At 37.0% G+C, this 56,471-nt stretch overlaps 1 protein-coding gene across 1 annotated transcript; it reads left to right on the forward strand.

Annotated features, from left to right (window-relative positions):
• Positions 1-7,975: 7,975 nt before the first annotated feature.
• RAB21 (RAB21, member RAS oncogene family) lies at positions 7,976-53,854 on the forward strand. Its single transcript, XM_045467123.1, has 7 exons — positions 7,976-8,409; positions 20,121-20,180; positions 20,941-21,048; positions 24,524-24,587; positions 31,528-31,582; positions 32,042-32,130; positions 47,435-53,854. The coding sequence occupies exons 1-7, from the start codon at positions 8,260-8,262 to the stop codon at positions 47,575-47,577; spliced, it is 669 nt and encodes a 222-aa protein (XP_045323079.1). The 5' UTR covers positions 7,976-8,259; the 3' UTR covers positions 47,578-53,854.
• The last annotated feature ends 2,617 nt before the right edge of the window (positions 53,855-56,471 follow it).

Genomic DNA, 56,471 nt, shown 5'->3' on the forward strand with positions numbered 1-56,471 from the left:
AGTCTCGGGGTCCATGTTGGGTATAGAGCTTACTTAAAGATATTTATATTACGTTTGGTGAAAATGTTATTTTAATGCTAAATTCGCATCCAAGAATGTAGTGTGTCTTCCCATATCTTCAGGTCTTTTTTTTTATTATGCCTACCAATAAAATTTTATAGATTTCATATATTTAATCAATATTTTCCTAAGCATTTTATATTTTTCCACTATTATGAATAAAACATGGAATATTTTTCTCATTATTTCTAGGTGTTTTTTGCCAGAAAACTGAAAAACCTAATGAATTTAGTACATTGCTTTGATACATAGCCACTTTACTAATCTCATATTAATTCTACTAGTATTTTATTGAATACCTTAGGTATATAATGGGTAGAAGCAGTAAAGATGTTATTAATGCTGTCACATCCACAGTTTCCTGGAAATTAAAAAAAAAATTTTTTTTTAGAGAAAAAGAGAGTGTGAGTGGTGGAGAGGAGCAAAGGGAGAGAGAAAGAGAATCTCAAGCAGGCCCCAGGCTGTCAGCACAGAGCCCTTGCACAGCCCGATGCAGGGCTTGATACCACAACCCTGGGATCATGACTTGAGGAAATCGAGAGTCAGAAGCTCAACAGACTGAGCCACCCAGGTGCCCCTGGAAGTTGTTTTTTTAATGAAAACCACACTAGGGGGGCATTATAGGGACATAAAGAAGACAAAACTTGTTAATTTCTCTCCCCCCGCCCCAGCATCCTAAGGGATTCCACTGGGGAAGAGAAGAATGGTTGCGTTTCAGCCAAGCTTCATCTCCTTTCTAGTCGATCTTAATAAATAACGTAGCTCACAAAATCTGTGCCTTTGATAGGTTTTTTTGTTTGCTTGCATAGAAATGACAAAAAATAATATACTCATCAGTAAATGGTTTTCATTAATTCATTGATTTAACTAAGTATTTTTAAATGCCTACAATGTGTCAGGCACATTGTATGCATTTTGTGTGCACTGGGCATACAAAAATAAGAAACAGTCTCTGATGTCAGGGGCCTTATGAGATAGTAAGTAGACAAGCTCCTGAACATTTAATTTCGATATATTATATAATTGCAAAAATAAGAATATATGTAGGGCATTATGGGAGCATTGTGAAAAGAGATTCCTAATCCAGTTTAGATAGGAGTGGTTAATAAAGTCAAATACAGTAGAGAGAGCCAAACAGGTAACTAAGACATGTCTACTGGATTTTGCAATATTGAGATCATTTTTAATTATACCTGAGGGGTGCTATGGAAACAGATAGAGTGGTTTGAGTACTGAAAAAGTGGAGATAATGTATGAAGATATCTTATTTAAAAATGAATTTGAAGTGGAAGACTCCTTCAAAGATGGAGAGGCCATATAGTGTGAGATTACTATGTAAAGCTATACTGTTTACATTTGGAATTTGGCTCTAATGTTTCTTAATCTGATCTTAGTCAAGTTACTTAACCTTTCTGTATCTTGGTTTTCCTTCTCTGTAAACTGGGAAAGAAACTAATAGTACCCACCTCATAGCATTGTTAATGGAATTAAATTAGCAAATACATGTAAATAGAAGTATGGTACATAGAAAATACTGAATAATTGTAGCTTTTATTATTAGGTAGGAGAGTTGGAAGTTGAGCAAGAATATACCTGTTGACATAGTTTTAGTGATCTCAGCAGAGTCATTTACTGAGAGTACCTGTTGTAGGTTTAATTAAGACCAGGAATACCAATTAAAAACCAGAGGTTGTCAGACTAGATTTAAACAAAACAAAACAAAACAAAAACAAGACTCAACCGTATACTGTTTACAAGAAACCCATAAACATAAATTAAAACTAGAAAGAAAAAGATATACCATACAAACAATAATCAATACAGCGTTTAAAAAGAATTACAACAGCTATATAGATATTTTTTTTAAGATTTTATTTTTAAATAATCTCTACATGCAATGTGGGGCTTAAACTCACAACCCCTGATCAAGAGTCACACACTCCACTCAAGCCAGCCAGGTGCTCCTGCAATAGCTATATTACTATCAGACACAGTAGACCTCAAAACAAGGACTGACATCAGGAATAATGAGGGGTATTACATAATAATAGAGGGTCAATTCTCCAAGAAGGTCTAACAGTAGTAAATGTATATGCACTTAATAACAGAGCTTCAAAAATAGATGAAATAAAAACTGATAGAGCTAAAAAGAGAAATAGACAAATCCACAATTGGGGTTGGAGACTTTGTCATAGAAGTATTAGAAAATCAATATAAAGATAGAGAAGATCTGAATAATTCTATCAATTCACTTGACCTAATTGACATTTATAAAAAAAAAAAAAAACTTGTCCCAACATCAACAGAATGCACATTCCTTTCAAATAAATAGAATGTTCACTAAGACCAGATTCTTGACCATAAGACAATTTAAAACAAATTTAAACAAACATACGAAGGATGTTCTCAAATGATGACAATTAAATTATAAATCCAAAACAGAAAGATGTGGCAAATCCTCAAATATTTGGAAATTAAATGACACATTTATAAGTAACTATTAGTTTTATATTGCTGCTATAACACATTGCCACAATTTTAATGGCTTAAAGTAAAATAAATTTATTATCTTACAGTTCTATAGGTAAGACACAACATGGGACCCCACTTGCCTTTTCCAGCTTCCAGGTGCCCTCGGCATACTCAGTTCATGATACCCTTCCCATATCTTTAAAGCTAGCAATGCTGGATCATCACTCTAACCTTGTTTTTGTTGTCACATCTCCTTTTCTGCTTCTGGCTTCCACTTTTAAGGATCCCTGTGATTACACTGGGCCTGCCTGGATAATCCAACATAATCTCACTATTTAAAGGTCAAATGATTAGCAACATTAATGCCATCTGCAACCGCAATGCCCTTTTGTTGTGTAACCTAACATATTCACAGGTTCCAGTAATTAGGGGCTGGGAGAAGGAGAAGAGGGATGTTATTCTGCCTTCCACAACAACCGCATTTGCTCAAAGAAGAGAAAGCTTCAAGGGAAATGTAAAATGTGTGTGTGTGTGTGTGTGTGTGTGTGTGTGTGTGTGTGTGTAATGAAAATACATTGTGTTACAATTTGTGGATACAGCCATTATAAATACTTGTAATAAAAAAGAATAAAGATCTCAATTCAGGAATCTAAGCTCCCACCTTAAGGAACTGGGGAAAGAAGGTCAAATTAAATCCAAGCAAACAGAAGGCAGGAAATAATAAAGAGTAGAAATCAATGAAATTGAGAACTGAAAAATAATTGAGAAAAATCAATGAAATCAAAGACAATTCTTAGAAAAAACATAAATAAAATTGATAAATCTCTAGTGAGCCTGACCAAGAAAAAAAAAGAATACATAATAAGCAATATCAGGAATAAAAGGAAGATCAGTACAGACGTACCGACACTAAAGAATAATAAGGAAATATTATGAAGAACTCAAATTAGAACCAGAAGTAGAATGAGAAAAGCCTAATAGTGATAAAAGGGTATGGGAGGAAGCTGAAGCCAGAAAAGAAAAGGAACTCATAGGTAGCCCTGAGAATGAAGTTAATGACTATGAATTTGTATTGATGCACAAAATCCAGGTGGCTCAGAGAATTTTTCCAGTTTACTTGAAAGGTGGTGTTCCGTGATGATGCAGTAGAAATATAAGGATATAAGACAATAAAGCATGTTGGTAAAAGAAGAGTTTAGTTGCTCAATATGGAGGCCAAGCCTGGTGATGAGGGAAGGCAAGGGTATGAGGGAGTTAGAAGTAGGGGGGATGGAGAGACCAAGAGAGGGCTGATAGATGGACTGGGGATGGGGGTGAATTTTCTGCATTATAGCTCCTCTATAAATGTTCTTTCCTCAGCAGCTGTTCTTGGTTCAGCCTCATGGGGTTTACACACAACCTGGAATTTAGTCTAAATGATTCAAGGGAGGGACACATACGCAAATAGGGTTGGGGAGTCAGCAGCAGATGGAGGCTCAAAGAATTGGAGGTTTGTACAAAAGAAAAACTAGGGCATAAGAGAGCTGGTATTTGTGGAGGGTTGTTCATTTATTTTACATCTCCCATGTTCTAGGCATTATTCTGGACACAGGGTATAATGAATGGTGAGCAAGGCAGACAGATCTTTACTACCATAGGGTTTATGGCTGTAATACTGATAAATAAATAGGTAATTGTAATATTTAATGATATATGCTAAGAAGTACTTAGAAAGTGGCATAGAGGAATGGCAAGATTTTAAATGAGAACTTACCAAGCAGGAGTGAGTAGCCAATAGGAGAAAACACTCAAGCAAGTGGGACTGAATGTTATAATCCTCAGTGTATATATATACTTACAAACTTCCCATTAGAGCATCCATGGCCATTGGAAAGCTCTCCAAAATCACAAATCTCTCATAAGAGCACTCAAATTATTTCACCAGGGCAGAACAATTTCTCTGGTAAGAGACTTTTCCATCACTATACTGATTTATTACTCAAGAAAATGGAAAAGTATAGTCATTCAGGCCTAGTTGAAGTGGACAAGTCTCTTTAGAATTCCAGCTCTATATAACTACTGATATTTAGTTTTAAGAAGTAAGCATACTGGCCTGACTCAACAAGACTGCTAACATTCTGAACTGAACCTTTTCAGTAATTTAGAAATTGCTGGTACACAATTCTATTGCCAATCACGCCAAACAAACACTTTCATCTGATACAACTTCATGTTCTGGTTATTTCAAAATACAATTTATAAATGTAAATATAAAATAAACATCAAAGGAGCCTGGGTGGCTCAGTCAGTTAATCATCCAACTTCGGCTCAGGTCATGATCTCTCTGTTTGTGAGTTTGAGTTCCACATTGGGCTCCCCACTGTCAGCATAAAGTCTGCTTCAGATCCTCTGTCCCCCTCTCCTTCTGCCCTTCCCTTGCTCTCTCTCTCTCAAATAAATAAACATTAAATCAAATAAAATACACATCACAAGTAAACAAAGTGGCTTCTTGTCCTACCTTTTTAACTATTGAGAGTGTATGTTTTTAGTGGAAATTGGTAAGTTGTAAGAATCGCAAAGTTTGGCTTAGATTCCTTCTTGTTCTTCTTTTTTTTTTTTTTTTTAATTTTTATTTTAGAGAGAGGGACTGCACACAAAAGGGGGAGAGGGGCAGGGCGGGGGGTGGGGGTGGGGAGAGAGAATGAATATCACGATCCTGGGATCATGACCTAAGCCTAAAACAAGAGTCGGATGCTCAACTGATTGAGCCACCAAGGCGCCCCTTAAATTCCTTCTCTGACAAAAATATATATCTCAAGACACTTTTTTTGGAGACACTTTTAATTAATATTGTCACCTTAGGGATAAATACCTTGGAAACTGTCCCTTCCTCCCTTCTCCTAGAGTACATGTCTCTTGGAATATTCTCGTTTTCTATAACTCAGAAGAAAATCTCCCAATGGTTTCTTTCTTTTTCATGTTGAGGCACTTCTGAGTTAGTCTGTGGTGTGCTCTAGCCAACCTGGTAAATTTCATTGAACTGCTTGTGCCCCTTTGTGGCCGGTGCTTACAATTACAGCTCAGTTTTGTTTGCCTTTGCGAAGCCTCTGAACTGTTGCTTCAGATGCATGAATATTTGCCTCTGAAAGCTGGAAAGAACCACAGGAAAATGGGAAGAAAGCCAGCTAGAAGGTAGGGGCATATGGGCTGCACAAGAGGAGAGGATACCTGAGCAAGGACCAGATTCTGATTGAAAGCAGAAGGAGGTATGGATGCCAGGTTGGCATCAAACATGGCCACTACACATTACTGTAACTGTGTTGCCTCCCACACTAAAATACGATCAAGCCCCATGAAGGCAGAGACATCTTGCATGACACTCTGCAAAGATTGTTGAATGAGCAAATGGAGGAACAAATGGGTTTAGTCTATAGCAAGTTCACAGGAGAGAACAATTTTTCTTTCTATTGTCCTTTTGTTTTTTAAGTTTTATTTATTTAAGTAATCTCTATACCCAACATGGGGCTTGAACTCATGACCCTGAGGTCAAGAGTTCCATGCTCTTCCAACTGAGCCCGCCAGGTGCCCCTCTTTCTATTGTTAATTACTAGTACTAGATGCTTAAAATGGAAAATGTTTTGACAATTCTGTTTAACAAAGCCCCATATGTCCAAGAGCATTTCTCAAACCTAGTTTTTTATAGGCTTCGATTTATGTGTTCACTTGTTGTAATTAATAAATATTATTTATTACATTCCAAGGGCACTTGGGCACTACATTCCAAGATCTGAAGATTTAAAAAATGTGAAAGACACAGTTCTAGCCCCCAGAAGAGAGCACATCAGATTATAGTGTTATCCTTTCCAATCCATTTTTCAAATTATAGGCAGAGTGATTTTTTTTTTTTTAATTAAATCTGATTATGTCAGCCCCTTGATGAAAATCCTTCATTGCTGAAAGGCTCTTTCAGTATTGGCCCCTGGCTTCCTTACAGGTCTCATCTGGAGCTCTTTTCCTCTCTGCATTCTTACCACATTTTCAGTTGCTGAACTTTAGATGCTCCTTCCTACGTCAACGTTGTTGGACATACTGTTCTCTCTGCTTGCAAAGCTATCCTCCCTTCTGGCCTAGATTACTCCTAACCAAATGCATGCATTACTCTAGAATGCAAAATGGGTTGAGTCCCTATATACCTTTGCAGGATACTCTGAACTGCTTTATCAAGATGAAAGCATTCATTATGTAATTGACTGTTTTTGTCTTCTGCTAAAATGTAAGCTTTAAAAAAAAAAAAAAGATTTTCTTTTTAAGCAATCTCTACACCCAACTTGGGGCTTGAACCCAGAACCCTGAGATCAAGAGATGAATTCTCAACAGACTGAGCCAGCCAAGCACCCCTAAAATGTAACCTCCTGATGATAGAGATGTTGTATCATGTTCAGTACAGTGCCTGGCACATGGCAGGCACCTTCAAATATTTGTTGAATGAATGGACTATCGGGTTTGAAGTGGAAAAGGAGTCTAATGAAAAAGAATATGTTTGCTTGAGTGACACTAGATTTCTAGTTGCCACATTTCAGAACGCCTGTGTGGTTTCTTAGAAGAGTGTGTTTCATAAAAGAGGAGGGAGGCAGATCAGGAAACATAAGCAATCATCCAAAAAGTCAGTTCTCTCCAGGTGGAATCAATATGGAATGTCAGAAGCTTCATGGAAGACAGAAAAACTGGGAAGGCAAGACATACTGGCTTAAGATGTATCATTCATTCATTCCCAAGTATTTCTAGAATTCCTATTATGTGCTTGGAACAGGAGTTAGAAATTCAAAGGTGGGCCAGTCTTACACAGTTCTTGCCCTTAACAAATCTACAGCCTACTGAGAGACAAATACTCAGCGAAGTAATTTCCGTGAAGTGTTGCTAAAGAAGGTATGTACACCGGCGTCATGAAATACCTAATTAGGGGTGGGGGCCGGGGGAGAAGGAGAGGGATGGATAAAGGGACAAGGATGGGCGGTGAGGCGAGCCTTTTCGGTTTAAACTGAGACCTGAAAAATGAGGAGCCCTGACGGTCTGCGGAACTGAAAGAAGTTCAACAGCTATGATTTGGAATCCCACCAAGAGTGTCAAGAGATTGAAGGGCACCTTGGTAGATTTGGCTTACAGCGACCCCGGTGTGAGGGGTCATCAGCCTGGTGAACATTCCCTGGGCACGAACGATAACGTTCTGCCTTTCCACATTCCAGCAGAGCTGGGCTTCCTTCAAATCATCTATCCCTTAATGCCGCAGACTTCCACCAACTGCGGAGTGCTGGTGACCCGCAGACAACCTAACTCAACCGGAGACTGCGCGGAGGAGCTCCAGTCACAGCCAATTCCACCCCGGGAAGAGGCTCCAGAAACCCCACCCACGTCCAGGCACGTTTTCCTGGGCCGAGTCCCAGGGGCCGCCCGCGGCCGCCACGGTCACGTGACCCGAAGTGTGACGTAGGAGGAAGGAGACGCCATTAGAGGGAGGCGGAGAGGGAGTGCTCTTCGCCTTTCCTCGGTGCCTGACGTGGTGGCTGGGGGGCCCTTCATTCTCGGACTTCCCTCGGCCCTTCCAGGCTTCGCCCGGAGGCGAGAGTGGAGACAGCGCCCCGGGTTGACGGGTCGGTGCGGAGGGGCCTGCGCCGGCCGCGGCTGTGAAGGCGCTGCGGCGGCTGTGGGGAGCTCGGCGCAGCTCTAGGGCTCGGGCGGCGGGGAAACGGGATGGCTGCGGCCGGCAGCGGAGGGGCGGCGGCGGGCAGAGCCTACTCATTCAAGGTGGTGCTGCTGGGGGAAGGCTGCGTGGGGAAGACGTCGCTGGTGCTGCGCTACTGCGAGAACAAGTTCAACGACAAGCACATCACCACTCTGCAGGTGCGGGCCCCAGGGAGCGGAAGGTGGAGCCTTGGGGCCCCTACCCCTCCGGGGCTGTGAGGACTTTGCTGCCATGGTCCCCTGGATCTGGGCTTACAGATCTCAGGCCTGTCACCGTCGTCTTCGTTTCGGAATGCTTTTCTGAATGCGTCCTAGGGACACGCGGGGTCGGGGCATCCTGTAGACGTAAGGACAGGCTGTTGGGAAGGGAGTGGAAGGGCCCTGAAAAGTCCCCCGTGTGGCTGCGCATATTGTGGAGTCCCCATCGCTTGGCTAGTTTTCCCCTTTGATTCACTTCCGCTTGTGCCCTAGGTGCCTTCACCCTACAGTCACTGACTGTCTGCCCTTTTTCTTTCTTTCGGAATTAGGAACTTAGCTGCGGATTTTATTTTGCGAACCTAGGTGCTTTGTAACTTCAGCGCTTACTGATGACTAAGTGTTTACGCAAGTTCCATTTTGTCCTGGCTTCGAGTAACCTGCTGATTGGCGAAAGAGTCATCTTTGGAGGGTTTTTGAAATGACCGCTTGCGGGCGTGGGTTACGCAGTTTCCTTGCTGCCTGCATGGGTCTGACTTAAGGGGCAGTCATACTGTGAGGTCGGTCGACCCACATGCACTGGGAAACGTCATGTGAATACTAGCCAACAGTTGGTCCCCAAACTAACAGCTTCGTTGCTGCTGCTACTTACTTTCTTTGCTTGTAGCATAGGGCCGGCTTTCTTCTGCAGTTACCTTAAGGTTGGTAGGAAAAGTGTTAAAATGTAATCATAGATTGGGAGTGAAGCCAGCCCTTTGAGGCAGTTGTAGCCTCCTCCCTCTTCCAAAGAAATCAGTTTGCACGTGTTAGAAAAAAATATCCAACTAATCTAACTTTCTCAATTTAGTTACAGGTAGTAAAATCGAGTGTACTTTTTTTCCCCTTATGTTTATTTATTTTTGAAAGAAAGAGACAGAGTGTGAGGGGGAAGAGAGAGGGAAGCACAGAATCGCAAACAAGTTCCAGGCTCTGAGCTGTCTGCACAGAGCCTGACGCGGGGCTGGAACTCACAAGCGGTGAGTTCCTGCCTGAGCTGAAGTCAGATGCTTAACTGACTGAGCCACCCAGGCGCCCCATAAATCGAGCGTACTTTTGAGCCTGATTGTCCAGGTTCATATTCCACCTCCATCTATTTATCTGTGATCTCTTATCTATTTAGTATGTTCTTGAGCATGTTAATTAACCTGTTTGAGCCTAAGTTTCTTCGTCTGTTAAAATGGCCATAATAATAATACCTAGCTCATAAGGTTGTCAAGACAAGTATACGTAAAATCACTTAGGACTTGGTCTGTTGTAAGCTCTCCATCTTTATTACTGGCCCAAATTGCACAATAGAGTTTCATTAGTGATTGTGTAGTGTGTAAGAACATTGACACTATTTAATAGAACACACAATCTCCTAATTGTTGTGACATTTGATATTTGATGCTATTATTAAACTACTGAGTCTAGAATTCACAAAGATGCTCTGATGATTCCATGTTCTATTTTTACTCCTGTTTTTACTCGTCTTACGTAAAGCACAATATCTGAAAAAGTGAATGTCAGGAAACTCCTTTTTTGTTTTCTTTGCATCCTTGTACAAGAGCACTTACACAATTTTAATAGTTGTTATTGTTGAGTGTTGCTAGTGAAATCAAGGGAATTTGTAGGTTAAATACCTATGATTATTTGGAACTTAGGAATTCATTTAGGTAAAGTAATAACAATAGTTAACATTTAGTGAGTTCTTACTGTACCAAGTACTGTACTTTTCTTCTGTCATTTAATTCTTATTACAGCCTTTGAGGTGGTAGATAGTTTTATTAGCCCCATTTTGCAGGCAAAGAAACAGGCTTGGTTAAGTTGAATAATTTGCTGGCAGTCATTTTGCCATAAGTCATGCACGGTACCCAAGCTGAAATTTGAACCCAGGTCTGACTTCAGGTTTTGAGCGAGTAAGTCACACTGCCTCTGGATATTGGTAAATCACCCCTTTAGTGGTTATCTTTGTGCTACAAATCTTACATAAAAGAGGAAATCATTATAATTGAGCCTCCCCCTTTAAGATAATTTAGTCCTTCAACCCAAAAATCGCACCTTCATTATGCATTTCAAAAACATCCTTGAAGCTAAAAGCAGCCTAAAGGTTTTTAAATATTAGAGACCACTTCAACTATACTGGAGAGGATGAAGTTTATGGTAGGTTTTCAGTATCAAAAACATAGCAGTCCTGATTTTAGTATTTATATAACTCTTATCATAAACAGTGTCTGGATTATATTGTAGAATTTAGGATTTTGTTGCATACCAATGTATGGACGCAGTATTTAATCTCTTTCTCTTACATATCAGTTCCTCTCATTTTAATTTTTTTAGAGAATTGTGACCTATTAAATAACAACCATGTATAATTTTAATTTCTAAATGGAGAGGAGATCATGCATCAGAACATCCGAAGACAACAGAGGAAGAGTCCCTCTTTTTTTCTCAACAGAACTACCTACTACCTATCTTTTGACATACTTTGTGTTTTGCAAGGTACACTATCTTACAATCATGTTCAAACAGTTATGAGACCAAGGAAACCTAAGGTAGTTTATGGTTCACTGTTTCAGTCTTTTGTTTAATATTTCAGTCAAGTGACTGTTCACTCTTGTCTGAACATCTTGGAGGTGAGGTGAACTGGTGGGAAACTTACAATGTCCTAAGATGGCCCATTTCATTTTTGGACAGTTTTAATTTTCAATAAATTTTTCTGTGTATAAAGCCAAAATCTGTTTTCCTTGTAGTTTCCAGTTCTGTCCTCTGAATCTTGATCACATAAGATATCCCTTCTGATAGTTGAGGACAGCTGTCCTATCCCTTGGTCTTATCTTTTGGGTAAACAGCTCTGGTTCCTTTAAAGGAATCTCTTACGACATCTTTCTAAACCATTTCACTATTTAATCATTGTCCTCTTTCCTTAAAATGTGATTCTTTGAGCTGTAGAAATGATTCCAAGTGTGCTTTGAATTTAGTAAAGTACAGGCTATCACCTTCCCTATTGAGAATCCTTTTCCAACACTGAAATAGAAAAGATTCTATGTGCTTGTGGACAGCTGCTACATTTATTAATATTGGGCTTGCTGTCTTAATCTTAATCCCCCTCCCCAAAAAGGCATTACATCCCTCAAAATCTTGTTTCTTTTATAGCTTTTTTTTTTTTTTGGTCCCTAAGGTATTTGAACCATTAAAATAGGCTTTGATAAATTTACTCCAGTGGTCAAAGGCTGTTAATGTCCTTCTAAAGTTTGATTTTAAGTTCAAGAAACGTTGAGCTCCTGTGGGTCAGATACTTGGTTGGGTTCTGGGCATGCAAAGAAAAAGAAGGTTATGTTCCCTACTGTCTGGGTTAACTACTCATTTTAGCTTTGTCACCTGAAGATTTGCTAAGAATGTCTTCATTGTTTTCATCAGGTCATTAATAAAGACTTTGAAAAGTGGAGACAGACGGAAAAAGAGACAAAGCTCTGCAGCAGGTCTCATTATAGTCCAGTGATGTGTGACCAGAGATGTATTTTTCTTTAGTTGTGCCGTCTTAGGGTGGGGCTTTTTCAGACTATGCTTGAGCCATAGTCTTTCTCTTTGAGTGAGAAACAGTTACTGGTGGAGTGTTGTACATATTAATGATAATGGAAACAGAAAACAGCCTGAGATTTACTGTTATGGGCTATTAACTAGTGGGTACAAAGCCTTTAATGAAAATGTTCTTCCAGCATTATAAATCTAGCTTTTTGCCCTAGCTACATCAGTCTTGCCCACAGGGGATATCATGAGATGCTTTGTCAAATGCTTGCAGAAGACAAGATACACTGTGTTTCTGCATTAGGAAGCCATATGATGTGGTAAAAAGGGACAGGATTTTGAAGTTAGTCTTGGTTTCATATTTTGGCTCCTACTTCATAAGCCTTTATGATCTTGGCAGGTTATTCTAACGTTTGTAAGCTGGCTCTTGATCTATAATATGGGAGAATCTCACTTATAGGGTTTTTTTTTTTTTTAGTTTAGTTTTTTTTTTTTTTTTTAAGATTTTATTTTTAGGTAATCACTACACCCAGTATGGGGCTCGAACTTACAATCCCGACATCAAGAGTCAGTGCTTACTGAACAAGCCAGCCAGGTGCCCCTTTACTTACAGGATTTTTATGTCAGCCATCATAAGTAAACCTCTATCACAGTGCCTGGCACACGTTTGTTTTATAAATGTTTGCTATTGAATGAATAGATGGTGCTTAATTTGTGTTGGTTTCTTTCGTGGTAAATCAGTGAAAAAGGTAATGGAATTAGTTTGGCATGAATTATTTTGAGAACCCATGCTGTCTCTGAAAGATCACTACATTGTCTATTAAAATTGTTTATAATTTTATACTTAATATAATCATATATATGTACACATATATATGTTATGCTTTATATACATTTATTACTACTATACATATACATATATATTTGCTTATTCATTCTAGAGTTTTGGCTGGGATTGGCTTTTCTGGAAATTAACTTCTTTCTAGAAAATTGTGACATTGGCCATGCTTTAGTGTTTTAGCACCGCTCCCTTTTTTTGCAGGGCTCCTCCTAGGTTACTAATAATTAAGACATAGTCTTGTAGGTGAGCTCTCTAAGAACTCAAAATCTTTTACCTAGCTCAGGAAACTTGATCTTATATAGAGTCCCCAAGCTCTCTTACATGATTAACCTAAGCAATTAAAGTCAATGATTATTTCATGCATGTTAAATATCAAACATTGTAATAGCTGGGGAATATAAAGAATAAGGTACTTTGACCATCATTTAGCTTTCTTGATTTTATTCTTAAATGTTTGTGCCATTTTGATTGTAACTACCTTTTCTCTTTGGTATGTCTTTTTATGTCTGTGCTCTTGGGTGATCACTTCCTTTTCTTTCGTTGTATGCCCTTTCCCTCCCTTATTTGAAGGTGTTTTCAGATCGTGCACTTAGAGTGTTTTCTGGCACTTTCCACCAGTCCCTTATATAAAAAGTAACATTTTTATAATCTGAACGATCAGTCATTTTCCGTTTTAGAATCCTAACTCGAATTCCGCCTATCTGCCTTGTGTAGTCGGGTAGGTGGCTGTCACTTGATGAGCAAAGCAGTGCTGTAAGGTTGGCTAGGCAGATAGTATCCTGATAGTTTGGCAAATGAAGAAACTAAGCTTTGTATTCAATTTCTGAGGTCCCACAAATGGTAATGGTATACATGTTTTCTTAAACTTGAAGTCTACTACTTCTATCCCCCATGCACCTTAACCTCCTGAGCAAAACTTGGCATTCAGATTCTAGCAGTTGATTTTACACTTGGCGTCATAGTCTCTAGTCTAGGAATCTTGGTTTGCTTACTTGTAAGATTAATGTTTTGAATGTCTGAAACATCTTCCAAGTAGCTCTGGAAGCCACACCAGTGTTGAACAGTTAATTCATTTACATTATCTTTTGGAGAGGGACGGGGGGGGGGGGGGGGGGGGGGGGGGAGGGGTAGAGAATCTTAATCAGGCTCTATCCTCAACGGCTGATGGGGGGCTTGATCTCATGAGAGTGAGATCTTGACCTGGGCTGAAATCCAGAGTCAGACGCTTAATGGGCTGAGCCACCCAAGCGCCCTACGTTATCTTTATAAAATAACAATAGGTGAAATCTTCATGTCACCCCCTCTTGGCATTTTACTAGATACATGTAGGTTATGGAGGGTGGGTGATTTTCTTTTCTTAAAAGAAAATAGTTTTTCTGAATTTTGGTTTTAAGTTCCTAACATATAATGTCTGATTGCCATTTTCTGTTTTGTGTTTTGAGCCACTCCTGAGAAGTAACTTTTTGACTCTTATTTTCAAAGTAGTCACTTGGACTGTAAACTGATTATGATTCTTGTATTTATGGAAATTAAGGACAAGAAATGAAGTACTCAAGCAGCCAGCTTAGTTTTCATTCTTTTATTTAATTGAAATACATTTGACATACAACATTGTATAAATTTAAGACATAACATGTTAATTTGTTACATTTGTATGTTGTGATAATGATTGCCATTGTAGCAATGCAGCTTAGTGTTCTGATAGCTAATTTTTATTGCCTTGCTACAGAGGACTATTTTATAAATTATCTGCCTGAATCTTTTTATGCTTTTAGTACTTACATATTAAGTAATAGATACTTTAAACACTTAAGTCTGAAACAGTGTTAGTGACTGTAACAAAAATAATGTCAGTGTTTAGTTTTATACACACACACATACACACACACACACACACACACACGGACACACTTACTAATGAAGGTATGTTGAACTTAAAAGATAACAAAGACAGGAAAGTATTTGCCTACAATTCAGTTACTTTGCTGCTTTAGGTATATTACTTTGCCAGCGGTTAGGAAGCACAGCAAGTGATCTGGCTAATAACAACAACAAATACAAAAAAAAATGATTAAATAAGTTATGAAAAGACAGATACAATTTTTCTTATTATTTTCTATAATTCTTTCTTTCTTTCTTTCTTTCTTTCTTTCTTTCTTTCTTTCTTTCTTTCTTTCTTTTTTAATAGAGATTAAAAAAAAATATCCACTATGCTTTTGGATAAGATGTCTGGTAAATAAGTATCAGGTGCAAATGACGGATGTGTGCCTCAGGTAATGAAATTGTTGATTTAATACCCCTAAAGTTTGGAAGATGAGGTCATTGGAATTATAAGTAGTGGTGCTGTAACTCAGGGTTTGGAGGAATAAGGTGGGACATCTACCATTACTCTGATCCTCATTACTTTGTGCCTACCCTGGGAATATTTTTGTGAGTTGAGTTGGTATCCAGGAACACTTAGTGTCCACGTGGAGGAGTGCCAGGTTAGGAATGTGTATGTCCTAGAATAAACAGCTTTGTGCAATGGAAAAAGTACTGTGGAGTCAGACAGGCTTCTACCCACTGCAGTACCCAAATGAGTTGTCTGACCTTGAGTGAGTCACTGTATTTCTTTAAATCTCGGGTTCACAACTGTAAAATGGCTGTAAAATAGCTACTTCACACGGTTGTTACAAAGAGTAAATGAGAAAGCCCAGCTTAGTGTTTGGCACACAGTATATATGTACTATTTATTTTCTTCCTATATTTCTAGAACCTTTTGAATTGATACTGTAATGCCACTTTCCCTTCCCCTTTCTAGACTAGGGATTCTTCACTGAGATGTTCCAGGGATTTAGAAATCCCTTGGGTTAAGTGTGTGAAATTGTTTTTTGGTATGCGTATGTGAGCAGTTTTCTTGGGAGTAAATCAGTTCATAGCTCTCATCAGATTCTCAAAGAAGTCCCATGATTATTTCTCCCTTACACTTTTATGTAACAGAATTAAGAACCACTGCCCTAGATTAAGTATAACTACAAGTGGCATCTGAGTGGTCTGCCCAAATTAAGTATGCCTCATAGAGGTGGTTAAAAAAGATAAGACAAATGTCAGCCTTTTAATTTTTTGCTATTCCATCTTGATATTATGTAAAATCTTTCACCTTTATTTTCCAATCTAATTGTATTTGCTTTTAAAACAGATGATATTTGTTCTTTAAGAAAATGTCTGTACCATATTAAAAACTTAGAATATATATAAAATGGGACAATTTATATTACACGAGGAATTTTCCATATAGTGGGACTTAAGTAGTTCATTATGAAGGAGAAAAAAAAGATTTAGTGAGGATCCTTGGATAATATAGTAGATATTTCAGTTAAAATAATTAGATTTGGGGCACCTGGGTGGCTCAGTCAGTTAAGCAGGTGACTTTGGCTCAGGTCATGATCTCACGGTTCGTGGGTTTGAGCCCCGCATCAGGCTCTGTGCTGACAGCTCAGAGCCTGGAGCCTGCTTCAGATTCTGTGTCTCCTCCTCTCTCTCTGCCCCTCCCCTGCTGGTGCTCCGTCTCTCTCTGTCTCTCAAAAATAAATAAAAATGTTAAAAAAAAAGTTAAAAAATACAAAATAAAATAATTACATTTACAAGGAAACTTTTAGAAGCACATCTCTTCATAAATTGAGTTTTACCTTCATCGATTTATCCAGGTACATTGTAGATATGTTTATCTGTAATAACAGTATTTGTATGTCTGTTGTATTTGTGTGTCAGCACTGGCTTCTGCCTTCTCCATAAGAGAAGTATTATCTCAGATCTCAGTGTGGAAGATATGCTAGCATAGTGGTTATGAGTCGTGTCTGGAGCCAGCCTACCTGGATTTCAAATCCTACTCTGTCACTTACTATGTGACCTTGGGCAAGATACCCTTCCTGTGTCTTAGGTTTCCACATCTGTAATATTTGGATAATTATATCTAACTCAGCGTACTATGACATTGAATGAGTTAATATTGAAAAGCTCTTAGAATACTGACCATTTCATTGTAAGTCTCATGAGCATGTTAAATAAAAATGTGTAATCTAGTTGACATATTTCTACCCATGAAAAGATAATTTACAATATAAGCAAGGCAGTATATGGTATATATTAAAGATTAGGTTCCCTGTAATTCTTCAGGATAGAGAAACTCATTGTGGGTTGTATGGGTGGTGTGAGAAAGCTTAAAAATTCAAGGAAGAAGAGTTTGGGTCATGAACTGGACTTGGATAGATGGGATTCAAATAGAGAAAAAAAATACATCCAAATTAGAGGGGGAATTTTATGGACAAGCAGAATTGGAGGAATGTATATAAACCATGAAAACTACTAGAAGCTATGGACATGGACAATTGTGGAGGCCCTTGGATACAAAGATAACACTTAGAGATTTTTAGTTGTAGATTATGGTTCCCTAACTTTTATAAAGGAAAAGCTTATGAATGCTCTTATAAAAAGTACTCAGCGCAGTTCTTGGTGGAAAGTAAGCATTTGGTAATTGTTAGCTAGTATTAGCAATAGTAGTAGAAATAAAAGTGTAGAGTTTCACTGTATGGATGGGCTGTCTATGTACCTTTTAAAAATTGCATACTGAGGGACACTTAGGCTATTCCTTTTTTCTTTTATAATCAATATTGATGAGCAGCTTTCCATAAAATTGTATATCCAGGGTTCCTTAGGAGAGACTCAACACTGTCCCTTAAACTCACCATGGGAAGGTGGTGGTAAGTTTCTGAGGAAATGGTAAAAAGGGAAAGGATGGAGCTTTATCAGCTCTAATTGATTCCTGTCTATTGAGAAATCCTCACAAAACTCATGACAAAAAAGTTATTTTGATATTAGCTGCCAGCAGGGATATAGTTCAAGCAAACTTATTAAAAATGATATCTTACTAGAATACTTGAATGAGTTATGGTAAGATTTTTTTAATCATGGAGACTTTAGGAAGATAATTTGGCATGTTGACTAGAGTGTGAGGTGAGACCAAAGTTGTTATAGTAGTATGAGATTGGTTGTCAGAGAACTCCAGAAGAAATATGAAGACAAGTCTTGGTAGTTTTGTTTTTGTTTTTGGAATATGGAATGTCAGAGGAGGAAGAATACTTAGAATATTTCTAAGAGTCTAAACCTCAGTGACTTGAGAATGTGGTCAAAATACTGAAGTTGGAATGGAAAGCCAATTTTGTAAGGAAGATCAGTTTAATTTTAAATATATTTTAGACAAGAGAGGCATTTAAGTTGACATATATTAAATATTTGGGTGGGATTCAGATTTTGAGTTTCTTCATATAGCATTGATGTTGAACCCATGAAAATGGTTGATGTCAAGTAGGTCACACAACTAATAAGTTGCAAGGTAAGATTCAAATCCACAGTTCTGATTCAAAGTTCATATTCTTAGCCCCTATGCTCTAATGAGTGGGAGAGGTCCTTTATTTAAATTCATTGTGGAAATATGTATTTGGTCTTCTCATTTTCCAAGTTATTTCTTTTGTTATTTTGCCATTTATTTTATATATGCCCCTTTCTATGTAATCTTTGTTTCATTTAATAAAATATCTTTAGTGTAGTTAAGGTTTTGAAGGAAGGCATTCCTGGATTTGATCTCCACTCTGCCATTTGTATCTATCTGTGTATTCCTTTGTTAATCACTAAATTCATTGGCTTTTTCTTAGTTCTAAATTTCCTTGGTGTACATACAGCAGAAAGCACTTCCTGAAATCTAGGTTCCTCTTTCAGTAATAATTCACCATCTTAGCCTTTTACCTGTTTTACCTTATTTCTCTGTACTTTCTTTTAGATACACCTAAATGTGACTGTCTCTGCATAACTTTGGACTTGGTTCTCTGTTCCTTTTTTTAAATGTCACCTGACTCTGAGTTCTGATTATATTTCCTCTTCAATCACTCTAGATTCTGTTTTCTCTTTTCTATCTTTGTGGACTTGGTTCAGGCCCTTTTTGTTTTTCTCTCCAACTCTGTAATAGTCGCCTGTTTCCAGATCCAGTCCTGTCCTTTCCAGTCCAACCTCCTTTCCTATTGCAGAGTCATTCTCTTAAAATATAGATCTTATACTGCCCCAGTGCTTAAAATCCCTTCAATGATTCTCCATCATCAACAATATTATTCTTAACACGTATTCCTTAGGATGAATTAGGCATTTCTCTAGGGGAAAATAGGTCAAATGAGTTTGGGAAATGCTTGTATAGATGCAGTTAGTTTTTTTTTTTTTTTTTTTTTTGGCAGAATCTTAGTGTGCCAGTGTGTATTATGAATGTACAGAGGGAATGCAGAGCAATATGCTGCATATCCCAAATACATCCGACTGTAGTATACATTAAAAGACACGTTTAGAGTCTTGGAACAGGTGTTATTAAGACCCACAAAGTAAAGTCTCTACATCTAGACATGGAACCCTAGCACTTTTTTTTTTTTTTTTTTTTTTTTTTTCCATTCATTCAGTCTTTGTCTTTTTCTGTAGTCTCATCTCTGGCATTGACCGTACTAACTTGGAGTTCTCCATGGGGAGGGAGTTATATGTTTCAGGCTTTGGTGGCTTTACCCATCTGTCAGGGAAAACCCATACTACTCCTAAAGGGGAGACCATCACCTTCTCTCTGAAGCCTTCTCTCATCCAGGCAGGCTTTACATTTCCTTTTTCAGTACTGTCTTTAGAGTGTACTTGGCAAGACCCTCCCATTTTAACAATTGTCACATGATACTACTTTTCTTTACATGTTTATTTCTGCTGTATATAGACTGTAAGCTCCTTGAAGGCTGGAACCATTTCCTTTCATTTCTGTGACATTAGTACTTAAGATAATTATTAGATATGAATTAAATAATTGAATTATAAAATAATTGCGGGAATATTTCAAGTAATATTGGTATTCATACAGTTAAGTAAACTACCAGTAAATATATGTTTTATCTCACTTAGAAATCTCTTAGTTCTTTCTACAATGATTGGGTAAGGTGACATTAAATGAAATGCTCTAAGAGAAATTTTTATGGGGAAGATCTAGGAAAATGTTTAATTACCATTTTTTCTTCTTATTTTTCATAACTTGTGTCCATAAAACAAAAAACTGTTTTTACATTAGGATATAACTAATGTTTTGTTTTCAGTGAAAGTAATGTTTAGTCATTAATAAAAAATCAGTGATTACTTTTTCTCTCAGATAACTTGTTTCATATTGAGATTATTCTTCCATCTATAGTTTTTAGGGTAAGAAACATATGAAATATTGTTTAATGTATATCTCTTTTCTTAGGCATCATTCTTGACAAAGAAGTTAAATATTGGTGGGAAAAGAGTAAACCTTGCTATATGGGTAAGTTAACTTTTCAATTGAGTTTGTGAAGTCTTCTGCTATTCTTGATAATTTAATAACTAATTGGCTGAAAGAATAGGAATTTGAATTTCTTTTTTTAAGTGAAGTTTAGCTGAAACTTTTTTTTAATAAACATTTTTTTTTTTTTTTATGAAATCAGGCTAAGAATTATACAGTTGTATACACGAATATTGCTTATCATAACCTTTGAGTTGGGGAAAGAGTAAACTCAGGGATTCCATATCAGAGAAAGAACAGGGTGGGTGAACAGCCTGACTGTCCTATTTTCCCTCTGTGTTTTCATGTTCCAGCTTTCCAAGGGAGTGCCTAGTAGAGAGTAGGGTAATGCATCAGACTACCTTTTGGCCAGTGGTCCTGGTGCATACTGTCTTTCCTTGTTTTCTCCCTTTGTGGGAAACCTAAATTTAGGGCAAGGCCTGTTCCTGGCTTACAATGCCATCTTGGAAATTCTGATCCTCTGGCAATTGAACTGTTTTTTTGGTTTTTTTATTTTAGTGGGTGTGGGAAGATTGATGAGGAGTAAGAGGGTTGGGAGGGAAGAAGTAACCTTTGTATAATGGTAAAACATCATTGGTTATAACTTCTAAAGAATTTTTGTAACCTGTTCTTTTTTCTTTTAACAGTGCTTTGAGATTATCTGTAACTTCACCACTTTTCAGTTAATTAAAAGTTAACTATAGTTGCAATAGCAGATTTATTTTTTTCTTCTGATCTAATGAGTATTTGTTGCTTTATTTAGGATACAGCAGGTCAAGAGAGATTCCATGCATTGGGTCCAATTTACTACAGAGATTCAAATGGAGCTATTTTAGTTTATGATATAACAGATGAAGATTCCTTTCAGAAGGTATTCCATTTACTTATAGGTAGATGATTTGAAGAACAACACTGATTTTTCAAGTCTCCATTCACATGCCTTTGTTTACTAATGTGGTTAATCTTGGTTTTAAAAGTAAAATATAGTTTGTACATAAATGATTACCACTAGTATTTGTTAATGCAGTATTTAATTGATTAACAGAGATATTAATAGTTTATTACATGGCTTTCTCAGATATTAGGAAAGGGAAATAATTTGAAATAAAACCAGAAAAATTGAAGGGCTTTTTTTCTCCCTGTTAAAGAAAAATTACGTATATTTCTTGATTCCATATATAGTAGGCATGTGAATACTTGGTATGGTTGCATGGGCTCTCTAATTGTAAAGACAAAAAAAGAAGAGGGGCACCTGGATGGCTCAGTGGGTTAAGTGTCCGACTTTGGCTCAGGTCATGATCTTGCTGTTCCCGAGTTCAAGCCCCGCATCAGGTTCTGTGCTGACAGCTCAGAGCGTGGAGCCTGTTTCAGATTCTGTGTCTTCATCTCGCTCTCTGTCCCTACCCCACTCATGCTCTGTCTCACTCTCAGAAATAAGTAAACATTAAATCACCTTTAAAAAAATTTTTTTTGTACTCTGTATATCTCTCTCAAAAATAAAAATAAAACATTAAAAAAAATTTTTTTTTAAAAAAAAGATAATAAGAACTAAATCGAATTAAGCTCTTTCTTCTCAGTAAGTGTCCTGGAAGATATAAGTTTTAAAGGACAGTCTAGGTAGTATTTATTTTAAAGTTTTTTCTTTCTTTCTTTCTTTCTTTCTTTCTTTCTTTCTTTCTTTCTTTTTTTTTAACCCCTCTTTTAAACATACACCACAAAAGTAGAATTTTTAAAGTTGTTTGGAACCAAAAATAAGTTACCATTAAACTTACCTCTGAATTCTCTGAATTAGTCAGGATGGTGACTAATTGCTTATTTGAACCTTTCTCTGAGAGCCCCTCTTAGAATAAATGTTCAAGGGTGTGAACTATAAAAGGGGCAATTTCTAAGGCAGAACGTTTTCTTTCCTTAAGTTTCAGGTTTGTTCCTGTTGAAATTACTTAATGTTATAGATTCAGGTTGTGTGTGTGTGTGTGTGTTTTCCATTTGTTTCCCAGGAGTTAACAGATGAAGCAACTATACAAGTTAGTCTTTGGATTATTACATGTGGAAAAATTTAATTCAAGGAGTAGAAAAATGAAATGATAAGTAATTTGTAGATTTAATGATACTTGAAAATTTTTTGGGGGGGCTGTTATCTGTTATCCCTTCCTACCTTTTGGCATAAATAGAAATGGTTTGAGTGTTTTATTAAGAGAAGGTTGAGTCTTTTAAGTTGAAAAGTGACCAGTTATCTCTTGCTGTATAACAAACCCCCCAAAACCTGGGGGCTTAAAACAATGATTTATTAATCTCATGATTTTGTGGGTTGACTGGGCAGGTCATGTGGTGTCACTCGTGCAGCTGCATTGAACTTGGAGTTTGGCTGAGTAAAAACCATCCAGGAAGGCCTGTTCTCCCCCATACGGCCTCTCACTCCATCTGTTTTCTTATCCTCCAGTGTTCTCTCCACATGCTCTCTCATTATTCCATATTTTAGCCTAAGCTGCTTATATAACAACTGGATACTAAGAGTAGCTGCCAGGCCCTCTAAAGTCCGAAGCTGGCATAGCATTACTTCTGCCACATTCTCTTGGTCAAAGCAAGTTACAAGTCTAGCCCTGCTTTACGAGAGGGGAAATAGAATCTGTCTCTTGATAAGAAGATAAAGAATTTGTGACCATCTCTAACTCACCACAGAATGTATAGGGGTAATGAATAGGATGCCTGCAGAAGGGGATCTAATTGCAGATGAGTAACAATTTTTTTTAAAAATTGGTTAGATATAGTAGATTGTGGTAATATCTGTAGAGCGAGTAGAGTAATACATAATTGGATTCTGGCATGGTTCCTTTGAAATGATGAGGATGTACATTGTATATTGTTAAATTTTTCTTATGTGAAATCAATTGTGGATGGAAGTTCATTGCTTCTCTGAAAATTTTATACAAATGTGAATGAAACAAAAAGATGTGGCTGTACTGAGAAAACTATGGTTCAGTGCTAAGAGAAAGATAAGGTGATAATATTGATTACCTTTGCTTTTGTAAAGGTTTGGGGTTTATTAAAGATAGTTCCTCTGCATTCTTGCAGAGAGCAGGAGTATGGAGCTGTTAACATTTGTACTGTAGGACCAGATGCACAATAAGTGCTTACTTACCACGTATTTAATGTAATTTTTATAATATAAAGAAGTGTGTGAATTTTTTTTAGGAAAGTGTATAAGTTCTGTGTGATTTGATTACATACAAATTAAATTGCATTATAAAAAATGAAAGGAGGTATTCAAGTTTGTTCTTTATCCTATTTTATTGTAATCAATATATTTAAAATCATGAGTTCAAAAGATTAATTTACTTAATTTGAATTTACTCTCAACTGTGCCTACTGCTGTGCTTCATCCATAGTGAAGAATTTATTACTGGAGTCTTTGTACACCCGTGGTTTTCTATCAGGAGGTGACAGTGACTGGAGACATCTTTGGTTGTCACAGCTGGAGGATAGTACTGAATGATATCTAGTGGGTAGGAGGCCAGGAATACTGCTAAATAACATACACTGCTCAAGATAGTCCCTCACAACAAAGAATTAATCTGAGCCAAAATACCAGTATTGTTGAAGTTGAAAAATACTGTCATACACTAAAGGATGAAAATTTATTTTGCCGCTCTTTTTGGTGTCCATATACATTTTCCCCCTTTTAAGTGTGTGATACAGGAGCTCTCTGCCCTCTATTTGGAACCAATAAAGACTTTTTAAAAAATTTTTTAGATGTTTATTTATTTATTTTGAGAGAGCACGCACGCATGAGCAGGGAAGGGGCAGAGAGAGAGGGAGAGAGAGAAAGAATCCCAAGCAGGCTCCGTGCTGCCAACACAGAGCCTGACATGGGGCTCAAACTCAGGAACCGTGAGATCATGACCTGAGCCAAAATCAAGAGTCGGACACTTAACCGACTGAGCTACCCAGGCACCCCAACCAATAAGGACTTAATTTTAAGCCTGATATTTTTAAGTTCAAAGTGACTGTACAAGCATCTGTTATTATCAGAGGCTGGAGTTGACATGCTTTTGCTCGGGTAACTAGCTTTGTTTGGATCTGTGCAAGATTTATGAAAATTTATAATTAGAGGTGTCTCTGTCTATACTATATGTAGATATAGAGAGAAATCATTCCATTGGATATTTGTGTGCAGTTTGCAATATAATCTGTCAAAAAATGATCCTACATTAATCATTTCTAGTAGCACCTAAATATATGGGCTGTTAGACAAATTCTTGGTACTTTGACAGTGTGGGGCTTGGGATGTTGTAATGGTGGTCATTGTAACAGGAATTGTTTTAATATTTACTCTTTTGTATACACAGGTAAAAAACTGGGTCAAAGAATTACGGAAAATGTTGGGAAATGAAATCTGTTTATGTATAGTTGGTAAGCATCATCACTTTTTAAAAAATATGTCCTCTATTTTCTGATGTTTTATTAGAGAATAGCAAATAAGTAATTCTCATTTTTAAAGTTATGTGAGAAAAGAAGAATGACATTTTAATATTCAAATATTTTAGAATAATTTAGGATTTGGAAGTGATCTTTCAGAAGATTCAAACTTCAGGGAAGGCCTTGGGGAACAGGTGGGAAACTAATCATGTAAGGCTTTAACTGCCAGCCTTGCTTCAGTTTGATCTTTAGTTTTTCACTGTAAGATTTTTTTTTTTTTTTAGAAAAAAAGAGTTTAGGATCTAATTTCAAATAAAATTAAAGCTAATGAATTCAGCAAGCATTCTTGTTTTATACATTTAACTATGCACATTTTTGAGTTAAGGACAAATTTGACTCCAAGGATATGAGTAGATTATGATACTAGTGTAGAGGAATATTCTTAATGGGAAAAATAAAGGAACTGTAGAACTCATCCTTGGACTTCTGGAATTTCTCTTTGGTTCCCTTTTTCTTTAGTTTATTATTTCTATGATCTAGTAACTAATTATTGAGCAGGAAAGTATACCAGACACTATCCTGTGTTCTTAGTAGATATTATCTCATGTAATCCTCATAACCTTATGAGGGATTTATAGAGGAAGCTGATCCCTGGAGATATTTAATAATGTGCCCATTATCAAGCAGCTATCAGAGATGGAGTACAAATTGAAATCATTCTGACTCCTGTGCTTTGTTATTAATTCTTGTGATGAATAACTTCATAGTGTTTTCTTTCTTTCTGCATGACTGGTAGGGTAAAAATGGCCTCGGAAAAACCAGGGTGGGTTTAGTGGAGGACCTAGAATGGAATGATTGATGTGGGTGTATTTGGCTTTTTTAAGAATATTTTTTTTAACTAGAATTTACATTTCTTACATTGTGTCACCATTAAATCGGTAAACTTTACAGTTCCAGTTCAGGGTGCAAGTCTGGGGGAAGAGGACACAGAGATGATCTGGCCTGTTTTTTAAGTCTAGATGCTAGATGGTAGGCTAGATGGCAGGAGTATTTCAGAACAGAACCCTGGAGTAGTAGACTACATGGGAGTTTGGGCCAAAGCTGCAGCTAGTCATTACTGAGTTTGGCCTGGCTTTGTCTAGTAACTGGGACTTACTGGGAGTGGAAGTGACCACAGTAGGTGAATGACTGAAGATTTGATTATTTGAGATTCTGGTTATCTCTCAGAAGAGGGAAAAAAATGACTAACATATACTTAAAGTCAAAGAAGCCTCCAGTTTGTTATTTGACCAAGGTTACAAGTATTGTTTTTTTACTTTTTAATTTTTTAAATTTTATTTATTTATTTTGAGAAAGAGAGTGTGTGAACATGAGCAGGAGGGGCAGAGAGAGAGAGAGAGAGAGAAAGAAAGAATCCCAAGAGAGAGAGAAAGAATCTGTCAGCACAGAACCCAACACAGGGCTTGATCCCTGGGGTCATGACCTGAGCCAAAATCAAGAGTGGATGCTTAACTGACTAAGCCACCCAGGCACCCCTAAAGTAACATTTTTTAAAACATAGCTGGATAGAGGGCGCCTGGGTGGCTCAGTCGATTAAGCATCCAACTTCAGCTCAGGTCATGATCTCGTGATTCGTGAGTTGTGAGCCCCTTGTTGGGCTCTGTGCTGATAGCTCAGAGCCTGGAGCCTGCTTCAGATTCTGTCTCCTTGTCTCACTGCCCCTCCCCTGCTTGCGCTCTGTCTCTCAAAAATAAATAAAAACATTTTAAAAAAATAGCTGGAGGGGCGCCTGGGTGGCGCAGTCGGTTGAGCGTCCAACTTCAGCCAGGTCACGATCTCGCGGTCCGTGAGTTCGAGCCCCGCGTCGGGCTCTGGGCTGATGGCTCAGAGCCTGGAGCCTGTTTCCGATTCTGTGTCTCCCTCTCTCTCTGCCCCTCCCCCGTTCATGCTCTGTCTCTCTCTGTCCCAAAAATAAATAAACGTTGAAAAAAAAAAAATTAAAAAAAATAAAAATAAAAAAAAAATAGCTGGATAAATAAAGCTTATGAATAATTTGAACTGTGTATTGTTCATGTTCATACTATAAGAAGGTTTAGGAATAAATCTGGTAGCTTACTGCCCCTCGTAGAATCAGATAATCCTCATTTAATATTATATAGTGTTTAATAATTATTGGTATGAAGTATAAAAACTTCTCACTCCTTTTCTGTTGGCAAATGTGACATGGAATTTTGTTGTAATTCAGTGATGAAAGAATTTTGAGAGCCCACTTACCACAAAAGGAGAATTTCACAATGTATCTGTTTAAACAGTAACTTAGAGGGCTCACCTGTTTCTTTTTCATCCCAACCCAGCTGCCTTTCCGTCACCAACGCCCACCTCCAGATACTGTCTTGACTTTTTACTGCATGGACTAGTTTTGATTTGAATTTTATATAAATGGAATCGTATAGTATGAACTCTTGTATCTGGTTTTTTGTTTTTTTGGCTTTACATTATGTTTGCATGATTCCCCTCTGTTCTTGTATATAGTTGTAGTTCATTTTATTCTTTGCTCTCTGGTGCTTTATGAATATTCCACAATTTATCCTTTTGTTATTGATAGCCATTTACATTCTTTTATCCCCTATTGATTTTCATTCTATTTTTTTACAGCAGTTCAGTGTTTATTCTCTCTTCTGTTTTATTACTAAATTCAAAATAATAACACTACTTCCCAGGATTGTGGTGAAGAATAATAAACACTTGGCATAGAGAAGGCATTTGACAAATGTTTGTTGCTTTTCCTTTATATAACACAGTCCTTCAAATATTTGGATGGTTTACCTGAAGTGAAGGTCTTCACTTCACTTCTCTAGGTCTTCACTTGTTTTTCATTTGGTCTAACTTCTAGGCATTCTCATCATCCTGAGTCCTTTTTCCTAGGTTTGTTTCAGTATAGAAGTGTGTTTTCTACACTTGAACACTAGAATCTAGACATTGTTGAGCCAGTGTATACTTACATAGCTCTCTTTAAAATTCTCCCATTATCATTCTACCAACAACGGCCAAGATTGCGTACACTTTTTAGCATCCATGTCAATTCAGTGTTTCTTTTACATAGATTATAGTTAACAAAAATCTGAATCACTGTTTTATAAGTATCGCTCTTCTGTCAAGCTTTTCCCATCTTGTTGTTGTATAATTAAGTTATTTAAACTTAAGTGTAGGAACTTCAACTCATCATGTTTCTGAATCTTTATGTTTGATGATATCATCTCCTGGCTTTCTCATGTAAATTAAATAGTCCTTATCTAAACCACTTACAATGTGTTAACCAGTAATGGAGAACCCCATATTTGGCTAGCAAAGACTTTTTCCTCTCAATTTTATTTTTTTAAAATTTTTTTTTTTTTAATTTTTTTTTTTTTTCAACGTTTATTTATTTTTGGGACAGAGAGAGACAGAGCATGAACGGGGGAGGGGCAGAGAGAGAGGGAGACACAGAATCGGAAACAGGCTCCAGGCTCTGAGCCATCAGCCCAGAGCCCGACGCGGGGCTCGAACCCACGGACTGCGAGATCGTGACCTGGCTGAAGTCGGACGCTTAACCGACTGCGCCACCCAGGCGCCCCTTTCCTCTCAATTTTAGTTAGTTCAGTGATTAGTATTCCTAGCTGTGGTTGCTTTGCTTGATAGTATTTTGCTTCTAGTCTGTCCTTAACATTTGTATGTTTATTAAATAGTTACTTTTAATAATAGTTACCATTTATTAAGTTCTAAGTACTGTTCTAAGAACTGCACATTTATGATTTCAGTAAGTCTTCTGGCAGCACTACAAGAAGGTATCATTGCCATTTCCATTTTACACATGAGAAGTGGGCTAAGAGCTTGATACTTCCAAAGTACATAGCCAGATAGAGGTAGACCTGGGATTTTAACTTAGGTCTGTCTGCTACATCAAGAGTAAGTGAACAAAGGTGCCTGGGTGACTCAGTTGGTTAAGTGTCTGACTTGAGCTTAGGTCAAGATCTCATGGTTTGTGAGTTCGAGCCCCGTGTTGGACTCTGGAGTGACAGCTCAGAGCCTGGAACCTTCTTTGGATTCTGTGTCTCCCTCTCTCTGCCCCTCCCCCGCTCGTGTGCTGTCTGTCTCTCTCTCTCAAAAATAAACATGAGAAAATAATTTAAAAAATAAAAATAAAAAAAAAGAATAAGTGAACAAAATAGATATGGTCCTTGTCTTCCCAGAGCTTATGTGTAGGAAGAGAGAGAAAAACAAGCTATTACTATATATTACAATAAATGCTATGAAAGGGGAAGTACAGATTGCTGTGGTAGCACAAAAGCAAACCTAACTAAATTTGGGGGGTGGGGTGGGGATGTTAAAGGAAGATTTCCTAGAGTGTTGGATTAACTAAATAAGCTAGACGAAGCCAGTGGGGTGGTGGTAAAAAGTGTGTTGCCTATCATGGGCTTTAATTTTCTCCTAACACTGTTAATTTTCCATTTGATCATTCACTGTGATGAATATGGCTATTAATAACTGCTCCTTACTGAGTATATACTATATACTAGGCCTTTTACATGTATTGTATTTTCACATCAACTGTGCTAAGTTTGTTAGCTACATTTGTACAAAGTGATACTAAGAGAGGTTAGTAATGTTCCCCAAATTATATAGTTATGAAGTGACCCAGGACAGGAAAACAAGTTTTATCAGGGTTAAAGCCTTTGAAGGCTTCCTTTGATTGATTAGGCCACATACCATTGGGTCTCAGCAAAACAGGTTTCTAGCTCTTTATTGCCATTAGGCCATCTGCCCTTAGCAATGGGTATATCCTTTCCATGATCTTAATTCAAATGTGTTTTTATAAAAAATAAAAGTTTTTGCTTCTTAGCAGGGTGGCTTTTCACCTTCCTCTTCAATAGCTTCAGCCAATTTTTCCCCCTCATCTTTATAGTACTGTACTTTACTTGTTGGTAATCTTTTTTCAGGTGTTTCAAGTCTATTAGAAAGTTCCCTATATAGCTGTATAGTAATATTGAAACAGATATGAACCTCAAAGCCTTAATCCTTTAGATGTCTTGCTTTTTTTTAATGTTTTTATTTTTGAGAGAGAGACAGAGCATGAGCAGGGGAGGGGCAGAGAGAGAGGGAGACAGAATTTGAAGCAGGCTCCAGGCTCTGAGCTGTCAGCACAGAGCCTGATGCAGGGCTCGAACTCATGAACTGTGAGATCATGACCTGAGCCAAAGTTGGATGCTCAACCATTTGAGCCACCCAGGCTCCCCTAGATGTCTTGCTTTTAAAAGAACTGTAGGCACTAAAGAAATTTTGAGTTTTGGAAGGATGTCAGTCACCACAATGTGTTTTTTTCTGACTTAATCTGTGCTGTCACTCCCTATGAATACCGATTGTTCAAAAACTAGTAGTAAACAAAAATTTTTTGTTTAAAAAAATAATTAGGTTATTAAGATAGCTATTTTAATGATAACCAGATTTATTAAAGTTAGGTAAGTTTAAAATGTTATTAGATAATATTAGATCATAGCAGTGTCTGAATAATTTCCCCCAAATATTCATTTGAGGCAGTACTCAAATTTTCTACTTTCTGTATCCTCATTTTTTAAGAACAGATGTTGATAATCCTGGTGGAATTTGAAAACAGAGGCATTAAAGATTGAGAAAAACAACTCACAGGGTTTTAGGTAATTGGGACAAAAGTCTTCTTGATCGGAGACTCGTGGCAGTCTTGTGCCTCTGTTGGAACCACAGACCACTAGGTGGTGCTTTTTGCTTTCTTCATAGCATAAAACAACTTCTGGTGACTGTCCGCTATATTGGCTGCAATATTTAGCAAATTTAAATTTTTATTGACAAGTAGAATGTAGAAAATCAGAATTAATATGGTTTTCTTGCTAAGGTAAACAATCCCCAAAGAAGGAACAGTTCATTATAGAATTTGTTGATAATCACTGAGCTTTAGTATAATCTGTTTCCCTCTCCTGCTTTGGCTATGTTGTAAAATAGTGACTTGCAGCTGCCCACAATTGGGTGCTCAGTTTATTTGAGGTCCTCCATGTACAGAACCTCCGGGCTTCTACTTCTCAGTTGTAAGCATCTTTCATTGGGTGCTTATCGTGCTTTATCTGAAATCATCTAGATTCTCTAATGTCCCAAGAAAAGATGACCTTATTTACAAAAGTTTCTTTTTTCCTCTGTAAGTCAAAATAGAAGATATTTGTTTGAAATATCTTTCCTTTAGTGTTGTCTGTCCAGCCAACTCACCTTAACCTCTATTCTGTATTTAAATAGGGAATCTGCATTTTGCAGTTTCTTCACTTTTATTCTGGTGGCTTTTTTAGCATAATTTCGGTTTCGTCCCATTGTTTAAGAAGAGTTAAACTTATTTTCAGTAATTTTAAATTCGTATGATATGCATATATTAAGCTCTCTCATGTTAAATAAACAGTGCAGTTTCCTCTCCAGTGGTGGTGAAATGCTTAAAGAGCCATAATACCAAATACCCTTAGGTTAGCCTAATATCTTTCGTGAATAGTAAGATAGCCTTGCTTAATTATTGACTGGCTCTGTGTTGACTGGGGACCATTTACTCTTGGCTAAGAATCATAGGTTCCCAAGTGTATGTTGTCTCACTTATCTCCTAAATCAAAGAATAGTGCCCATCTCTTTGGAAAAGTTATTTTCTCTGCTTCAGGAGGGATTTGCATTGAGCCATTTGAAGGAGGTTGAGGCATTTACCTTGACAGTCATGATCTGCCCTTATATTATAGGGTTTAACTTTATAGTTTCAGGACATGTAGAAGTTTGATGGGAATTTGTATTATTTTTCCAGGTGATTAAAATGGCAATTGTGTATTTAGAATTGACTTAGTTCTGTTATAAAGATGAATCAATATTAAGAATTGGCATCTTTACTTTTTCAAACTAGGTAATAAAATAGACTTGGAAAAGGAGAGACATGTTTCCGTTCAAGAAGCAGAATCGTAAGTGATCACCCTTTCTCCCTCCCGTCACTCCCTGGTAGAAGTCCTTTTCTTTGCACAGTGTATTTTACCATTTATGTAATAATGAAACCTGTTAATCTAAAATGAGCTATTGGAATCAGTGAAGCATATTTACATTGGTAATTTCTGGACTTTTGACATTTAAAGTTACTCCATTCTCACTTCTCTTTTTGATTTCAGTAAAAAATATAAAGAGTGATGCAAAAGAAAACTATCATCAAATAGTGAATCACAAAAACTTGTATTTGGGTTCCAAATTAACTTACATTTCAAGTGTTGTTATTCTCATGTTCTTAATTAAAATTTGGTTCAGTGCATCTTAATTTCACTAAATGTGGGTTAATTAGTAATAAGTCACTAAAATTGCTACTTAAAACATGACAAAAACATGAAAAAAATTTTTGCATCAATCACTGACGTTACTCTTTTTTTTTTAAGGTATGCAGAATCTGTTGGAGCAAAACATTATCATACTTCAGCCAAACAGAACAAAGGAATTGAGGAACTCTTTCTTGATCTTTGTAAAAGTAGGTGTATTCAGACTTTGTATATTTTAGAAATAGCTCTTTTAAAAATATTGGTAATATTTTTTAAGTGATGTTTTACAGTCTCAATTAATGACCACACTGATGATTTATCACATCTGACAGCACTATTATTTACTTAATATTTTTTTCTTAAACTCATTATTTAAAGCTTAAATACCTATTTAGCTCTATTTCAAGCACTAGTTAATGGATATGAAATCAGCGGATATGATATGTGCTAAATACACATTAAAATAAATACATAACTGTCAAAAATAAAAATAGAGGAGAGTATACAGATTAAAACAGATTTAAGAGGTATAACAACCTGTTGCACTGGATGGACCTTATTTGGATCCTGATTCGACAAAGTAGTGAAAAAGGACATTTGTTAAACAATAGGGACTATATGAATACTCACTGGATATTTGATGATATTATTAAGGGGTGTCTGGCCAGCTCAGTTGGTAGAGCATGTGACTTTTGACCTCAAGGTTGTGAGTTGAAGCCTCACATTGAGTATGGGTGCCTGGGTGGTTCAGTTGTTTAAGCATCTGACTCTTGGTTTCAGCTCAGTTCATGATCTCACGGTTCATGAGTTAAAACCTCACATCAGGCTCTGTGCTGCTAGTGCTCCCTCTCTCTCTGCCCCTTCCTCACGCTCTCTCAAATATAAAAAAAAAGAAAAAAGAAAGAAATTATTGAGGTTTTGCTTCAAGATGGTAACATCAGAAGATCTTGAACTTATCTTTTCTCATTGATACACTGAGTCTAAAGGTACATATGATACAATTTCCTCTTTAAAAAACATAAAGTCTTACTGAATGACAACTATACCTTGGACAAATAATAAGAAAATGACACAGAAGAAGGTAGAAGAGGCTGAAACACAATCTTGCCATAAACCGCATCCCTGGTGTGATGACCCACAACTAAAAGGGAACTCAAAACCTATAGCTTCTCCGTAAGGAGTGAAGATTATGAACCCCACAGTGGGCATCTCAACTTTTAAGACATTAATGAGATGAGTCCCCCAAATATCTAACTTTGAAAATCAGCGTGTCTCACATCCCAAGACCTACAATACTGAAAGTCTGAAAAACTGTTTTTTGGGTTTTTTTTTTGAGATAGAGAAGAGAAGGCTCAAGTGAGCAAGGGGCAGAGAGAATCCCGTGAGGGGCGAAGAGAGAAAAGGCGGGACTCAAGCTCACCCAATGCAGGCCTCAAGCTCACCCTGTGCAGGACTTGAACTCAGCAAAAAGTGAGATCATGACCTGAGCCAAAGTCAGCTGCTTAACCGACTGAGCCACTCGGGTGCCCTGAAAAACTGTTCTTAAAGGGCTGTGTGCTTGGACTCACCTGCCCCAGGGCCTAGGTCAAAGGCAGCTGATCACACTAACTTAAAGTGAGGGAGGCTTAGGGTACCTGGGTAGTTTAGTTAGTTAAACATCCAACTCTTGATTTCAGCTCAGGTCATGATCCCAGGGTCATGGGATCAAGCCCTGTGTCAGGCTTAGCACTGAGTGTGGAGCCTGCTTGAGATTCTCTCTCTCTCCCTCTGCCCCCTTCTCTGTTTATGCTCTAGTTCTCTCAAATTAAAAAAAAAAATGTTTTAAAGTGAAAGAGATTCACCTGCTTAAAAGTGTCTGCCCGCAGGGCAGGCATCTAATCTAACACACACATCTAGGAGCCTGCTGGTGTAATACTCTCCTGGGATGGAGGCTGGCAGGTGTCATCTTCATGCTTTTCCTTTGCTGCATTCCCCCTTTGCTGTGCTCCAGAGTACCAGTATCTCTGGTAGGAGAGCTTTTGCACACATGTGGTACCCCAATTTTTGCACCTGCCACCGAGGAAACACCTCTTAATCACCTGGCCTAAAGGCCAGGGGAGCTTATATTCTTAGTCCTATTGGACTATAATAATTGGTGTTACTCAAAAAGGAGCTCATACCCCTGTCTGGCACCTCAATTTTTGTAACTGCTGCCAGGAGACCCCTCTATATTACCTGGCTCTGGTGGCCAGTGGGGCCTATGTCTGTGGGTCCCACAGGACTGTAATCAACAGAGAAAGAGCTCTTAAACAGCCACCACCCACAGGCCACAGCAAGAAGCAACAGATCCACAAGCTCAATTTTTTCGTGAAGGAGGCCCATTCGCTAATAGTCATGACTGTGGCCTGAGGGGCAGGTTTTAGGTTTGGCACACATTTAGTGGCCTGTGGAACTGCATTCAAGGAATGTAGGCTGTGGGCACCATCTTTGTGCTCTTCTTCTACCTTGCTCTGGCTTGCTAGTATAACCTAGGAAAGAGCTTATACATTTGTCTAGAGCCCTAATTTTAGTGACTGCTGCCCAGGGGACACTTCCAGATCACCTGGCCCTGGTAGCCAGTGGGGCTTCTGCTTGCAGTCCCAGAGGACTGTATATCTGCATACTTTTAAAAGCTGATACCTAAAGATCGGGCTTCCAGTCAGCCTGAATCTAGGTGCTGAGATCCTCCCATTTGGGACACTGATACATCTTGGCACATCCTCAACTACTGGGAGCTATTAAAAATACAATAGGCTGCTTGGAGAAGCAGACTGTTCCATTTACTGTATAGAAAGCAACATGGAGAGTCACACAAAATGAAGAAACAGGAATATGTTCCAAATGAAAGAACAAGATAAAACCTCAGGAAAAAACCTGAATAAGACAGAGATAAGTAATTTACCTTACAAAGAGTTCAGAGTAATGGTTATAAAGATCCTCACAATTTCAACAGGAGATGGAAAATATAACAAATAGAAGTCAGAGCTAAAGAAAACAGTAAATGAACTGAAAAATACACCAAAGGTATTCAACTTCAGCCTAGATGACGCAGAAGAAATGATCAGTCAACTCAAAGACAAGGCAGTGACACCCAGTCAGAGCAGCAAAAAGGAAAAACATGAAAAAAGGTGAAGATAGTTGAAGGCATTTATGGAACAATATCAAGCAGTCTAACATTCGCATTCTAGGGATCCCAGAAGGAGAGAGAGAGAGAAGGGGGGCAGAAATCTTATTTGAGAAAATAATGCCTAAAAACTTCCCAACCTGGGTAAGGAAACAGACATCCAAGTGCAGGAAGCCCAGAGAGTTCCAAATAAGAGAAACCTAAAGTGATACACACTGAAGATACATTATAATTAAAATGTCAAAAGACAAGGAGAGACTATTAAAAGGGGCAAGACAAAAACAACTTGTTACATACAGGGCAATCCCCATAAGATTATCAGCAGACCTTTCAGCAGCAGTTTCACAGGGCAGAAGGAGTGGCATGATATGTTCAAAGTACTGTAAGTAAAAAACCTTCCAACCAAAAATTCTCTACCTGGCAAAAGTATCATTCAGAAGTGAAGGAGAGATAAAGGATTTTCCAGACAAGCAAAAGCTAACGTTCATCACCACCAAACTTGCCTTAAAGATATGTTGAAGGGACTTCTTATATCTGAAAAGGAAGGGTGCTAATTAGTAGCAGGAATACACATGAGAGATGAAATCTCACTGGAAGGTGAATAGTAAAGGTAGTATATTAACTGATTATAAAGTTAGTGTGAAAGTTAGAAGACAAAAGTAGTAAAGATAACCATAATTGTGATAATTAGTTGAGGTATACGTAAGATGAAAAGATGTAAAACATGACATCAGAAACATAGGGGAGTAATAATGTTGAGCATTACAGTAGGATCAAGTTTAAGATGTTATCAACTTAACAGGGTGCCTGGGTGCTCAGTTGGTTAAGCGTCTGACTTTGGCTCAGATCATGATCTCACGGTTCATGAGTTCGAGCCCCGCGTCAGGCTCTGTGCTGACAGCGCAGAGCCTGGAGCCTGCTTTGTATTCTTTGTCTCCCTCTCTCTCTGCCTCTTCCTGCTCATGCTGTCTCTTCCTCTCTCAAAAATAAATAAACATTAAAAAAAATTTTTTAAGATGTTATCAACTTAAAATAGACTATTATAGACACAAGTTGTTATATGTAAGCCTCTTTGTAACCACAAAACAAAAACCTATAGTAAATATACAAATGATAAAGACAAAGGAATATAAGCATACCACTGAAGTATGTCATCAAACCTCAAAGGAAAGAGCAAGAGAAGAAGAAAGAAACAAAGAGGAATTACAAAAACAGCTAAGAAATAGAATGGCAGTAAACATACCTATAACTACTTTAAATGTAAATGGACTAGGTTCTCAAGTCAAAAGACATAGAATGGCTTGAGTGGATTAAAAAAAAACAAGACCAGGGTGCCTGGGTGGCTCAGTTGGTTAAGCATCGACTCGATTTCAGCTCAGGTCATGATCTCATGGTTCATGGGTTCAAGGCATGGGTTAGGTTCTGCACTGAAAGTGTGGCACCTGCTTGAGATTCTCTCTCTACCTCTCTCTTTGCCCCTCCCCCACTCACACGTGTGGGCACACACTCTCTCAAATAAACTTAAAAAAAAAAGAGGTCTTAAAAAAAAAACAGACCTATGTATATGCTGCCTATAAGAGACTCGGTTTATTTATTTATTTTTACTTATTTTTAATTTAAATCCAAGTTAGTTAACATACAGTGTAATAATTTCAGGAGTAGAAATTCATGATTCATCACTTACATATAACACCTAGTGCTCATCACAACAAGTGCTGTCTTTAATGACTCTCACCCATTTAGCCTATCCCCCCACCCACCATCCCTCCAAACCTCAGTTTGTTCTCTATATTTAAGAGTTTCTTATGGTTTGCCTCCCTCTCTGTTTTTATCTTACTTTTCCCTCCCTTCCCCTATGATCATCTGTTGAGTTTCTCAAATTCCACATTTGAGTGGAATATGATACTGCTTTTCTCTGATTGACTTATTTCACTTAGCATAATACACTCTTCCATTCACATTGTTGCAAATGGCAAGATTTCATTCTTTTTGATCAGTATTCCATTGTGTGTATATATATATATACACATATATATATATATACCACATCTTCTTTATCCATTCATCAGTTGATGGACATTTGGGCTCTTTCCATGATTTGACTGCGGTCGATAGTGCTGCTATAAACATTGGGGTGCCTGTGGCCCTTCGAATCAGTATTTTTGGAACCTTTGGATAAATACCTAGTAGTGCAATTGCTGGGTTATAGGGTAGTTCTATTTTTAATTTTTTGAGGAATCTCCATACTGTTTTCCAGAATGGCTGCACCAGTTTGCATTCCCACCAGCAGTGCAAAAGGGTTCCCTTTTCTCTGCATCCTCACCAACATCTGTTGTTGCCTGAGTTGTTAATTTTAGCCATTCTGACAGGTGTGAGGTGGTATCTCAATGTGGTTTTGATTTGTATTTCCCTGATGATGAGTGATGTTGAGCATTTTTTCATGTGTCTGTTAGTCATCTGGATGTCTCCTTTGGAAAGTGTCTAGTCGTGTCTTTTGTCTATTTTTTCACTGGATTATTTATTTTTGGGTATTGACTTTGATGAGTTCATTACAGATTTTGTATACTAACCCTTTATCCAGTATGCCATTTGCAAATATCTTCTCCCATTCTGTCATTTGCCTTTTAGTTTTGCTGATTGTTTCCTTCACTGCCTGAAGGCTTTTTATCTTGATAAGGTCCTAATAGTTCATTTTTGCTTTTGTTTCCTGTGCCTCTGGGTGACATGTCAAGTAAGAAGTTGGTGTGGCTGAGGTCAAGAGGTTGTTGCCTATTTTCTCCTCTAGGACTTTGATGACTTCCTATCTTACATTTGTTTAGGTCTTTCATCCATTTTGAGTTTATTTTTGTGTATGGTGTAAGAAAGTGGCCCAGGTTCATTCTGCATGTCACACTGTCCATTTTTCCCAACACCATTTGCTGATGAGACTGTCTTTTTCCCATTGGATATCCTTTCCTGCTTTGTTGCAGATCAGTTGGCCATATATTTGTGGGCCCATTTCTGGGTTCTCTATTCTGTTCCATTGATCTAATGTGTCTGCTTTTTTGCCAGTACCATACTGTCTTGATGATTACAGCTTTGTAATATAGCTTGAAGTCCGGAATTGTGATGCCTTCGGCTTTGGTTTTCTTTTTTTCAACATTCCTTTGGCTATTCAAGGTCTTTTCTGGTTCCATATGAATTTTAGGACTGTTTGTTCTAGTTCTGTGAAGAATGCTGGTATTATTTTGATAGGGATTGCATTGAATGTGTAGATTGCTTTGGTAGTATGGGTAATATTTTAACAATATTTTTTTTTCCCAATCCATCAGTGTGGAATGTTTTTCCATTTCTTTGTGTCTTCTTCAATTTCTTTCATAAGCTTTCTATACTTTTCAGTGTGTAGATCTTTTACCACTTTGGTTAGGGTTATTCCTAGGTACTTTATGGTTTTTGGTGCAACTGTAAATGGAACAGATACCTTGATTTCTCTTTCTGCTGCTTCATTATGGGTGTATGGAAATGTAACCAATTCCTGTATTTTATATCCTGCAACTTTGCTGAATTCATGTATCAGTTCTAGCAGTTTTTTGTGTGGAGTCTTTTGGGTTTTCCACATAGAGTATCATATCATCTGTAAAGAGTGAAAGTTTGACTTCTTCCTTGCCGGTTTGGATGTCTTTTATTTCTTTTTGTTGTCTGATTGCTGTGACTAGGACTTCCAACACTATGTTGAACAACAGCAGTGAGAGTGGACATCCTTGCCATGTCCCTGATCTTAGGGGGAAAGCTCTCAGTTTCTCCCCATTGAGGATGATGTTAGCTGTGGGTCTTTTGTATATGGCCTTTATGATGTTGAGGAATGTTCCTTCCATTCCTACTTTCTTGAGGGTTTTATCAAGAAAGGATACTGTATTTTGTCAAATGCTTTTTCTGCGTCTATTGAGAGGATCATTGTGGTTCTTATCCTTTTTTTTTTCTTTTTTTAATTTTTTTTTTCAATGTTTATTTATTTTTTTTGGGACAGAGAGAGACAGAGCATGAACGGGGGAGGGGCAGAGAGAGGGAGACACAGAATCGGAAACAGGCTCCAGGCTCTGAGCCATCAGCCCAGAGCCTGACGCGGGGCTCGAACTCACGGACCGCGAGATCGTGACCTGGCTGAAGTCGGACGCTTAACCAACTGCGCCACCCAGGCACCCCCCTTTTTTTTTCTTAATGTGGTGTATCACATTGATTAATTTGTAGATATTGAACCAGCTCTTCATCCCAGGAATAAATCCTTCTTGATTATGGTGAATAATTGTTTTCATGTATTGTTGGATCCGGTTTGTTAGTATCAGTTTAGATGTAAGGATACACACAGACTGAAAGTGAAGGGATGAAAAAGACATTCCATGTAAACGGAAACCAAAAGAAAGTTGAAGTAGCTATTCATATATCAGACAAAATAGAATTTAAAACAAAGACTGTAATAAGAGACAGTGGCATTGCATAATGATAAAGGGATCATTCCAACAAGAAGATAAGACATTTGTAATATTTGTGCACCCAACACAGGAGCACCTAAATATATAAAGCAAATATCAACAGACCTAAAGAAAGAAATAGCAATAAAAATAATGGTGGGGGACTTTAATACCCCATTTACATCAATGGGTACATATGCAGACAGAAAAGCAGTAAGGAAACATTGGCCTTAAATGACATGTTAAATCAGATGTACTTAACAGGTTTTTAGAGAACATTCTATCCAAAAGCAACACAATGCACATTTTTCCCAAGTTCACCTGGAACACTTTCCAAAATTGTATATCATGCCACAAAACAAGTCTTAATAAATTCAAGAGGACTGAAATATCAAGCATCTTTTCCAACCACAATGGTATAAAACTAGAAATTAGCTACACAAAGAAAACTGAAAATTTCACAAATATGTGGAGAATAAACAACTTGCTAATGAACAGCCAGCAAGTCGAAGAAGAAATCAAGAGAAATAAAAATATACTTTTAGATAAACAAAAATGTAAATGTAACATACCAAACTTTATAGGATGTAGCAAAAGCAGTTCTAAGAGGGAAGTTTATAGCGATACCTAACTCAGGAATCAAAAAGAGTCTCATATAGGGATGCCTGGCTGTCTCCGTTGGAAGAGCATGTGACTCAATCTCAGCGTTGTGAGTTTGAGCCCCATGTTGGGAGTAGAGATTACAAAAAATAAATAAAACTTTAAAAAAGTCACAAAGAAACAACATGACTTTATATATCAAGGAACTAGAAAAAGAAGAACAAAGCCCAAAATTAGGGGAAGAAAGGGAACAACAAAAATTGGAGTAGAAATAAATGAAGCAGAGACAAAAAAAAGAAAAAAGATCAATGAAACTAAGAGCTAGTTCTTTAAAGATAAAATTCTAAAAACTTTAGTTAGACTCACCAAAAACAAAGAGTACTCAAATAAATAAAAATGAAAGTGGACGGGTGCCTGGGTGGCTCAGTCCAGCTCTTGATTTTAGTTCAGGTCATGATACACAGTTCGTGAGTTTGAGACCCATGTAGGGCTCTGTGCTGACATCACGGAGACTGCTTGGGATTCTTTGTTTCTCTCTCCTCTCTCTCTGCCCCTGCTCCAGTCACACTTTTCTCTCTCCAAATAAATAGACATTAAAGGAGAAGAACCAGCATTTCCCAGATGGATTGGATGTCGAACCCCTTGTTTAAGGAAGGAGGGGAGGGAGGGAGGAAGGGGAGGGAGGGAAGAAGGAAGGAAGGAGAGGAAAGGAGGCAGCGAGGGAGGAGGGGAGGAAGGAAGAAAGGAAGGAAGGAAGGAAGGAAGGAAGGAAGGAAGGAGAGGGAGGGAGGAAGATGTGAAAGCAGACGCTTTACAACTGATACCACAGAAATACAAAAGATCACAAGACACTACTGTGAACAATTATATGCAATAAATTGGACAACCTAGAAGACATCAACAAATTCCTAGAAATATATAACCTACCAATAATGAGTCATGATGAAATATAAAATCTGAACAGACTGATTACTAGTAAGGAGATTGAATCAGTAATCAAAAACCTCCCAACAAATAGAAATCCAGGACCAGATGGCTTCACTAGTGAATTCTACTAAACATTCAAAGAATGTTCTACTAAACATTCAAAGAATACCCGTCCTTCTCAAATTCTTCCAAAAAGTAGAAAAGAAGGAAACTCCTCCACACTCATTTTGCAAAGCAAGCATTACCCTGACACCAAAGCCAGACAGGGACACCACAAGAAAAGAAAATTACAGGCCAGTATCCTTGATGAACATAAATGCAAAAACCCTCAACAAAATATTAGTAAACTGAATTCAGCAATACACTGGAAAGATCATAACACCATGATCAAATGGGATTTGTTCCAGGGATGCAAGGATGGTTCAACATCCATAACTTAGTCATTGTGCTACACCATGTTAACAAAATGAAGGATAAAATCATATGATCATTTCAGTAGATGCAGGAGAAGTATTTGACAAAATTCAGCATCCATTTATGATAAAAAAAAAAAAACTTCTTAACCAAGTGGGTATAGAGGGAATGTACCTTAACATAATAAAGGCCATATGCAACATACCCACAACTAGCATCATACTCAATGGAGAAAAACTGAAAGCATTTCCTTTAAGATCAGGAACAAGACAAGGGATGCTCACTTTTGCCACTTTTATTCAACATAGTATTGTAAGTCCTAGTCAGAGCAGTTAGGCAAAGAAAAAGAAACAAAAGGCATATGGTTAGAAAGGAAGAAGTAAAACTGTCAGTATTTGCAGATGATATTATATATAGAAAACCCTTAAAGACTCCCATCAAAAAACTGTTAGAACTAATAAGCAAATATAGTTCATTGTAGGATATAAGAAATCAGTAAGCAAAAATCAGTTGTGTTTCTAGACACTAATAATGAACTATCAAAAAGAGAAATTAAGAAAACAATCCCATTTGCAGTTACATCAAAAATGATAAAATACAGGCGCCTGTGTGGCTCAGTCAGTTAAGTGTCTGACCTCAGCTCAGGTGATCTCACAGTTTCTGAGTTTGAGCCCTGCATCGGGCTCTGTGCTGACAGCTCAGAGCCTGGAGCCTCTTTTGGATTCTGTGTGTCCCTCTCTCTCTGCCTCTCCCCCACTTGCGTTCTATCTCTGTCTCTGTTTCTCTCTCTCTCTCAAAAATAAACATTAAAAAAATGATAAAATGCATAGGAATGAATTTCATGAAAACGAGGTGAAAGACTTATATGTTGAAAACTATAAAACATTAAAGAAAGAAATTGAAGACAAATAAATGGAAAGATATTCCATGCTCATAGGCTAGAAGAATTAATATTATTAAATGCCATACTAGTCAAAGCAGATTCAATGCAGTCCTTATCAAAATTACAATGGTGGGGGGCGTCTGGGTGGCGCAGTCGGTTAAGCGTCCGACTTCAGCCAGGTCACGATCTCACGGTCCGGGAGTTCGAGCCCCGCATCAGGCTCTGGGCTGATGGCTCAGAGCCTGGAGCCTGTTTCCGATTCTGTGTCTCCCTCTCTCTCTGCCCCTACCCCATTCATGCTCTGTCTCTCTCTGTCCCAAAAATAAATAAACATTGAAAAAAAATAAATAAATAAAAAAATAAAAAAATTACAATGGTGGGGCACCTAGATAGTTCAGTCAACTTCAGCTCAGGTCATGATCTCCCAGCTTGTGAGTTTAAGCCCTGCATTAGGCTCTCTGCTGTCAGCACAGAGCCCACTTCAGATCCTCTGTCCCCTTCTCTCTCTGCCCCTCCCCCCACTTGCACCCTTTCAAAAATAAATAAACATTTAAAAAAAATTACAATGGCATTTTTCGTAGAAGGAGAATACCCAACCCTAAAATTTGTATAGAACCATAAAGGATCCTGAATAGCCAAAGAAATCTTGAGGTGAGGAACAAAGCTAGATGATCACACTCCCTGATTTTCAACTATATTACAGAGCTATAGTAAAACAGTGACATAAAAACACACACAGATCAATGGGACATAATGCAGAGCCCAGAAATAAACTCATTCATATATGGTCAATTAGCTTACGACAAAGGAGCCAAGAATATATAGCTAGGAAAGGACTGTCTCTTCAATAAATGGTGTTGGGGAAATTGGACAGCCCCATACAAATGAATGAACCTGGACCACTATTCTACACCATAGACAAAAATTAATTTAAATGAATTGAAGAGTTAAGCCTAAGACCTGAAACTCCTAGGAGAAAACATAGGCAGTAAGCTCCTTGACATAGGTCTTAGCAATGATTTTTTTAATCTGACAGCAAGAGCAAATGCAGCAAGAGCAAAAAGAGACATTAGACTACATCAAACTAAAAGGCTTCTGTCCAGCAAAGAAAACCATCAGCAAAATAAAAAGGCAACCTACCAAATGGGAGCAAGTGTTTGCAAATCATGTCTCATAAGGGGCTAATGTCCAAAGTATGTAAAGAACTCCTGCAACTCAATAGATTAAAAAGAAAACCTTACAGACAATCCAATTAAAAAATTGGTCAAAGATCTGAATAAACATTTTTCCAAAGAAGACACAGAGTTGGCCAATAGGTACATGAAGAGATGTTCTGTATCGTTAATTATCAGGGAAATACAAACCAAAACTTAATCATGAGATGAAGTATGAGATACTTCATACCTATTAGAATGGCTAGAAACAAGTGTTAGCGAGGATGTGAAGAAAAGAGAACGCTTGTGCACTATTGGTGGAATGTAAATATGTCCAGCCACTAGGGAAAACAGTATGGATTTCTTAAAAAAATTACAAATAGAACTATGACATGATTCAGCAGTTCTACTCCTGGATAGTAAGTGAAAGAAAACAGAAACATTAACATGGGAAGATAAACCTTATTCGTTGCAGCATTATTTACAATAGCCAAGATATGGAAACAACTTAAGTTTCCATCAGTGGGTGAATGGATAAAGAAAACGTGCTGTATATATAGAGAGAGTGGAATGTTATTTAGCCATAAAAAAGAATGAACATCTTGTCATTTGTGACAACATGGATAGACCTTGAGGGCATTATCCTAGTGAAATAAGTCAGAGAAAGATAAATAACATGATCTCTCCTGTATGTAGAATCTAAAAGTAAATAATAAAATCAATCTCATAGATACAGAAAACAGAGAGGCAGGGGTTTGCGGGGCAGGGGGGAGAAATGGGTGAAGTGTTTTGTTTGTTTTTAGTTTAAGTAAATTGAATTATTCTTTATTTTTAAAATTATAAAAATTTTAAGTTATGATTATAGTTATTGTGATTCTGCTTTTTTAAAAAGTTCTTTTTATTTATTTTATTTATTTTTTAAAGAATATTAACTTAAAAAATTTTTTTTAATGTTTATTTATTTTTGAGAGAGGCAGAGACAGAATGCCAGTGGGTAAGGGCAGAGAGAGAGGGAGACACAGAATCCGAAGCAGGCTTCAGGCTCTGAGCTGTCAGAACAGAGCCCGACGCGGGGCTCGAACTCACGAGCTGTGAGGTCATGACCTGAGCTGAAGTCGGACACTCAACCGACTGAGCCACCCAGGCACCCCTAAAAAAGTTCTTTTTAAAAAAGAGTTCTTATTTTTTAGAGATCTTATTAAAATAATTTATAAATAAAATTATGTGTCTAGAATTTGATTCAAGATAGTGGTAGGGGGCCACCTGGGTGGCTCAGTCAGTTAAGCATTCGATTTTGGCTCAGGTCATGGTCTTAACTGCTGTAAATTCAAGCCCTGCGTCGGGCTCTGTGCTGACAAGCTCAGAGCCTGGAGCCTGCTTCGGATTCTGGGTCTCCCTCTCTCTGGCCCTCCCCAGCTCGTGCTCTGTCTCATTCTGTCTCTCAAAAAAAAAAAAAATGTTAAAAAAAAAAAAAAGATAGTGTTAGGGATGCTTGCTGAATATAGATGAAATTGTATGATGGACATAAGGATTTTCATTATGCTGTTTTTTCTGTTTTTCTGTTCGAAGTTTTTCAGATTAAAAAGTTTTTTAAAAGAGAGAAGGGAAAATGTTTATCACCAATAGAGTGTATACCATAGTTAGGAAAACGCTAGTCTGTGGAATGTTGGATTGAAATGATTTTGTCAAATTATATTCCTTAATTTATGGACCACACACTCTTGAGAATTTGATGAAACTATGGTTTTTGTCTCTAGAAAAATGGACCTAAACACAAACTTTGGAGTAAATTTCAGTTTTACAAAAAACTGAAGGTCATTCATAATTCTTGTAGAGCTTTAATTCTCTAATGAGGTCTCCTGACCAACAGCATCAGTATCCCTTGAGATTTTTTAGAAATGAAGATTCTTCTGCCCTACTAAACCAACTGACTCAAAATCTCTGGAGGTGGTACCTAAAATCTATGTTTTAACAATTTTTCCATATGATTGTGATGCACACTGAAATTTGAGAATTTATTTGTATTCTTGCTGCTTGTGTATACATATCAATCGCTTGGGGATCTTGTTAAAATACATATTTGATAGAGTCGGTTTGGTGTGGGCCTGAGCTTTTCATTTGTAACAGGCACCCGTGTGGCAATGATGCTGGTCCTCAGACCATACTGTGAGTACCACGGTTCTAGCTCTATAGCTTAGAAGTGTTATAAATCTCATATATCTTCCTAGAAAAAAATTTGAGTATTTCTAATATGCTTGTTTAAAAACTATTAAACATACAGAAATACTCATATATTTTACACATTTTTGTAAAACAAAAAATAGAGATTTTGAAAGGTTGAAGAAAAATAAGTAGAAGTTAGAATTTGTAATGTTTTCTAATTTCATCTCATTGGATTTTCCTGTACAACTAAATTTGGAAACCATTGTTCTAAGGACTCCCTCTTTTCTTTCTTCGTTTTTCCTGCTACATATTTTGTGAATATTTACTTCTAATCTGTGCCTTATATTTTCATTTTTTAACTGTGTCTTCAGAGCAGAAGTTCTAAATTTTAATAAGGTCTTATTTGTCATTTTTTCTTTATGATTTGTGGTTTTTGTGTCTTATATGAGGAATCTTTGCCCAAATCACAATCACAAAGATTTTTTTCCTACAGAGATTTCCTCCTATGTTTTTTTTCTAGATATTTCTGGATAACTGTGCACACCTTATGTTTTACATCTAGGTTCATAATTCATTTTTTAATTTTTGAATATGGTCAGAGGTATAGATAGATCAAGGTTTATTTTTTATATGTAAATGTTCAGTTCTAATACTGTTTCTTGAAAAGATTATTCTTTCTTCATTGAATAATCTTGGCACGTACATCAAAAATCAAGTGACCAGGGGCACCTGGGTGGCTCAGTCAGTTAGGTTTCTGACTTTGGCTCAGATCATGATCTCATGGTTCATGACTTTGAGCCTCACTCACATCAGGCTCTGTGCTGACAGCTCAGAGCCTGGAGCCTGCTTTGGATTCTGTGTCTGCCTCTCTTTCTGCCCCACCACCCCTCTTGTGCTCTGTCTCTCTCGGTCTCTCAAAAATGAATAAATGTTAAAAAAAAAATTTTTTTTACTAAAAAAAAAAAAAAAAAAATCAAGTGAGTATGTATGTGGGGGTCTATTTCCAGACTCTGCTCCATGATCTTTAGAGCTCTCCTTTCACCAATATCTCACTCTCCATTGGGGTAACTATGTGCTATATCTTTAAGTTAGATAGTATGAGTCTTCCAGCTCTGTTCTTCCTCCCTCATCTTAAACTCTTTCATTCTTTCAAATATTATTTGCATAAAGGTATTACATTATTTGTTGACGAGTAAATCTTGTTCCCTAAATATCAGTTGTACTTAGAATAATATGAACTATTTTTTTTAATTAATTTTTTCTTTTAGTTTTTTTTTTTTTTCTTTGAGATAGAGAGGGTGTGATGAGGGAGGGGCAGAGAGAGAGGGAGAGAGAGAGAATCCCAAGCAGGCTCTGCATTGTCAGCACAGAGCCCGATGCGGGGCTCAAACTCATGAACCATGAGATCATGACCTGAGCTGAAGCAGGTGCTAAACTGATTGAGTCACCCAGGCACCCCAGAATAATACAAACTTTGACATATCGCCAAGTATATTAGAAAATCTTGAGGGTATTACTTGTATACAGACATTTGTTCAAAGTAAAAACCTTTTTCTCTCTCTTGATGTCACTGTGGCCATTATGCAACTGGACAAATGCAGTTGCTATTAAGTTTTTTAAACTTGCAGGAAAAGCTATTCAGTGAGCTGACAAAATGTTCATTATATTTAGTTTTCCTGTTGGTTGGAAGTCAGAAATGGCTATTGTGGTGGCATACTGAAATTATAGAAAGAGAAAATTCATAGATTGTGGTCTTAAATTTCTGTTTTCTCCTTCTCTTAGGGATGATAGAAACAGCACAAGTGGATGAGAGAGCAAAAGGCAATGGCTCCAGTCAACCAGGAGCCACAAGGCGGGGTGTACAGATTATCGATGATGAACCTCAAGCCCAGAGTGGTGGCGGAGGGTGCTGTTCTTCTGGATAACTGATCACACTTAAGAGATTAAACAAACAAACTGTGGATCATTGCCCTCAACATGAAGACTGCCATATTCCAAGTCACATTATTTTACCAATGGAATTATAGAATTAACAGTATTTTAAATTACGTTTATAACACTGCAGAGACCTTAAGTCCTAAACTTAGTGGAGTTTGTGACCAGAGAATTGGCATTTTTCTACAAATGTTAACAAAGCAATTACCAATGGCCTTTTTACATATTTTTTTCTTTAATAAGGAATAATATGCATGTAGAAAAGACCTACTTAAAGGCTTCATTTATATTCTTTTAAATCAAATCTTTATTTAATAACTTATATATGTTGTTGGAATGGTATACATTTTTGCAGCCCTTTGTATTTTGTGGTAGTTTGAATTGTATCACTTCTAAACAGCAAACTGTTTTTGTTTTCTTTTTTTTTTTTTTTTTTTTTTTTAAATTAGCAGATACCTGAAGTACTATTTTTGCAGGGTTTGCACAGGCCCCTTAACTGTCTACTACTTTGATATAATCTATATACAACCTGTATGCTGAGCTGGTAAAATACATTGTAAAATTACATATTAAATATTTTATCTGCTTTTACAAGCGCAAGGTGCAAAACTACATACAGTAGTCTCATTGATGACTGTAAAGTGAATTAACATTTGGTGATAATGCCTAAGCTTTTTGACTCTGACATAAAGATCATAGCTCCCCTTCACTTTTGTCTTAACTTGAAAGTGGCGTGTTTCAATTTTCACATATACTTTACTTGAATTATTGCTGTTGTCATATTTTTGCCTCTGTAAGTCTTTCTGATGATTGAACAACAGCATTTGCCTTTTGGTTTGTTGGGGTTTGGGGGGGCTTTTTTGTTTGTTTTTATTTTTGTTTGGGGGGGATTTTTTTGGATAAAAGAGATGAATTCTGCTGATTTTGTTTTAGAGTGGTTACCTTAGAAGTATTTGAGTGGAGCATGCTGAATTTCACTTCTGCAATGGCTTTAGTTTTCTCTTAGGCTTTATATGAGATGGGTTCACTGGTGTCAGAAGAGAGGAAGAGGTACCAGACAGTTGCCACTCACCAAGACTCATTCATACAGCATGTTAATGGGTAGTTCATGCTCCTGGGGCAGCACTTTTAAATCCTTTGTGAGCAAATTGTATTTGTTCATTGCTTGCCAGAGATGAACACAGAAAAGTTTGTTCCATTTTATAAGAGCTGTCCTGAGTTTCTGTGAAGGGAAACATTTCATGTAATGCGGTTATAGCAAACACTGGAAAGATTTATTATAAAATTATATTCTTGTATACTTTGTAAATTAGTCTCATTAGGTTTTTTTTTTTTTTTCCTAAGCGTAGGACTGAACTTAAATTTGTTAATTTTAATAGAATCAGACAGTGCTCACAGAAGGATCACAAATTGTGGAAATTAACATACATTGTTCTTGTTCTAATATATATATTTTTCCATTTCTGTCATGCTTGGAAAACTAGTAAATGTTATGTCTAAGATAAAATGGAATGGTTCCTGGATTTACTTCTTACAAGAAGCAGTAGTATGCAATAAAGTCGTTGGCATGAGCAATTAAGAGGATGTAAAGAGGTTATAGTTACTAAAGAAGTACTACCATATTTTTAAGTTAAGAGCTTAAGGTTTCCCAAATGGGTTTAAAGTTGAATGGATTGACACCTTTATGCTATGCTGTTAAAATTTTAACTTAGTATTAAGGGTTCTGTGAGCCCTCACTTTACCTTCTTTAGTTCCTCTCCTTCCCAAACTCAACACACTGTTCTCTCTGTTGTGTGTGTTTGGGGAGGTTGGTATGGGAAGAGTCAGAGAGATAAGCTAACATTTGTTTTATTTTGTTTTGTTTTGTTGATTGTATAGTCTCTCAGTTTCCTATGAAGTTTGTGTTTATGCAGGGCATCATGGGAGACCAGAGGAATCATGAGTATAAATACAGGAAAAATTGTTTTTGCTCTTCTGGTTCTTCACAGGTAGTAAAGAAAGCCTTGCCATTTCTACTATCATACGTGCAGATGGGAAAGAAGCTCTTGTTCAGAGTGAACTGTTTTTTAAACTAATAAGAGATGAAATTGAGCTTGATTTCAAAAAGTAAAATCATAAAGCCTGATAATTGAAGAGTTGTACTCTCAATTTTTGACCCTATGTTAATGATATTAAGTCCAGATAAGAACCTCTGCTCCAAAGTTGCCAGATAATTATTGATGGGGTACAACCACTCTCCATATATTTTTTTCTTTACTCTCCCTTAGTTTCTGTCTATCATTCTTAACCTCAAGCATTTCATTCTGCTTTTCACCTTGTAATTTAAGCTAATTCAATAGCAACAATAAATAATAGGGAATACCTGTCCTTGCTCTAAAGTCTGAGGGTTCTCTAGGTAGGATGAAGGAGGAATGAAAGAGGACCAGCCAATTGCAGTATGTGCATAAAGGAGAGACAAAGAGATGAGAAACTAAGGCTGAGGAAATTTCTCTGATACTTTCTTCACTTCTTTAACATATCTTTTGTGTTCCTGTCCTTATGAATTGTACTATTAGGAAGAAGACATGAGTTGTTGTATTGTATATTAAAAGTAGTAGGTAGGTAAAACCAATATATTTTTCAGCTAGTAAGTGTATACATTTAGTATATATAATTAAAAATTGGTATAAGATAGTCATTAAAAATACCTGAATATTATGTTAAAAGTATACAATCGTTTCTGTCATGATGATGAGTATTCTGCATCTCGTTTTGCTTTGTGATTATAGAGGAAGATCATTGTTTTTAAAAATGTATATTGCAACAATTTGGGGGTAAACAGCAATCTCAAAAAAAAAGCATCATGTGATTGTATGAAATATGAGTGTTTGAATTTGTTTTGTTCTGGGGAAATCACCTGAAAACACCCTAAAGCTATGGCTGTTATAGCTAAATTGAAGTCCTTTTTTTTTTGTTTGTTTTTAATATTAGCTATATGTTATTAATGATTACATTTTATTTGGCATTAGAGTAAGAAAGAAGAATGATATAGGTTTTCAGCAAGAAAAGATAAAATTTGGGATATATGACAGGAGGTTAGTGAGGAGTAGACTAGAAGTCAGGTAGATATGAAACTCTACAACCTGACATTTTTATAATTGTTTTGAAATACATTATCATTTCTAAATAAGGCAAGTTATGCATTGTACCAAATATTTAGAACATACACAAAATGAATTGGCATACTATGTAATAGGATTTGCAATTTTCTGTATTGTAAATGCTACCAGGAATCTAGATCATTGATGTTATCTCCAAATAATAGAATTTACCCTTATAATTACCACTTATATTCTCTCCAGAAGTGAGATGTTGATCTGTACCTTTAACTTTTGAAATTCATCTTTTGACCTCCGTTTGCCATATAATTTTCTTTATAGATGCAGTCTGGCAAAGAGGGAATACATATTTTGTGGCTAGTAAAGCTGTTGAGATCTTCTAGAAAAGGGTGTAGATCGTTGCAACCAGCAGGAGCCTTACAATAATGTCTAAAGTACAGGGACTAAGTAGATCTTTATTCTTTTCTAAATTTCAAAATGTATTACCTAGGTTTTAATAACTAAAAGCTGGGATTCATTGAATATATACATTCACTTGATTTTGTAATAGGCGTTGATTCTAGTATTTTGCTGTTCTATAATTTTCAGTCAACAAAAACAATAATGTATTTGGACCAAAATTCATCTTACATATATGTCTGGCTTCGATGTCTTTTCCCTTTTCAAAGAAAACAAAACAATCAGAATTCTGAGCAAATTTTCCTAAATGCAAGTACTATAATATTAATCATATGTAATGAAAAAATGTAAAAATATTGTTTTAAGAGTTTCCACTTTCAAGCAACAATGCTTCTCTTCTAAACAAATACCACTTTAATTTGATAGACTTTTAGCACTGCGTATGCTCTCTGAGAAGCTGCGTATCTCTTCTGAGAAGCTGAGCGTGCTTTTAAATATTAGCCTTTCTACCACAAATTTTCAGTAGATACATTAACATGGCAAGTTGATGTTACATGGCACACCCAGTAAGAATCTTATTCTTTAAGCATCTTGTCCTCTTCAGAGGCCTGCACGTATTTCTAAGTGCTTTACATTAAAGCCAAAAGATGAACCTGTCTATCTTTATTCCCAGTGTATCAGTTCTCACCTTGATTTTGATACTTCCAGACAACTGTATCATCTCTTCATTATCAAATACTCAAGAAAAAGCTAATATGACTTCCTTAAGTTCGAGCTTGTGTAGAGCAATGAGAGAAAGGTGAGGGACAGCAGAGATAAAGTACAGTAATGTTGAAATACAGACAACAGTGGTATTTGCTAAACTGTATCGGTGGTAGCAAGCTCTTTTAAGGAAACCATCACATGTAGTACTTCCTAGAAATGTAAAAGCTCATTTTTTTTTTAATTATCTGAGAATATATTCTAGGAAAAAAAGAATAAATATTGTGAAAGTACCCCTCAGGCACCCTCTCCCAAATGGAAAACATTGCTTTGTAGTATATACTCTCTTCAATTACCTTTTTGCTGTGCATTTATATACATATATATTTACCTATAGAAATACATAGTTTTGTGGGTTCTAAATTTTTATATAAATTCTGTCTTACTACGCATATGTTTTGCAACTTGCTTTTTTCTCTCACCAACATGTTTAGAAACTGTTATGTCAGTATATGCATACTTTCATTTTATTTTCTGTCACATCTCTTTGGGATGTTTGCCTTTCAGGATAACTTCTGACTTTCCATGAAACCTTCCCAAAAGGAATCTTGTCACTTAGGTAGATTTCACTAGACTCCTAGAATGTAGATGCAAGCCAGCGCTTAGACAGAATCAGGGTCTTCCTTAAGCATGTGAATTTGGGATATTAGAAAGGCATTTGCTGGGGCACGTGGATGGCTCCGTCGATTAAGTGTCTGACTTTGGCGCAGGTCATGATCTTCACAGTTTGTGGATTTGAGCCCCGTGTCGAACTCTGTGCTGACAGCTCAGAGTCTGGAGCCTGCTTCGGATTCTGTCTCTCTCTCTCTGCCCCTCCCCAACTCATGCTCTGTCTCTGTGTCTCTTAAAAATAAATGAACAGTCGGGGGGAAAAAAGGCATCTACTTATAATTCATTTGAAGTACATTACTTTTGGCCTACTGTTGACAATATATACAATTCAAAAATTTAGCAGTCTTTATTCAGAATAGGTTTTTATTTGAGGGAGGGAACGAAAAAGAGGGAAGGTATAGCCGACAGGGAAAGAGTACAGAGCAAGATAAAACAAGTCTCTACACAACTTGGAATAGTTACATAACAAGACTTCATGGCACCAAAAATTAAAACTTATGTTTGGTCTGTCTTTAATGAAAACAAGAACAGTGCATTTTCAGATTTCCCTTCCCCCAACATTCCCCCATTCCCCATCCCCATTCCTTTTTTTTTTTTTTTTTTAGAGTTTATTTATTTATTTTGTGAGAGAGACTGCGCTGTTAGAGCAGAGCCCAAAGCGGGGCTCCGTCTCACGAATCTTGAGATCATGACCTGAACCAAAATCAAGAGTCAAGAGCTTAACCTACTGAGTCACCGAGGCGCCCCTCCCCATTCCTCTCAAAAGGTAACAATTGTTAACAGTTGGTGTGTGTCTGTATCTCTCATATATGTTTTTATTTATATTTGGCCTTTATGAATTGTCCGTTTTCTGAAATCAACCTCTATATCAAATTCCAACCTCAATCCAACTGACCTATTTACCGAGAACAAACCAGAATCATATTTCTTTAAAGGACGTTAAATCAGTGGCGACAGTTCTTGAACTAGAAGTTAACTAGATTCTTAATATGTTTTATGTTTATCATAAATTAAGCTTGAAGAATAACTAGCATTCTGGGAAAGTCGAGTCACTGGTTTCTATATCTTGTGGAAATAGGGTTGGGAAAGAGGAGTGTGGTAATACCTGTGTAAGTCTGAGCTGGCCTTGTTCTCTTAGCATATTATCTTACTTGAGCATTACAGTTATCCCCCACAATTACTTTCCAGGTATTTCTGTCACTGTTAAGCTCTAGCTTAGCATGTGAGTGCCTTGACACAAAGTTAAGTGTATCGCCCCAGAACAACAAATTTATTCATATTTGACTTATAATGAAAATAATTCAAGGGGGAAATTAAGCAGCAGTTTAAATGATTTTGTTAATTGTTTCTGGATGGTCTTATAAAAAAGAATTAAAACACATTCTGCTCATCATGACTATTCTATCACTTTCACTCATTTATTGAGTACCTGCTCTGTTCCCAGTGCACATACAGCAGAGGAACCAGCATTCCTTTAGAGTTAGAGCTTAGAGATGGGGAAAGATAACTTTGCCTATTGTCTAGGAGGTAAGTAGTTTATCTGTAGATATGAGGTCAGCTGAGCACACGTGTTCACATTCTGGGTTTGATCAGATATGTACATGTCAAACTTTTGGGGTGCGGTAATTAGAATGACAGTAGCTGAAGCAGATAGTGAATTTAAGGTAAATCTGGACAGAATGATTTTGAGTCTTGCAAATAATACATTTTCAAGCCAAATTAAAATAGAATAACTTATTTTCTAGCTTCAAGGGGACAATTAAGTGAGCCTTAAGCCCAAATTGCTTTTCCAAATTTTGTAATAGCAGTGAAGAAACAAATGCTTTTTGCTTATTTAGACAGCTGCTTTTTATTAAAGCTAGGGAAAAAAATGAATTTTAAAAAGCAATTGTATTGTTTTCTTTGCTTTTAACAGATGATATCTTGTCGCCAGATAATAATCCAGGACACATTCCATTCCTAAGTCATAGTAGGCCAATTTGGAGAGTGTATCACAGTATAATTTGTGTCTTTCTTTCTTTCTTTCTTTCTTTCTTTCTTTCTTTCTTTCTTTCTTTCTTTCTTTCTTTCTTTCTTTCTTTCTTTCTTTGTAGGCTCTCTGTGGGGCTTGAATTCATAAACCCAAGATCAAGAGTCACATGCTCCACCAATTGAGCCAGCCGTGAGCCCCTAAGTTGTGTATTCTTTTTTTTTAATGTTTATGTATTTATTTATTTGAGAGTAGGAGAAGGAGCAGAGAGAGAGGGAGAGAAAGAATCTGAAGCAGGCTTCATGCTGTTAGTGCAGAGCCTAATGTGGAGCTCAAACCCACAAACCGTGAGATCATGCCCTGAACCAAAATCAAGAGTCTGACACTCAACAGACTGAGCCACCCAGGCACCCCAGGTTGTGTATTTCTAAATGCACTTTTCAAATGAGGAGTATGGGTCCCTTTTTTCCTATCTGAAATTGAAGACCTAGGCCAGAAAGATAGCTTAACAAATACCTGGATTTTCTGATAATCTTTCCAATGCCTTTTAAGGATATTAAAAGTTAAATTATCGGTTCCCTTCTTGGCTCTTTTTGGGAGAAAATAGAGTGAAATCATCAGTTTTTAAATAACTATTTCATGAGTTCGCAAGAAGTAACATACTCATCTGTATTAATTCATCTGCACTAATTCACAAAAGAATGATTGTAATGATCTAGTGACAATTCTTCAAAATATAAAAGTCCTGTGAAGGAAAAATGACATAGCAAGGACTTGATGATACTTTGAGGACCTTTTACTGTTTCCTGGGTGAAAAATTATTCATCTTGTCTAAAAGCTATACAATATAAGCTCCCCTTCACCCCCACCACCACAACGGAATCCCCTGTTAATATTTTAAAGCCTGAAAATGTTTTAACTGAAGAAGTGGCATGGGTGGTTCCTCCTCTTCAAAGATTTTAAGGCCAATAGTAGTGGCACAGGCCTGGGGAAGAAATACTTGCTTTATCAAGTGGAGCTACTGACGTAGTATCTTTAAGATGCACACATGACTGATTTATCCTTGCTATGTAGGCAACTGGTATAGTTTGGAAATATTCTAACGTAAGATTGTACGTGAAGTAAGAAGACTGATTTTCTTCTATAGTGTATAGAATTCAGTCTTCTGTCATGCATGTAAATATGTTTGGTTTGGATCTATTTGATTTAAGCTCTAATTGCTATTCTCTCCTCCCACCTCACATTTTACCTAAAATATGTAATTTTTAAATGAAATTACACATTGCTTTAGGAAACCTGCTATAGACAATGTATGAATTTCACCAAGAATGTTTAAGCAAATCTGAAACTAAAAATTTTAGGTTTTGCCTGCAATTTCATATGTAAATTCAAGAAAAAAATTGTAGCTAAAAGGCCTACTTTGTTGCAAAATATATATGTGACACTTCAAAGGATTTCAGTTTTGGGTTCATTGAAAAGTAGGACCTGACAAAAGAGGTATGAATAAATAAGCGGATTCAGAATTTAGCAGGCACTCGGTATTTCTGTTTTCCTAACATTTTATGTACAGCATTTTACTGATGCTCAGATAGATATATAAAATGTACTACTATAATTCATGCCTTCAAGGAACTTAAAATCCTAGGGGAGAATTATCTAATAGATGTGAGAGAATTTAGAGACATTAAATATGGAGGAGGTAAAATTAGTATCTGTAGAAGATAGTGCAAAGCTTAAGAATCAACTGAAAGTATCTTAAAACTAACAAAGTCACTGGGTATAAAATTGGTCACAGAAATTAAAAGCTTTCATTTATATAAACAACAGCCAATTATAAGATATAATGGAAGAAAAAGCTCCTTTTAAAGTAAGAACAAAGAAGAAAATCCCTAGTAATAAACAGTATGCAAGACCACAAAAAGAAAGCTATGTTTCTCCTGGAAAGAAAGCACAAAAACATGGGGAGGCATATCATATTCTTGGATAGGAAGACTTACCAACATATACATGCCAGTTCTTTTTAAGTTAATCTGTAATGTAATGC

Source organism: Leopardus geoffroyi, chromosome B4 (assembly GCF_018350155.1).
Source record: "Leopardus geoffroyi isolate Oge1 chromosome B4, O.geoffroyi_Oge1_pat1.0, whole genome shotgun sequence".
NCBI lineage: Eukaryota > Metazoa > Chordata > Mammalia > Carnivora > Felidae > Leopardus > Leopardus geoffroyi.

Coding starts and splice junctions, on each gene's coding strand:
- RAB21 (XM_045467123.1), top strand. CDS start 8,260: ATGGCTGCGGCCGGCAGCGGAGGGGCGGCGGCGGGCAGAGCCTACTCA. Junction 21,049..24,523: donor ATGAAGATTCCTTTCAGAAG/GTATTCCATTTA, acceptor TTGTATACACAG/GTAAAAAACTGGGTCAAAGA. Junction 31,583..32,041: donor TCCGTTCAAGAAGCAGAATC/GTAAGTGATCAC, acceptor TTTTTTTTTAAG/GTATGCAGAATCTGTTGGAG.